Genomic DNA, 72,089 nt, shown 5'->3' with positions numbered 1-72,089 from the left:
AAGGCAATGTCTTCAGCAGAACAATAAAATCATTGGCTAATTTTTCAACATTTATGGAAGTTGGAAGACAATGGAATGGCATATATATGATGAAACAAACAAAACACAATAAATCTGGAATTCTTTTCAGAATTTGTTAAGAAATTTAGGTGAAATGGACATTTCAGACAAAACACTGAGAAAACTAGTCAAAAGCAGACCTAAACTACAAGTGCCTCTAAAGAATAACTTCAGATTCAAGAGAAAAGTTCCATATGGAAGCACAGACTACAAAAAAAGAAGTAAAGAGTACCACATTGGGTAAACAGTTGCTAATTAAGAAGACAATATATTTTGTGGCATTTTAACACACACACAAGTAAAATATTTGACAACAAAAGAACTAAGGGCAACAGATAAAATAATGGCATTAAAATGTTATATTAAAAACTTGTATTATTTGGGAGGTGCTAAAAGAATGAAGTTTAGATAGACTGCAGTAAGCCAAATTTGTATATTAAAACATATGGTAACCTCTAGAAGGATAGTATACTAAAAAGTAATAAAGGAGAAAGTATAATATTAAAAACATACCTTAAAAAGATAAGAAAAAAGGAATTAAGGGAAACTATGGGAACAAAGAGTAAATGAGACAAATAGAAAACAAATAGCAAGAAAAAAAGATTTCAATAAAATTCTATCAATAATCTCATTAAATATAAAGAAACTAAAATCTCTGATTAAAGAGAAAGATTGCAATTTAAAATAAAACCAATCCTAACAAATGTATTGGGAGTTTGGAGTTAGACATGCAAGCTATAATATATATAGAATGAATAACAAAGTCCTACTGTGTAGCACAGGGAACTATATTCAATATCCTGTGATAAACCATAATGGAAAAGAGTATCAAAAAAGAATGTAAAAAAAGTTGATCCTATTTTTTTTAAAAGATATAAAAGTAATCATTTTAACAAACATCTGTTGACTACTTGTTTAAAACAAACCAATCCCAAATATACAGTTTATTAAAAAAATACTTCAAATAAAAAGACAAAAAAAGGCTAAATGTATAAGGATGATAAGGATGTATAATGCAAACACTACTCAAAAACAAATTTAAAAATCCCCTGAAATATAGAGCTAGCTTTATTAATTTTAAGAAGGGGACATTAAACAAAAGTTATAATCAGAGATAAAGAGAATTATTTCATAATGATACAAGACTTCATTCCACAAGAAGGTGTAGTAATTCTAAATCTGATTCATCAGGTAATTCCACAGTTTCGAAACGTATAGAAGACTTCTGCTTCCAGTCTTGACAGAGCAATTAGTACCAGACTAAGCCTTCTCTTATAAATAACTATTAAAGTAGAGCATCAAAGAACAAGCAGCAGAAAACGTGATGCCTAAGAAACCAGACATAAAGTTGAGCCTTACACCAATCATAGCAACCTCATGGAGCTAAAGAATCAGAGAGTTTCAAGGTTACTGAAGCAAATGAAATTTGTGGCACAACATACTGGAAATATAAGATAGTGGTACAGAGAAGGCACTACACAAGTATGTATAGAAAATTCATTCACTCATTTGTTCATTATTTTGTTGAATACTAAGCTGTGTTTATTTTAGTAATGAGAGTCCACAAGACTAGACAAAGAGAAGCTAACAGGCAAAGAGTGTATACTGAAAAATTGTGACCTAAACAAGCACTGAAACTTCCAAAGAATTAGAAGAAGCTCCATTTCCAACAAGCCAGACAAGAGAAACTTGTTGAACAACTTGGGAATTTCATAGAAATCCTAGAAAGTACCTTAGAACTTGGACTAATCCAGCCCTAGCGTAAAGGCTAGTCTAGAAGGCTTAAAAGCAACTCTTGAAAGGTTATTCACAAATAAATTAATTCCATTCCAAAACAAAATTAAACATTGTCTAAAATAAGCCAACAAAACACAGAAAGTCAACAATGTAGCTTCAATAATATCCAGCATAAACCAATATTGAAGGAAAACGTGACCTATAACCAAGAGAAAAATAGCTCAATAGAAGCATTGAAAAAAAATGACAGAGGTGATGTAATTAGCTATTATAAATATGTTCAAGATTTAAAAGTCAAGTTGAACACAGTGAGGGGACAAATAGGGAATCCAACAGAAACGGAAACTATAAAAATGAAAACTATTTTTTAAAAAGCTGCAAAAATGAACCAAAGTCCTAAAACATAAATGTTAGAACTGAAAAAAAAATATGAAATTTAAAAATTCACCAGATAGGCTTAACAAGAAATTAGACACTGAAGAAGTTCAATGAACTTAAACACACTATCCTAGAGAAACTATCAGAACAAAGAAAAAAAAGTAAACTCAATGATTTGTTGGATAATATCAAGTGAGTTAACATATATGTAAATAGAAGTACCAGAAAAAGAGGAGAGAAATATTTTTTGAAGAAATAATTGTCCAAAGCAATGGAAATTGAATCTATAATTTAAACACTCCCATAAAGATGGTACAAAATAATGAAAATTGAGTCTGTAATTTAAAACATTCTCATAAAGAAACTCCAGGCCTAAACAGCCATTCTGTTACATTCTTTCATATATTAAAAAAAAATACTAGCAATATTATATAAGCAATGTGAAAGTATAGAAAAAGAAGGGACACTTCAAAAATCACTCTATTTTTGTTGTTGTTATTGTTCAGTCGGTCAGTCCTGACTCTCTGCAACCCCATGGACTGCAGCATGCCAGGCCTCCCTGTCCTTTACCATCTCCCAAAGTCTGCTCAAACTCCTGTCCATAGAGTTGGTGATGCCATCCAACCATCTCATCCTCTGTTGTTCCATTCTCTTCCTGCCTTCAATCTTTCCCAGCATTGGGGTCTTTTCTAAAATTACTTCAAAAATCACTCTATTAGGCCAGCAAATCTTGACACCAAGCTAACATTTTCAGTTCAGTTCAGTTTCAGTCTCATCCCAAGTCTTTGTGACCCCATGGACTGCAGCACACCAGGCTTCCTTGTCCATCCCCAACTCCTGGAGTTTACTCAGATTCATGTCCATTGAGTTGGTGATGTCATCCAACCATCTCATCCTCTGTCATCCCCTTCTCCTCCTGCCTTCAACCTTTCCCAGCATCAAGGTCTTTTCAAATGAGTCAGTTCTTTGCATCAGGTGGCCAAAGTACTGGAGTTTCAGCTTCAGCATCAGTCCTTCCAATGAATATTCAGGACTGATTTCCTTTAGGATGGACTGGTTGGATCTCCTTGCTGTCCAAGGGACTCTCACAAGTCTTCTCCAACACCACAGCTCAAAAGCATCAATTCTTTGGTGTTCAGCTTTCTTTATAGTCCAACTCTCACATCCATACATGATTACTGGAACATTTTAAGAAACAGCAAACAGAAGCCAATAACTCTGCTAAACACAAATGCAAAAATCTTTAACAAAACATGAAAATGAATGTTATATAAAAGGTAATATATGTGACTACATTGGATTTATTCCAAGAATATAAAATCGATTGATAGTTCTTAAAAAAAAACGTAATTTATCACATACAGAAAAAAAGAGAAATCCATATAGATTACATGAATCAATGCAATTGATGCATAAAAATCAGTTAAGGAAATCAAAGTAAAAATAACAGTGCTCAGAAAACTAAGAAGATAATTTCCTTAACTGAATATCTTTGTCACAAAACTGCAGACAATATGTTAATGATGAAAAATGGACCACTTTCCTCCTAAGTTTAGGACTAAGACAAGGGTGCCCATTACTACTTCTACTCAATGGTATAGCGGAGGTTCTAACAAATGTAGTAAGACAAGGAAGAGAAGTAAAAGAGAGGAAGAAGTAAAATTATCATTTTTTCATAGATGTGACTGTACAAATAGAATGTCTGAAAGGATCTGAAACCACAAATATTAGAATTAATTGCTGAACACAGTAAGATACTAGTAACAAGCTTAGTATACAAAAATGCCAACTGTAGTTTTATATGCCAGAATCAGAGAATATCTTAAAACAGTACCATTTGCAACAGCACCAAACAATATCTGAGAATAAATGTCATAAAATATATATATATCTGTCTTGAAAATATGAGAAATTAAGACTTAGATAAATAAAAGGATCTACCATGTTCATGAACTTCAGACTATTAGTTCTTCCTAATTTGATCTACAGAGTTAGTACAATGTGTTTGTGGTGGAGGGGATGGTATGAAACCAAAAAAGTAAAGCTTAAATTTATATGGAAATACAAAGAGTGTAAAATAGCCAAGACATTCTTGAAGAAAACCAAAGCTGGAGGGCTTGTATTACCAAATAACAAGACAGTAAAAATCTCATAATAATTAAAGCATAGTTGACATAAAGACAGAGCAGCAGAAAAGAATAATACCAACATATTGATAAGGTTATATCAAATGTATAACTTAATTCAGTGGGGAAAGAATAGTCTTTTCAATAAATGCTACTAGACTAACTGGATACATACATATTTTTAAAATCCTTAAGTATTATGTCTGAAAAAAGGGAAAAAGTATTGACAGAATGTGGAGAAACTGATACCCACAATTTGTGCACTGACAGGAAGAATTTGAAAAAAGATGGAGAAATGCATCTTCAAGATGGCGATGCAGGAAGTTCCTGAATTTACCTTCTCCCATAGACAGTCCTAATCTACAGCTATACATGGAAAAATTTCCTCTGGAAACAAAACTAAAAATCAGCAAAACAATTTTCCCCTTCACATTAGGTAAATGAGAGGGATGTCACATCAAAGTGGGTAGGAAAAACTACCACAGCTCCCATCCATTGTGAGGTGATCAACAACCAGGAGGGAACTCAAAACCCTGGAGCTTCTCGCTGAGCAGCAGAGGGTTCATACCCCACACTGGATGCTGCAACTTTTAAGAAAAGCACCAGGGTTTTGAGTCCTTCAAATATCTGAAACAGTGCTTCAAACATTTGAAAACAATGGTGTTTGTACCCAAGAGACTAGAGCTGTGGAAAAACGTGGGCTTCTGTACAGATTTACCTGCTCCAGGGCCCAGTGCAGAAAACAGTCCTTTCCAAAGTGCCTAGACTCTACATAAAGGATATTCAAGTCCTAATTTTAAAGCACTGGTCTGAGGGGGAGGGGCCTGTTAAGATACTTTCCAGGAACAGAGGCTGGGTGTGCACCGTTTTCCTGATTCCATTCTGATTTGCTAAAGCCACAGGACACCCCTCATTCTCCCTCTGCTCCGCTTCAGAATGCCAGTATCTCCTGGAGAGGAGATTCCACACACACACCTGCAGCTCTGGGATTTTTATACCTGGTGACCCAATTTTCATGGGTCCCACACAGGGGATACCCTTTGACCACCTATCTCTAGAGACTACGGGTCTGCTTTCCTGGGTCTTATGGGACTATACCAATAAGAGAGTTCTTCGAAGTCTATCACTCACAGGGCACTGGACATGTTTCAGACTGAAATCAACCCCCAGTCTTTCTGACAAAGAGGCCCAATTCCTTATCCATGAGCTCTGGCCTCAGGAGAAGGCTTCCGGTTTGACACACTTGTAGGGATCTACAGAGGTGCTCTCAGGGAACACCAATGGATGCAATCTTCATGCTCTCCCCCTGCCTCAGTTCAACTCACTCACATCTTACAGAAGGGAGCTCATACCTTCTCTAATGCTCTGGTTTTGCAGCTGCCACCTCTGACTGTCTGAATGTGGGAGTGGGGTGAGACTGGAGGGAGGCTTGCATTCTTGGGTACCACAGGACTGTAACATTGGAGAGACAATTCATGGCAGCCCACTCCCAAGGCACTACACAGACAGAAGACTGAAATATACCCACCCCCCACCCCCCCCCCCGACTTCCTGTGAAAGATGCCTACTTGCTAGTCCTGGACTTTTGGCCTTAGGGGCAGGCTTTGGGTTTGGCACACATATGGCAGGGGTCCCCAATACCTGCTTCCGCCACACCTGCTGCAGCCTGTTGGGAACTGGGTTGCATAGCAGGAGGTGAGTGGTGGGAGATCAAAGCTTCATCTTTTGCTCCCCATCACTCACATTACTGGAAGGACTGATGTTGAAGCTGAAACTCCAATACTCTGGTCACCTGATGCGAAGAGTTGACTCACTGGAAAAGACCCTGATGCTGGGAAAGATTGAGGGCAGGAGGAGAAGGGGATGACAGGGGATGAGATGGCTGGATGGCATCACCAACTCAATGGACGTGAGTTTGGGTAAGCTCCGGGAATTGGTGATGGACAGGGAGGCCTCGCGTGCTGCAGTCCATAGGGTCGCAAAGAGTTGGATACAACTGAGCGATTGAATTGAACTGAACTGAACTCACATAACTGCCTGAACTATCTGCTTACTGCCTGAACCATCCCTCTCCCCCCCGCCCCCCCATCCATGGAAGTGTCTTCCATGAAACCAGTTCCTGGTGCCAAAAAGGATGGGGACCACTGATCAACAGGATATGAAGTTGCTCTCAGGAGACGAAGGTCAGAGAAATTCACCTTTGCACTCTCCCACGGCCCTGCTACAGTTCAACAGTATCTCCCCGGAAAGGAGCTTATATACTCGTCTGGAGCCCTGATTTTTATGAATGCTGCCCAGGGGACACCTCCAGATCGTCTGGCCCTGGGGGGTCAGTGGGGCTTAGGGTCTCACAGAACTATATATATTTGTATACTTTAACTGCTGCTGCTTGCGGGTTTGGGTTCCAATCAGCCTAGATTCTATGCCCTGAGATCTCCCGCTTTGGGACACCCATTCTTGGTACACCCCCATTTACTGGGATGTATTAAAAAAGGCTTCTTGGATGATCAAATCTAACAAACATTACATATACATTAATATATGTAGTGCAATCTGAACTACAACTCAAAGTAATTCAAAGATCTTAAATGCAATATCAACTTTCTAGAAGTAATACACCTTTTCAAGCTCTACCATCATGTAACAATATAAATTATAGCTTAGAAAATAATCCAGATTTAAAATACCACAAAGAAAGGGATTTCAGGCTCAGCAGAATTTTTATCAACAGAAACACGCATGTTATTTGCAGAAAAAAATACTGTTCTGGTAGTCAGGATGCTCTTCTGGTACTACTAAAACTATTAAAACTAAACAAAAATATTTTTGACATCCATTATAACACAAGAAGTGACAGAGTAGAAACGTGTACTTTAAATCAACTTAATTTATAGTATGGTATCAGGGTCAAAAGATTTCTAAAGAGGAAATTCTCATGCTTCCTGTTTACTTAACAATATTCTTTCTCCTTTCTCACATCAAAGAATAGTCATCTTATCTAGGAACCATCAATTTCAGCTCATTCTCAAAGAAAATAAACTTGCATTTGAAAGTCACAGCGATCCTTCATTAACTGTTACTATGAAGTGAAGCTGGACAACATTCATATCCAGTCCCCATAAATATTTTTAAAGTACTTATTACCTGTTATACGTACATATTATCCTAAAATTATTTTTCACAAATTTGGTTTTCCTAAAATAACGTCCACTTTACCTCATGTGCAAAATGAAATATAATTATCTAAAAATACTTCCTAACTAAAAAATTGTAAGTTTCTGTAACATATAATTAAATGTCTGTTCTCCCTTAATAGGCAATGACTTAAGATATGATCAATACACTTTTTAAATTAAAATGTTTAGAATACTGCTTTCTAACCTTTTCATACCATGGCACAGATAAAAAACTGGTGTTACTGAACATGAGGGTAATAATGGGCTGACTAAGGACAGAGTTGACAGTCCAGGCTTCAGCTGTCTCTGGACCTGAGCTAAACTCCTCTCATGAGCACACCAAAATCATAACTATTTACACAATAATCATTGATGAAAAAGACTGGAACCTACCAGAAAAGATCTTCTACAACTTAAGACATACAGAAGCAACAACAAGATGAGTAGGAGGGGCGGATTTTCAATAGAGTAAAGTCCAGTGCCCCAGGAGGGGAACCCAGATTGTTGCACAGGTTCTCTCGCAGGAGTGGGAGGTCCAAGACTCACATCAAACTCCCTGACTCCCCAAAGGATTTGGCTTTAGTTACAAGGGTACAGAGGACTGGGGAAAGCAGATTTCACTCTTAGAGCACACACAAAATCTCACACACTCTGGGGCCCAGGACAAAAGCAGCAATTTGATAGAAGCCTGGGTCAGACCTACCTGCTGCTCTTGGAGAGTCTGCCAGGGATGCAGGAGACAAGTATGACTCACGCTGGAGACACAGATGCTGGCAGCAGGCAAGCAGAGGAGTGCCTTCTACCAAGTGGGATACTGGTGCTGACTTTGTGGAATCATCTCTCTAGCATATTAGCCCCAGAACCCAGCCCTGCCCTGGCCCAATATCTTGTAGGTACTAGTGCTGGCACGCTTCAGGGCAAGCCGCTAAGTAGGCAGGGACACAGCTCCACCTATCACCGGACAGGCTGCCTTAAGACCCAAAGAGCCCACAGCAGCCTCTGGTCATGGCCCAGCACACCAGCCCCAAACACAGCTCCTCCTACCAGTGGGTTGGCACCAGCCCCAAAATCTCCTGGGCCCCAGTTCTGCTCCCAGGAAGCATGCTCTAGCTTCTAGGCCAGCCTCACCTACTTAGGGGTAGACACTAGACACAATAAAACCATAATCCCACAGCCTGTGGACTCAAGTCTTCTGGACTCAGCAGGCCAGACTCTGCCCAAACACCATCTAGGCAACAGCCCTGCCCACTGATAGGCCAGCACAAGTTTTGGAACACCCCAGACCCCTTTCCAAATTGAGTCAGGAACCAGTCACCCCAACAACAATTTAATACCTGTACTGGGACCCCTAGGTCCTGCAAGCAGACTCCAGGACCTAGCTCTGCATGCCAGTAGTCCTTCATTAACTTCAGAATGTGGTTTTACCCACTAGTGGGCAGGCAGCAGCTTTGGAGTTTTCTGGACCCTGTCTCTGCCCACCAGGGAGCCAGCACTAGCCCCAAGGCCCTGTGGGGTTCTGGAGTCAGCCACCATGTGACCCAGCCCCACCAACCAGAAGCCAGCAGCCTGTGTACAAGGCCTGACCTGGCAATCAACTGGGCTAGTGACCAATTAAATCTGCAAGACTACCCACATAGTCAGCCCACCACAACACAAGGGCCTGCAGCCCTCAGAGGGAAGACATAGTTCAGATGACAAGGTGGTGTGCTGCTGGGATGCACACGAGGCAACTTCTCCAAAGTCAGGAAACATAACTAACCTAACAGATACACAAAAATACAAATAGAAACTTAGGCAAAATGAGGTGACAGAGGAAGATGTTCCAGATGAAGGAACAAGATAAAGCCCTAGAAGAACTAAGTGGAGTTAGGCAACCTATCTGAGAAATAGTTCAGAGTAGTGATCATAAAGATGATCAAAGAACTTGGGAGAAGAATGGATATGTAGAGCAAGAAGTTAGAAGTTTTTAAAGTTAGAAAATATAAAGAACCATCAAAAAGAGAATAACATAACAACTGAAATGAAAAATACATTAGAAATAATCAATAGTAGATTAATGATACAGAGGAACAGATCAGCAAGCTAGAAAACAGCAGTAAGAAATCACTGGTCGATTTGATATTGAACAGAAAAAAGAAAATAGAAGGAAAAAACAAGGACATCTTAAGAGACCTCTAGGACAACATCAAGCACACTAATACTCACATTACAGGGGTCCCAAAAGAAGAAAAAAGAGAGAACAAAGCTGAGAACATATATATAAAGACATAATAGTTGAAAACTCCCTAATCTGGGAAAGGAAACAGACATCCAAGCCCAGAAAGCATGATGTCCCACCCCACACAGGAATAACCCAAAAATGAACACACAAAGACATATTCTGTCATTAAAATGACAAAAAATAAAGATTAAAAGTATCAAGGGAAAAGCAGCAAATAACATATAAGGGAACTTCTATAAGGCTATCAGTTGACTTTTTAGCAGAAACCCTGCAGGTTGGAAGGGATTGGCACAACATACTTAGTGATAAAAGGACAGAACCTACAACCAAGAAAACTTTACCTGGCAAAGCTCTTACCCACATGTAATGGAGATTACAAAAGTTTAACAGATAAGAAAGAGGTAAAAGAATTCACTACCACCAAACCAGCTTTACAAGAATTGTTAAAGGAATTTCTTTAAGTGAAAAGGAAAAGGAGAGCTAGAAACATGAACAGTAAGAAAAAATAAAACTAATCAGTAAAGGCAAACATACAGTAAAGGTAGGAAATCACACAAAGCTAGTAGACAGGTTAAAAGACAAAAGTAGTGAAATCATATACATCCACAATAAGCTGCTAAAGGATACACAGAACAATTAGAAGTAAAATATGATATAAAAACAGTAATCATAACAGGAGGTGAGTACAAATGCAGGGCTATTAAAGTGCATTTAAAATTAAGAGACCAGCAACTTAAAACCATCATATACATGTACATAAAACTGCTATATAAAAACTTCATGGTAATCATAAACCAAAAATCTGTAATAGATACACACACAAAAAGGAAAAGGAATTCAAACATAACACTAAAGATAGTCATCAAATCACAAGAGAATGAAAAAAAAGAAAGGAAAAAGAAAAGACTACAAACAACTAAAACAATGGCATGAAGTGAAGTGCTAGTTTCTCAGTCTTGTCTGACTCTGTGACTCGCTGGACTGTAGCCAGCCAGGCTCCTCTGTCCATGGAATTCTCCAGGTAAGAATACTGGACTAGGTAGTCACTCCCTTCTCCAGGGGATCTTCCTGACCCAGGATTGAACCCAGGTCTCCTGCATTGCAGGCAGATTCTTTACCACCTGAGCCACCAGGGAAATAATTACCTTAAATGTAAATAGACTAAATGCTCAATCAAGAGACAGAGTGGCTGGGACTTCCCTTGTTGTCCTGTGGTTGAGATTCTGTACTTCCAATGCGGGCGGCATAGGTTCAATCATTGATCAGGGAATTAAGATCCCACATGCTGCTAAGTATCCAATGCCCCCCCCCCCCAAAAAAAAAGAGTGGTTGAATGGATTAAAAAAAAAGACCCATTTATATGCTGCTTATAAAAAACTCACTTCTGATCTAAAGACACAGACGGACTGAGAGTGAGGCAGTGGAAAAAGGTATTATTCTATGCAAATGATAATCAAAAGAAATACTTAGGGAATAATATAGGGTGGCAATACTTATATCAGACAAAACTGACTTTACAATAAAGACTATTACGAGAGACAAAGAAGGACATTACATAATGATCAAAGGATCAATCCAAGAAGATGATATAATAATTGTAAATATATACACACTCAACATTGAAGCACCTAAATACATAAAGCAAACATGAACAGTACAAGGGAAAAAAATTGACAGGAACATAGTAATAGTAGGAGACTTCAACACCCCACTTACATCAATGGACAGATCATCCAGACAGAAAATCAATAAGTAAATGACACATCAGACCAAATGAACATTAGATAGAAATAGAACATTCCATCCAAAAGCAGCAGAATACAAATTTAAAGTGCATATGGAACACTCTCCAGGAGAGATCACATATTAAGCTGCAAAAGAAGCATGGGTAAATTTAAGAAAATTGACATCATATCAAGCATCTTTTCTGACTATAATGCTATGAAACTAGAAATCAACTACAAGTGAAAAAAAAAAACTGAAAAAAACACAAAGACAGGGAGGCTAAACAATATGCTACTAAATGACCAATGGATCACTGAAGAAATCAAAGAGGAAATTAAAAAAATACCTAGAAACAAATGAAAACAAAAACATGATGATCCAAAACTCATGGGACATAGTTTAAACAGTTCTAAGAGGGAAGTTTAATGATACAAGCTTACCTCAGGGAACAACAAAAATCTCAAATAAACAACATAACCTTAAACTTGAAGGAAAAGAAGAAAAAACAAATAAAACCCAAAATCAGTAGAAGGAAAGAAGTCACAGAGTTCAGAGCAGAAATAAAAACAGAGACTAGAAAATAAAAGATCAATGAAACTAAAAGCTGGTACTTTGAAAAGATAAATAAAATCGATAAACCTGTAGTCAGACTTACAAAGAAAAAAGGGGGAGAGAACCCAAATCAATAAAATCATAAATGAAAAAGGGAAAGTTACAACCAATACCTCAGAAATACAAAAGATCATAAGAGACTACCAGGAATAACCAAATGCTAATAAAATGGACAATCTGTAAGAAATGGGAAATTTCTTAGAAAGTTACAATCTTCCAGAACCAAACCAGGGAGAAATAGAAAAAAATGAACAGAATAATTACCATACTGAAACTGAATCAGTAATTTAAAAACTCCCAATAAGTAAAAGTCCAGGCCCAGATGGCTTTAGTTAACTTCTACCAAACATTCAGAGAAGAGTTAACACTTATCCTTCTCAAACTATTTCAAAAAACAGGAGAGGAAGGAACACTTATTAACTCTTTCTATGAGACCAGCATCACCCGGATACCAAAATCAAAGATACTACAATAAAAGAAAATGACAGGCCAATATCATTGATGAACATAGATTCTCAGCAAAATATTAGCAAACTGAATCCATAAGCACTTTAGAAAGATCATACCACCTTGATCAAACAATTTTACCAGGGATGCAAAGATGGTTCAATAATGACAAATCAATGTGATGCACTATATTAGTAAAATGAAGAATAAAAATCATATGATCATCTATCACAATACTGCAAAAATCTCTTATGACAAAGCTCAGCATACATTTATAAGTTTTCTCAACAAAATGGTTATAGAAGGAACATACTTCAACACAATAAACCCCATATAAAACAAACTGATAGCCAACATCACTATCAAGGGTGAAAAGCTGAAAGTGTTTCCTCTAAGATTAGGAACAAGACATGCATGCCCATTCTTGCCACATTTATTCAATATAGTATCAGAAATCTTAGCCACAATAATCAGAAAAGAAATAAAAATTACCCAAATTAGAAAGGCAGAAGTAAAACTGTCACTGTCTGCAGATAACATGATAGTATATAGTACATCAAAAATCCTAAAGACGCCATTAGACAACAACTAGAGCTCATCAATTGGAGAAGGCAATGGCACCTCACTCCAGTACTCTTGCCTGGAAAATCCCATGGATGGAGGAGCCTGGTAGGCTGCAGTCCATGGGGTCGCTACGAGTCGGACATGACTGAGCGACTTCACTTTCACTTTCACACACTGGAGAAGGAAATGGCAACCCACTCCAGTGTTCTTGCCTTGAGAATCCCAGGGACGGGGGAGCCTGGTGGGCTACCATCTATGGGGTCGCACAGGGTTGGACACGACTGAAGTGACTTAGCAGAGCTCATCAATGAACTCGATCAAGTTGCAGGATACAAAATTAATATACAGAAATTGGTTATATTTCTACACACAAACAAGAAACAGAGAAACTAAGGAAATAATACCAAGAGTAAAAAGAGTAAAATACCAAGGAATAAACCTACCTAAGGAGGAAAAAGACCTGTATGTGGTAAGCTATAAGATGCTGATGAATGGGGGAAAATATCTGCAAATAGTATGACCCGTAGAGGTTAATATCCAAAATAAATAAACTCTTTACAACTCAACAACAAAACAACCACCTCGATCAAAAATGGGCAGAAGACCTGAATAGGTATTTCTCCAAAGAAGATATACAGATGGCCAACAGGCATATGAAAAGTTGCTCAACATTGCTAGCTGAGAAATGCAAACCAAAACCACAATGTGCCATCATGTCACACCTGTCAAAATGTCTATCACCAAAAAGCACACAAAGAGGGACTTTGGCTGGTGGGCCAGTGGTGAAGGGTCCACATGCCAGTGCAGGGGGCACAGGTTCCATCTGGGACCATCCCACACGCTGTGGGGCAGCTAAGTCCATGCTTCACAACTCCTGAAGCCCACGCCCCCTAGGGCTCATGTTCCACAACAAGAGAAACCATCATAGGGAGAAGTCCGGGCACTGCAGCGAAGAGTAGGCCTTGCTTGTCACAACTGGAGAAAGCCCTCACAAAGCAACGGAGACCCAGTACAATCAAATGAATAAATAATTAAATAAATATATTTTAAAAAGCACACAAATAATAAACAGCAGTTAGAGGATGTGGAGAAAAGGGAACTCCCATACACCACTGGTAGGAATACAAACTGGTGCAGCCACTGAGGAAAAGAGTATGGAGGAATGTACCCTAGTATTCATAGCTGCATTATATATAATTGTCAAGATATGGAACCAACCTAAACGTCAATCAACAGATGAATGGATAAAAAAGATGTGATGTGTATCAGTTTAGTTCAGTCGCTCAGTCGTGTCCGACTCTGCGACCCCATGAATCGCAGCACACCAGGCCTCCCTGTCCATCACAAACTCCCGGAGTTTATTCAAACTCATGCCCATCGAGTTGGTGATGCCATCCAGCCATCTCATCCTCTGTCGTCCCCTTCTCCTCCTGCCCCCAATCCCTCCCAGCATCAGGGTCTTTTCCAATGAGTCAACTCTTCGCATGAGGTGGCCAAAGTATTGGAGTTTCAGCTTCAGCATCAGTCCTTCCAATGAACACCCAGGACTGATCTCCTTCAGGATGAACTGGTTGGATCTCCTTGCAGTCCAGGGGACTCTCAAGAGTCTTCTCCAACACCACAGTTCAAAAGCATCAATTTTTCGGTGCTGAGCTTTCTTCACAGTCCAGCTCTCACACCCATACATGATCCCTGGAAAAACCATAGTTTTGATCAGACAGACCTTTGTGGGCAAAGTAATGTCTCTGCTTTTTAATATGTTGTCTAGGTTGGTCATAACTTTCCTTCCAAGGAGTAAGCATCTTTTAATTTCATGGCTTCAATCACCATCTGCAGTAATTTTGGAGCCCCCCAAAATAAAGTCTGACACTGTTTCCACTGTCTCCCCATCTATTTCCCATGAGGTGATGGGACCAGATGCCATGATCTTAGTTTTCTGAATGTTAAGCTTTAAGCCAACTTTTTCACTCTCCTCTTTCACTTTCATCAAGAGGCTTTTTAGTTCCTCTTCACTTTCTGCCATAAGGGTGGTGTCATCTGCATATCTGAGGTTATTGATATTTTTCCCGGCAACCTTGATTCCAGCTTGTGCTTCATCCAGCCCAGCGTTTCTCATGATGTACTCTGCATATAAGTTAAATAAGCAGGGTGACAATATAAGCCTTGATGTACTCCTTCTCCTATTTAGAACCAGTCTGTTGTTCCATGTCCAGTTCTAACTGTTGCTTCCTGATTTGCATACAGGTTTCTCAAGAGGCAGGTCAGGTGGTCTGGTATTCCCATCTCCTTCAGAATTTCCCACAGTTTATTGTGATCCACACAGTCAAAGGCTTTGGCATAGTCAATAAAGCAGAAATAGATATTTTTCTGGAACTCTCTTGCTTTTTCAATGATCCAGTGGATATTGGCAATTTGATCTCTGGTTCCTCTGCCTTTTCTAAAACCAGCTTGAACATCTGGAAGTTCAGGGTTCATGTATTGCTGAAGCCTGGCTTGGAGAATTTTGAGTATTACTTTACTAGTGTGTGAGATGAGTGCAACTGTGGGGTAGTTTCAGCATTCTTTGGCATTGCCTTTCTTAGGAATTGGAATGAAAACGGACCTTTTCCAGTCCTGTGGCCACTGCTGAGTTTTCCAAATTTGCTGGCATATTGAGTGCAGCACTTTCACAGCATCATCTTTTAGGATTTGGAATAGCTCAACTGGAATTCCATCACATCCACTAGCTTTGTTTATAGTGATGCTTCCTAAGGCCCACTTGACTTCACATTCCAGGATGTCTGGCTCTAGGTGAGTGATCACACCATTGTGATTATCTGGGTCATGAAGATTTTTGTACAGTTCTTCTGTGTATTCTTGCCACCTCTTCTTAATATATTCTGCTTCTGTTAGGTCCATACCATTTCTGTCCTTTGTTGAGCCCATTTTTGCATGAAATGTTCCCTTGGTATCTCTAATTTTCTTGAAGAGATCTCTAGTCTTTCCCATTCTGTTGTTTTCCTCTATTTCTTTGCATTGATCTCTGAGGAAGGCTTTCTTATCTCTCCGGGCTATTCTTTGGAACTCTGCATTCGAATGGGAATATCTTTCCTTTTCTCCTTTGCTTTTTGCTTCTCTTCGTTTCACAGCTATTTGTAAGGCCTCCTCAGACAACCATTTTGCCTTTTTGCATTTCTTTTCCATGGGGATGGTCTTGATCCCTGTCTCCTGTACAATGTCATGAACTTCTGTCCATAGTTCATCAGGCTTTCTATCAGATCTAGTCCCTTAAATCTATTTCTCACTTCCACTGTATAGTCATAAGGGATTTGATTTAGGTCATACCTGAATGGTCTTGTGGTTTTGCCTACTTTCTTCAATTTAAGTCTGAATTTGGCAATAAGGAGTTCATGATCTGAGCCACAGTCAGCTCCTGGTCTTGTTTTTGCTGAATGTATAGAGCTTCTCCATTTTTGGCTGCAAAGAATATAATCAATCTGATTTTGGTGTTGGCCATCTGGTGATGTCCATGTGTAGAGTCTTCCCTTGTGTTGTTGGAAGGGGGTGTTTGCTATGGCCAGTGCATTCTCTTGGCAAAACTCTTATTAGCCTTTGCCCTGCTTCATTCCATACTCCAAGGCCAAATTGCCTGTTACTCCAGGTGTTTCCTGACTTCGTACTTTTGCATTCCAGTCCCCTATAATGAAAAGGACATCTTTTTTGGGTGTTAGTTCTAAAAGGTCTTGCAGGTCTTCATAGAACCGTTTAACTTCGGCTTCTTCAGCATTACTGGTTGGAGCATAGGCTTGGATTACCATGATACTGAATGGTTTGCCTTGGAAAGGAACAGAGATCATTCTGCTGTTTTGAGATTGCTTCCAAGTACTACATTTTGGACTCTTTTGTTGACCATGATGGCTACTCCATTTCTTCTAAGAGATTCCTGCCCACAGTAGTAGTGATGTGTATACACACACACAAATAGAATACTCTTTGAGACCCCCATCACCAGGCTTCTCCATCCATGAAATTCTCCAGGCAAGAATACTGGAGTGGGTAGCCATTCCTATTTCCAAGAGATCTTCCTGACCCAGGAATCGAACCCAGGTCTCCTGCACTGCAGGCAGATTCTTTACCATCTGAGTCAGCAGCCAAGCCCCAATAGAATCAGTTCAGTTTAGTCACACAATCGTGTCTGACTCTTTGTGATCCCAAGGAATGCAGCACGCCAGGCTTCCCTGTCCATCAACAACTTTAGGAGCTTGCTCAAACTCATGTTCATCGAATTAGTGATGCCCTCCAACCATCTCATCCTCTGGTGTTCCCTTCTCCTCCTTCCTTCAGTCTTTCCCAGCATAAGGGTCTTCCAAGGAGTCAGTTCTTCACATCAGGTGGCCAAAGTATTGGCGTTTCAGCTTCAGCACCAGTCCTTCCAATGAATATTCAGGACTGATTTCCTTTAGGATTGACTGGTTTGATCTTCTTGCAGTCTAAAGGACTCTGGAAGAGTTTTCTTTAGCACCACAGTTCAAAAGGATCAATTCTTCGGTGCTGTTTTCTTTATGGTCCAACTCTCACATCCATGCATGACTACTGCAAAAACCATAGCTTTGACTAGACGGACCTTTGTCAGCAATAACGTCTCTGCTTTTTAATATGCTGTTTGTCATAGCTCTTCTCCCAAGGAGCAAGTGTCCTTTAGTACCATGGCTGTAGTCACCATCTGCAGTGATTTTGGAGCCCAAGAATATCAAGTCTGTCACTGTTTCCATTGTTTCCTGATCTATTTGCCATGAAGTGATGGACTGGATGCCATGATCTTCATTAAAAAAAATTTTTTTTCCATTTACTTTTATTAGTTGGAGGCTAATTACCTTACAATATTGTAGTGGTTTTTGGCATACATTGACATGAATCAGCCATGGATTCACATGTGTTCCCCATCCCGATCCCCCCTCCCACCTCCCTCTCCACCCGATCCCTCTGGGTCTTCCCAGTGCACCAGCCCCGAGCACTTGTCTCATGCATCCAACCTGGGCTGGTGATCTCTTTCACCCTTGATAATATACATGTTTCGATGCTGTTCTCTCTAAACTTCCCACCCTCGCCTTTGAATGTTGAGTTTTAAGCCAGCTTTTTCATTCTCCTCTTTCACTTTCATCAAGAAGCTCTTCAGTTCCTCTTTGCTTTCTGCCATAAAGGTAGTGTCATCTGCATATCTGAGGTTATTGATGTTTCTCCTGGCAGTCTTGATTCTCCTGGCAATCTTGATTCCAATTTGTTTCATCCAGCCCAGCATTTCTCATGATGTACTCTGCATATAAGTTAATTAAGCAGGGTGACAATATACAGCCTTATTGTACTCCTTTCCCAATTAGGAAACAGTCCATTGTTCCATGTCCAGTTCTAACTGTTGCTTATTGACCTGCATACAGGTTTCTCTGAAGGCAGGTAAGGTAGTCTGGTATTCCTATCTATTTAAGAATTTTCCACAGTTTGTTGTGATCCACACAAAGGCTTTAGCATAGTCAATAAAGCAGGAGTGGATGTTTTTCTGGAATTCTCTTGCTTTTTTCTAAGATCCAACAAATGTTGGCAATTTGAGTACTACTTGGCAATAAAAAATCGAATGCTACTCAACAATAAAAAAAGAAAGAAAATTCCATTTACAACAATGTGGATAGACTAGGAGACATGTTTAAATTTATAATGATACTAAAAAGCACTCTTTGGTCAACTTTAAAGGATGACAGAGAATTAACTATTCAAAAAACATAAAGAAAGAGAAATAATCCATTCTTTTTCGTACCAACTATACCTCAGTAATCAAATAACTGAGAAATGGACCCTTTTTTTTTTTTTTTTTTTAAGAAATTGGCATTTTAAAAGTCAAAGGATTCCAGGTAATGAGAGAATTTGAGTATAATCTGCAATCCCTAATTAAATAATGGATTTAGACAAGACTCATCAATGATGGCTACATCACAAAAGATAGACAACCCTGAAGGCTTTCTAACAGAAAGCCCACAATACTGCCTGTTAAGTATTTCTGCTAAAAAATTAAACCTGAATTTACTGTTTCTGGAAATGCAGAGGACAGACAAATGTTAAATGATATCATGGAGATAAAAATAGCAAAAATAAGATTGTGAGAAACTCTGCAAAGAACTCAGTTTTTTCAAGAACTAAGTTAAAAGAAAAAAATAATGAGAAGAAATCTATAGATTAATAAATATTTAACAAAAATTCAAATTCCAATACATGGATGTAATTTTGATTCTGATTCCAACAATATATACATCATTTATGAGATGGAGAATTACTATTAATTTTTAAGGTATACTAATTGAATTGTGTATTAAAAAGTTTTCATATTTTAAAGATACATATCAAAGTATTTACAGATGAATGTCTGATATCTATTCTAACATAATCTATCTTTGGGAGGTATATATGGAATGAGATTGCCATGCTTTAATAAGCTGGTGTGATGGGTGCTACTTTCTATTTTTGTATCTCTGAAAATTTCCATAATAAGCAAACCAAGAAAACGTTGTGAAATTGTGTTTCAGTGTAGGTCACTTCCCTGTAAGAAATCTTTTACGAACTCCCTCTGCCTACCAAACTGAGAACATCGTCTACAAGCTTCTCTCAACAGCTTCCATCCTGTGTTCTAAATTCTAGACTCAAACACTGTTAACATGTCCCTTCTGATCTTTATCATTTCCAAGTGGAATACATTCTCTCTCTTTAATTTCAGCCTTCTAAATTTTACCCATCCTTCAATGTTTGCCTCAGATAACACAACTTTAGCGCTAAAAAAAGGACTTTAACTTAGACGCAATTAGTTTAATAGGTTTTGAGCAACTTTAGAAGTAGAGGTTTAGAAGTCTAGCTTTGCTTTTCCCAACCGAACATTTAAAACAAATGAATTTTGCAGAAAATTTTCTTTCTGTATTGAAAAATAGCTTAACCCTGATCCTGCTGCATAAATGTATTTCATAATTATCAACTTTTTAATAAAAATCTTTGACAAATATCTGCCACAAATACTTTATTGTGCTTACAAATTGAATACTGTACTCAGAATGCTTATAAACTAAATGTTACTTATGATTTATGTTAGAAAAGATGCTTGCTTTTCTTTAAGCAAAACATTTTGTACAACCCAATACATATTACAGAGAAAAAGCAATAAGCATTTCCACTTTATGAACCCTGAAGCCCTTTCTATCAAGCTTCCATCCCTGAACAAAGAATAACAACCACTAGAACCAATTTCATCCTTGCAAAGATAAAAACCTGAGCTACAAAAGAGTAAATAATATACAACTGTCAGAATCATAATAGCCAATGTTGGGTTTCACATCTGTATCCTGCCCTTTCTGCTAAATGACTGCCTTCTACTAAATGTCATCTCCTTTATTCCTTATCTAGCTTACCCCTCTTGAGATACAATCTTTCTCCACTTCAAAATACCATATATAAATTAAGCAGACATAATGTTCAGAGACACTCAGTGACCACTTGAAGAAATCAGTGGTCCTTACTGGATACTATATGTAAAACAGCTGGGTATATGTTTTATCTAACCCTTAAAATTAAAAATTTTTCTTGAGGAAATAAATTGTCTAACATGATCTTTCACTATTTAGGCAAATGTTAACCATTTTGTGCTTTTCCTAATTTAGACAAAAGCAAAATATCCACAAATGTGAAGAGCCAAGAAAAGATGAAACATGCTGTATATTCACAGGAAATTTACTATCAAAGAGAGGTTAAAGTAATAGAAATAAAGGCTGTAAATCAGTTGTGGAAGGAATCAACCCAGACAAGAAACTGAAAAGACTTAACAAGGAAATACCAATTCAGAAAAATAAACACTAAATATCATATACTTGATGGAAATTAAACATTATTAATAACAGTATATGTATGCTGACATGAAATTGCTCATAATTGATCATTTTTACCTACCCTCTCCCCCAAAATGGCAATTTAACATGATTCAATCTATTAATAAATATAGAATCTAGTCTACTGAAAGACATGTATGTCTTTCCATCCAGAATGACTTCAACGTTCATCAACTAAGCTCTACTATACTTTTAGAATAGACAAAAAACAAACTCCAAAACTAAAAAAACCACAAAGACCCTACATTAATCTTGTCAGAAATTATAATAGTTTATCTGGGCTAGAGTTGGAGTGAGACCTAGTAGTTTAATAAAGATCCAAGCTAAGAGGAACAAAGTCTTGAAAGTCAATGTTTAAGCCATCTGTGATTTAATCTAAGGAAGAGATTTTAAGACAACAAACTCAATTTCACTAAAGATATATATCCTAACTAACCAAGAGTAACTAAACTTTCTCTTTTCATCGAGCTGTATAAACAAATACAAATATAAAGCTAAACAATATTTTATTGACCTATTATTAGAAATTCTTACTAATCTAAATTATAAAGGATAACATTTGAATGGATCTTACAGAAGACCTGAAAATAGGTAATCTTAAAACATTTATAATAATCCTTTACTAATCAGAATAATTTATCAAAGTATTCCCTAACATGGTTAATATTTCTCTGAATTTTTATGTTCAATTTGAATTCATAAACTTCTCTGACATGAGAAATGATGTTTTAATTACTATATTTTTACTATGATTATTGGCAAATATTAGACATTCAAATGTCTGCTGATTTAATCAACAAATGAGTAAGAATTATTATTTGTAGTCTTGGATTCCAATTTTTAATTAAAAAAATTTTTGAGTGAGACACCAGGACACAGTGAATATCTTTGCTGAACAAGTAACTTTAAAGTACAAAAATTAAAAGAAATTTTCTTTTAAATTACAAAATGATAATGGTTTGTAATGTCTATAAAAAATACAAAATAGCTACATAATGAAGCAGGTAATTATTTAAAAAAAAAATTCAAAACCTTAATGTTTCAATGTAAATTGACATAAATATTTATGAATTTTCAGCAATCTCTGAACACTGCTATAAAGACTGAAAGCTGAAAACCACCACTATTAAAAAAATTTTTTAGTAGTCAAAGCACACGAAAAAAAGATTTTTAATATGACAATGGATTGCTTAATTCACATACTAAATTGCTCTATACAGGGAGATTTCACAATCCAGGAGCCATAGCCATGTTGCTGTAAGTAGGATTTCAACAAAGTTTTAGCTTCTTGATAGGATCCAGACATACGCTACAGAAAGAAAAAAATAGTAAATTATACAATATAGACAGATTTTGGCTTATGAGAAGTAATTAATTAGCCTTAGTCATCTTTCTTTAGTTTGACATTATAAACATTACGAAAAATCTTTCTGAATTTCCATTTCCTTCAGCATTGTTTCTGAAACTAAAAATTCTCCTTCTCAACAACTCCTAAGAGATAATTTTCCTTCTTTTTTAATATTTGTTATTAAAAGAGTAATGATACTCATTACAGAAAACTTGAAAAAGAATATATAAAGAAGTAAAAAAACTCACTCATAATTCCCAAACTATAGATAACAATCAATATTTTGGCTTATTTCCTTTCACTTTTTAAATAAATAAACATACTGATAAACTTTAAAAAACAAGCTTTCTTTAGGCATAATTTGTATACCATAAATTCACCCACTGGTAAATTCACCCACTGGGGTAAGTATTCAGTTTGATGTGGGTATTTTAATGAAATTTGATATAGGTGTGCTACCATCACAGTCCAGTTTTAAAATAATTTCATTACATGCAAAAAGTTCCACTGTGCTCATATACAGTCAATCTGTATTTCTAAGCCCCAGTCTCAGGCAATCATGAATCTACTTTCTGTCTCCAGATTTTTGCTTTTTGTAGAAATTTCATAGAAAGTGATTAACACAGCATGTACTCTTCTGTGTCAGGTTTCTCTAAATTAGCATACCATTTTCAGATTCATTCCTGTTGTCTAATGTATCAGTCTGTTCTTTATTGCTGATTGGTATTCCATCAAATAGATGTATCACATTGCTTATGCAGTCACCAGCTGATGAACATTTGTGTTGTTTCCAGGTCTTGGCTACTATAAATAATGATGCTGTAAAGATTTATGAACCAGTCTTTGGTGGATATAAGCTTTTGCTTCTCCTATAAATATCAGTGGGAGTGCTGGATCACATGGTAAGTATACAAAGCAAACTGCGAAACTGTTTTCCAAAGTATTTTAAAACATTTTACATTCCCATCAGCAGTGAAAGAGGTTTCTAGTTTCTCCACAACAACATGCAGTGCAGCCAGACTTTTGGATTTTAGTAGGTGTGAAGTGGTATCTCACTTGTGGTTTGGTTTTGCATTTCTCTAATGACTAATCAGGATGAGCACCTTTATACGTGTATTAGCCATTCACATATATTCTTTCAGTTCAGTTCAGTCGCTCAGTCGTGTCCAGCTCTTTGCAACCCCATGAATCACAGCACGCTATATATTCTTTACCACTTGGAAAAGTTGACTGGTTTGTCCACTTAATGATTTGTAAGAGTTCTTTATTCTAGATCCAAGACCTTTGTCAAATGTATGATTTTAAGTATTTCCTTCCATTCTATGGCTTGTATTTTTATTTTCTTAATGAAGACTTTTGAAATTCTGGACTCCATCAATTTTTTCTTTTATGGATTACATGTTTGATGCCATATCTAAGAAAAATTTGCCTAATGCAGGAAGACAAATTTTGTTGTTGTTGTTCATTTGCTAAGTTGTGTCCGACTCTTTGCGGACCCATGGACAGCAGCACACCAGGCTCCTCTGTCCTTCACTATCTTCCAAAGTTTACCCAAACTTATGCCCATTGAGTCAGTGATGCCATCTAACCATTTCATCCCCTGCTGCTCCCTTCTCCTTTTGCTTTGAATCTTTCCCAGCATCAGTCTTTTCCAATGAGTTGGCTCTTTGCATCAGGTGGCATCAGCCCATCTAATGAATGTTCAGGGTTGATTTTCTTTAGGATTGACTGCTTTGATCTTGCTCTCCAAGGGACTTTCAAAAGTCTTCTCCAGCACCACAGTTCAAAAGCATCAATTCTTTGATGCCTAGCCTTCTTTATGGTCCAACTCTCCCAGCTGTACACCACTACTACATGTACATGTAGTTTGTACATGGTTTGTATATGTACAAACCATAGCTTTGACTATATGGACCTCTGTTGGCAAACTGACATCTCTGCTTTTTAACACACTGTCTAGGTTTGTCATTAACACATATATCATAGCTTGCTTTCCATGGAGCAAGTGACTTTTAAGTTCATGGCTGCAGTCATTTTGGAGTAATTTTGGAGCCCAAGAAAATATTTTCCCACATTTTCTTTGCAAGTTGTATAGTTTTTAGCTCTCTTAGTTCTACGATCCGTTTTGAGGTTTTTGTATAACTGATTTAAGTTTAGGTTAATTTGTTCTCAAATACCCAACTGTTCTATTACCATTTGTTGAAAGAAAAGACTGTCCACTCACCCACTAAATTCCCTTGACACCTTTCTTCAAAATCAATTGATTGTAAGTGTGTGGGTTTATCTCTGGTCTCTTACTCTGTTAATTGATCTTTATGTCTATTGCTACATCAATACATTTTCTTGATTACTGTGGCTTTATGTTAAATTGTGGAAACTAGGTAGGGTAACTCTACCTACCATTTTGCTTCCTTTTTAAAAACTGTTTTGGTTCTTCTACGTCCCTTTGATTTATATCTCAATTCTATAATTAGCTTGTCAACTTCTATACAAATGCTTACTGAGATTTTGATAAGAGTTTGCCTTGAATCAATAGATTATTTATGAGAGAACTGACATTCTAAGAATAGAGTTTTCCAATCTATGAAATGGTGCATTTCTCCATTTATTTAGGTCTTCACAAGTTTCTCTCAGCAATGTTTCATTATTTTTCATGTACAGGTCTTACAGTTCTTTTGTTAAATTTATTCCTAATTTTTTATACACTCTTGTGGATAAAACTATTTTTTCCAGTTTAATTTTAGTGTGTTCATTCTTAACATATAGATATACAATTTATTCGTCTATGCTGTTCTTATACTGTGTGCTAAATTCACACATGATATAGTTGTTTGTTTTTGGTAGATTCCATAGGATATTTTACATATAAGATTACTCAGGAATAAGGACAGTTTTTCTACTTCCTTTCCCATTTGGATGCCTTTTCTTTCCTTCTCTTGCCTTACTGCATTGGCTAGAACCTACAGATCAATGTTGACTAGAAGTGGTGAGAGTAATCTTGGGACAAAGGGAAAGAGTATTCAGCCTTCAGCATTGTCATGTAAACTGTAGAATTTCACTGATGCCTTTTATCTGGTGGAGGAAGTTCTATTTCTTATTTGTTCAGTGTTTCTACTGTGAATAGGTGTTAAATTTTGTCAAATGCATTTATGTACATCTACTGAGATAAACAAACAGATTTTGAACTTAAAAATATTCACATAGTATATCAAATGATTTTCTGGTGTTAAATCACCCTTGCATTCCTGGAAAAGACCTTCTTTGTGTATAATCCTTTCCGTATGTTGCTGGATTTGGTTTGTCAATATCTTGTGAATTTTTACATTTATGTTCCTAAGAGATTCTGATGTACGGTTTTCACTTCTCATGACTTTTCTGCCCGCTTCTGGTATCAGGTTTTAACACTGCCTGAGTTGGGGGGCACTTGCTCCTCCTGTACTTTGTTAGTTATTTTTTGTATGATTTATGTTAATCTTTGCTTTATACAGTTGATAAAATTCACAAGTGAATCCATAACTGCACTTGCACTTTTCTTTAAAGAATTTTAATTAATAATTGAATTTCTTTATATTAGTTCAATTCAGATGTTCTCTTAGTCAAGTTTTTCTTTCTAGGAATGTGCCCATTTCATCTAACTTGTCTAATTTGTTGACAAAAGTTGTTTGTAATATTTCCTTATAATTTTTTTAGTTCTTTGGGCTCTTCAGTGATGACCCTTCTTTCTTTCCTTCAAGATTTTGATCATTTGTGCTATCTCTTCTTTCTTAGTCTAAAGGATTATCAACTGTGCTGATTTTTCTCAATGAACCAACTTTTGAGTTCATTGATTTTTCTATTTGCTTTCCTATTTTGTTTTTACCTAATTTCCAACCTATCCTATATTATTTCATCTCTTTTTAAAATATTTAACACTTGACGAATTTGCATGTCATCCTTGCACAGAGGCCATGCATATCAGTCTTCTCTGTATCGTTTCAATTTTAGTATATGTGCTGCCAAAGCAAGCACTCTTCTTATTTTTTTAAAAATACACTCTTCTTCTAACTTCTTTAGATGTAAGCTTAAATAACTGATTTTTATGGTTCTCCTTTCTAATATAAGCAGTTAAGGCTATGTATTTCTAAACACTTCTTAATTATATTCTCTAAATTTTAATTTTTATCCTTGTTGATTTCTAATTTAATTGTACAGTAGTTACAGCATACTTTTTATGATTTCAACACTTAAACTTATTGAGACTTGCTTTACGGCCTACATGGTCTGTAGTGGAGAAAGCTCCATGTGTATCTGAAAAGAAGGTATATTCTGCTGTTGTGCAGAAAATAGTGTTTGGTTTGGCTGCAGTACTATTCAAGCCTTCTATATTCTTACTGATTTTCTCTCTAGTTGTACTATCAATTACTGAGAAAAGAATATTAATTAAAACCTCCAACTTTAACTGTAGAACTGTCCATTTAACCTTGAAATGCTAACAGGTTTTGCTTACACATTTTGAGGTTCCATTGTTATACCCACATAGCAATACTTACCTAACTGTTGTATATTAACAACATTTGGAACAACAATAGTGTATGTTTACCACTAAAATGTTACTCTTTGTTTCTTCTATTATTTCTCATCTTAGTGTATGTTTGACATTAATATAAACACTCCAGCTAATCTATTGCTATGGTTTGCATGGTATGTCTTTTTTTATCCTTTATTTTCAATCTATTTGTGTTTTTGAATGTAACGTGTCTCTTGCAGAGACCATATCGCTGGATTTTGCATTTTGCCCAATATGACGATCTCTGTCTTTTCCAGAGCATTTTGTTGTTGTTCAGTGTCTAAATCGTGTCCAGCTCTTTGCGACCCCATGAACTGCAGCATTGCCAGACTTCTCTGTCCTTCAATATCTCATGGAGCTTGCTCAAATTCATGTCCATCAAGTCTGTGATACCATCCAACAATCTCATCCTCTGGCACCCCCTTCTCCTCCTGCCCTCTGTCTTTCCCAGCATCAGGGTCTTTTCCAATGAGTCAGCTCTTCACATCAGGTGGCTAAGGGATTGGGGCTTCAGCCTCAGCATCGGTCTTTCTAATGAATATTCAGGCTTGATTTCCTTCAGGACTGATTGGTTTGCTTTCCTTGCAATCCAAGAGACTCTCAAGAGTCTTCTCTAACACCACAGTTCAAAAGCATCAATTCTTCAGTGCTCAGCCTTATTTATGGTCCAACTCTCACACCTATAAATGACTACTGGAAAAACCACAGCTTTGACTATGTAGAACTTTGTCGGCAAAGTGATGTCTCTGCTTTGTAATATGCTGTATAGGTTTGTCCTTTCTTCCAAGGAGCAAGTGTCTTTTAATTTCATGGCTGCAGTCACTGTCTGCAGTGATTTTGGAGCTCAAGAAAATAAAGCCTGTCACTGTTTCCATTGTTTCCCCATCTACTTGCCATAAAGTGATGGGACCAGATGCCGTGATCTTAGCTTTTTGAATGCTGAGTTTTAAGCCAGCTTTTTTACTCTCCTCTTTCATCCACATCAGGGGTCTCTTTAGTTCCTTTTCACTTTCTGCCATTAGATTGGTATCATATGCATATCTGAGGCTGCTGATATGCAGTTATCTCTCAGCAATCTTAAATTCCAGCTTGTGAGTCATCCAGCCCGGCATTTCTCATGATGTACTCTGCATATCAGTTAAATAAGCAGGGTGGCAATATACAGCCTTGACCTACTCCTTTCCCAATTTTGAACCAACCCATTGTTCCATGTCCAGTTCTAACTATTGTTTCTTGACTTGCATACAGGTTTCTCAGCAGGCAGGTAAGATGGTCTAGTATTGCCATCTCTTTAAGAATTTTCCACAGTTTGTTGTGAGCACACAGTCAAAGGCTTTAGTGTAATCAATGAAGCAGAAATGGATGCTTTTCTGGAATTCTTTTACTTTTTTTTTTTTTTTAACATCATCATATTTTAGGATTTGAAATAGTTCAGCTCCAATTCCATCACCTCCACTAGCTTTGTTCATCATAATGCTTCCTAAGACCCCCTGAATTCACACTCTAGAATGTCTGTCCCTCGGAGAGTGACCACACCATCATGGTTATCTGGGTCATTAAGACCTTTTTCGTATAGTTCTTCTGTGTATTTTCCCCACCTCTTTTTAATCTCTTCTGCTTCTGTTAGGTCTTTCCCATTTCTGTCCTTTATTGTGTCCATCCTTGCATGAAATGTTCCCTTAGTATCTCTAAAATTTTCTTGAAGAGATCTCTAGTCTTTCAAATTCTATTGTTTTCCTCTATTATTTTTTTTTTTGTTGTTGTTGCACTGTTCACTGAAGAAGTCTTTCTTATCTCTCCTTGCTATTCTCTGGAACTCTGCACTCAGCTGGGTATATCATTCCCTTTCTCCCTTGCCTTTCGCTTGTCTTCTTTCCTCAGCTGTTTGTTAAGCCTCCTCAGATAACTTTGCTTTCTTGCCGTTCTTTTCCTTTGGGATGATTTTGGTCACTGCCTCCCGTACAATGTTACGAACATCCATCCATAGTTCTTTAGGCACTCTATCAGATTTAATCCCTTGAATCTGTCACTTCCACTGTATAATCACAAGGTATTTGATTTAGGTCATACCTAATGACCAAGTGGTTCTCCCTACTTTTTTCAATTTGAGTCTGAATTTTGCAATAAGGAGCTCATGATCTGAGCCACAGTCAGTTCTAGGTCCTGTTTTTGCTGACTGTATGGAGCTTCTCCATCTTTGGCTCCAAAGAATATAATCAATCTGATTTCAGTACTGACCACATGTGTAGAGTCATCTCTTATGTTATTGGAAGAGGGTGTTTTCTATCGCCAGTGCATTCTCTTGGCAAAACTCTGTTAGCGTTTACCCTGCTTCATTTTGTACTCCAAGGCCAAACATGTCTGTTACTCCAGGTATCTCCTGAGTTCCTACTTTTGCATTCTCATCCCCTAAGATGAAAAGGACATCTTCATCTGGTGTTAGTTCTAGAAGGTCTTGTAGGTCTTCATAAAACCATTCAACTTCAGCTTCTTTGGCATTAGAGGTTGGGGCATAGACTTGGATTACTGTGATGTTGAGTGGTTTGCCTTAGAAACAAACCGAGATCATTCTGTCATTTTTGAGATTTTAGAATATTCAAATATTCTAAATATTCAAATATTCAATTATTGATAAGTGGCTTTATGTCTGCCATTTCACTATTATTTCCCAAGTCCTATGTCTTTTATTTCTTTGCTGCTTTACTGCCTTCTAGTCTTTTTAAAAATGAATTTTTTAGGACAGCATTTTAATTCCTCTGCTGATATTTTAGCAATAGCTTTCAAGTTATTGTCTTCATGACTACTTCAGGAATTACAATATGCTTCTTTTTCTTACCATAGTTTACTTCAGATTGATACTGACATAATCCTGGTAATACACAGAAACTCAAGATTTTCTCTTTGTCTTGGTCTTAATCAGCTTGTCTATGATGTATCTAGATGTGAATCTTATTTTTTCTTCTTTCTTGGGATTTTTTGAGCATCTTGGGTCTGTTAATGTTTTTCATCAAATATGGGAATTTTTTTCAGTAATTTCTTCAAATATTTTGTTGATCCTTTTCTCTTTTTCTCTAGAATTTCTAGTAAACATAAGTTGGTACACTTAATATTGTTCCACAAATCTCTGAAGTTCTGTCAATTTTTCTTTTATTTGCTTCATTCTGTCCTTTAAAATTATTTTGATTTATCTTCAAACCCCATTGATATTTTTCTGCAATCTCACATGTACTATTGAGTCCATCTAGAGAATTATTCATTTCATTTATTATTTATTGTTTCAGTCCTAGAATATTAATCTGGGTTTTTTTTTTTTCCTGAGTTTTGAGTTTTTTGACTTTTGCATTTTCTGTTTTTTGAGTTCTATTTCTCTGCTGAGATTACCTGTTTACTGAAACATTGTTACACTTTCCTTTAATAACTTGAACATATTTCTAACAGTTGAAGACTTTGCTGTATTCAAAATTGGAATCCTCTCAGAACCAGTTTCTTGTGAATGTTATCCTTCCTAAGTATAGATTTTATTTTACTTTCCTGTTTTTACATATCCCATAATTTTGGGGTGAAAGAGACTTTTTGGATAATATAGTAACTCTGGATTCTATTTTTCTACAAGGTTTTGTTTTTGTTTTCTGCATGTTGAAATTTTAAGATCTGTTTTCACCTATGGTGTGTACTGTCTCTTTCCAGTTTCTGTTTTAGCCTGGTTTCCTAGTAGTTATCCTGTATCTGCAAAGCTTCGTGATAAGCAAATGATTTCAGCAGGCATTACACTCAACACTTTAAAGTTATAAGGCTTCTACCTTCTTATGATCAATTAATTTGGGGAGGGATGTGTGGTACAGTGTATTTAATGTTGCAGGCAGTTCTATTTCACACTTTTCACTCTTTACTGGGTTCTCTTGAGTCTCACTTGCACGTGAGTGTAATTTCTTGGTCAACCAAGGATATATAGAGAATTTCTTTCAACTCTTCCATGGCTCTTTCAATTCCAATATCTACCTGTCAAGTTATTCTTTTGTATATCACTTGCTCCAACCAGGACTGCAACCTTGTATCGGTTATTATTTTTGCCATTTTCCCCCCTACCAGGTTTGGCACATTTAGTTGAAAAAGTGACAAATGCTCACCTCTTGCCCAAAGTCAAGTCCAGAAAATCTACTACTTTTGGTAGCATTTTCAATCTCATAAAACTATAGTTCTTGCCATTCAAACCAGCAGAGAGGAAGGAGAGAGAACAGGATCACCTTTGGGCAAAGGTTTCACAAATTCCTGCTGTTCTTTCTGAGAGTTCTAAGTTTTACAAGAATATACAATTTCCCATGTGTTTTCTGCCTTTAGTAAATTTCTAGAGTTGTGGAAACGGTTTTTATCTTTTGACTAATTTGTCCAATTTTATCACAGAAATAATCTCTGTTTTTTTTTACAGAGATGACTTGAAACCTCTTTATGCAGCCAAAATCAGAAATTATCTAGGGTAAGCTTTTATACTTAAAAATGTGTGTATATACAAACTAACTACCATTAATATTGATTGCTTTACAGGTTTGAGCATTATACAGTTTGAGCATTAAGATATTGGTGAAATTAAGACTTTCATACAATACTATATTGTTACTGAAAATAAATTAGGTTATCAAAAACAACATGTATTTCATAACTTGAAAACATGGATATTTCATATTATGACACGGCTCGGTTCATAGCATGCTGAATAAAAAGAGTTAACTAAAAAGCACATCAAGTATGAGCACAGAGCTTTCCAGGGGGCTCAGTGGTAAAGAATCTGCCTGCCAAGCAGAAAATGTGACTTTAATCCCTGGGTTGGGAAGACTGCCTAGAGAAGGAAATGGCAACCCATTCCAGCATTCTTGCCTGGGAAATCCCATGAACAGCAGAGCCTGTTGGGTTATAGTCCATGAGGTCACAAAGAGTCGGACATGACCGAAGTGACTTAGTGCACACATACACAAAAAATATAAATACATGACAAGAAAATGAAATAACATGCTTATAAAATTAGGAGTATTATACTGGAAGGTAGGATTACAAGCTATATTTCCCATCTGTATTTAAGAAAGATTTCCAAGTTCTCTACTCAAATATGCATTGTTTGTAATACTAAAAAAAGTGTATTTTTAAAGATATAAAAGGCTCTCTATATATCACTTAAGCCCAAATCACAAACTCAAAGGTGTTTCACAACTTAGGAAGATAAGCAAAGTAATTTATATGAATATAGTAATGCATTATTTTAGAATATTGAAATACTATAGTTAACATAGTTAATATCATACACAAAAGATATTTTATCACCTTTTTGTTTCTCTGGGTATGACCAGCAGGTTTTTAGCAATATTGCCAAGGTTGGTACATACCATACTGAGGGAGCTGCTAAAAGTGGTAAAACTTATTCACATATTCAATTTCCAAAATATCCATTTAAAAACTAATTTTACCACTACATGGCAATATCAGGAATTATTTAACCATTATTTTGCTATGTATCATCATCAAATTACCACAGTATTATTATCTTAAAATTTTTATTTCAATGATCAATTTCATTCTTTTAAAGGCTTACCTTAGCTGCATGATATGTACTAGCTTCAAGTATATCTTCTTTTTTAGCTTCTTTGGCAAGCAGGTTAAATCGACTTAACATTGCAGCCTTACAAAGCCGACTTGCCATTGACACACCACTTTTAAATGGGGAACTAAAGTAGAAAAGAAACAGTCACTAATCATTACTTAATGATTTATGTTAGCACTTACAGGGATTAGAATCAACACAAAATATATATTTATCTCAATTATGCGCAGAGAATATAGTGAAATTTTCTATATAAAATTATTCTGAATATTTAACTGCTTTCTGAAGCTAATTTCTTTGATAAAATTAGTTTATGTTATCAGAGTATTACATTAAAAATTAAAGCAAAAGATGCATATTTGGAACATTTCTACTATTTGAGGCAAAGTTAATCTATAGTGATCCAAATTAAGACAGTGGTTCTGCCAGGGATTGACTAGATGAGGGAATAGAAATCTTTTTTGAGATGCAGAAAGCGTCCTGAATTTTGACTGGGGTAATGATTACACAGGTGTGTGTGTGTATATATATATATATATATTATATATATATATATATTATATGTATATATAATATATATATATATCTCTCAACTCATGAAATTCTACATTTTAATGTAAATTTTGACTCCCTAAAAAAGTAAAATATATGCACTTCATCACCCTTATATATATATCACATATATATATGTGCATTTGTGTACACATGTAAATATATATTTTTCTATGTTTCTAATAAAAATAGGTTTACATATCATAGCTTTCTTGCTTCTGTAACTCTTTCCCTTCATTATACCTTCTCAGTTGTTTTTGTGATAAGATTGCAAAAACTGTCAAAATCCTTTATTCTTGTCTGCATGCTCTTGACAATATAATTTTTCAGATTCTTCCATCAACAACTACGACTTATTCTTCCTTCTCTTGAATTTGGACTGGCCTTTAAACTTGTTTTGGTCAATAAAATACTCTGCCAGTTGCAAGCCTGGGCTGCAAGCAGTTTTGTGTTTCTATGTCTTGGAACTCCTTCCTCTACCATATTAACCTGCTGAGATTGGTCCACTAGAAGATGAGAACCCAGTTGTCCCTCTAAGATCAGCCAAGCTGTTTTACAGCTGACCTACAGCTGACCCCACACACATGGGAGAGCTTGACCAAATCCAACTCACATGACCTAAGGACTTGGGAGCAGTAAAAACTGGTTGTTGTTTTAAGCCTCTAAAACAATAGTATATGCAGCAATAGTTAACAGACACTCTTGTTAACAAAATGTACTAATCTCTATATAATTTTCCACCATGATACCTTTTTTTGTAGTGGTTTTTCAGATGATTCTCTTGGGACTTTTCAGTTATAAAATGATACCATATGAAAACAGTCATTTTACCTCCTCCTTTCCAATATTTTGTGTCTCTCCTTTCTTTTGTTAAATGCATTAAACAACATCTTAAATAACAACAATAACAGTAAATAATAATGTGCTGTTTGGGATGCTAGTAGAAATGACTCTGAGATTTCATCATGAATCATGATGATACTTTTGGACTAATAAAAGATACACTTTATTCTTAACAAAAATATCTATTCCTTTCTTATCGGGTATCTTTTGTCTAGAATAGCTGTAGAGCTGTACTGTATGTCTTCTTGGAATATAGAAGTGAAATATGGTGTTTTTCCCTACATCAATTAATATAACAAATTTATTAATAAGAGCTTCTAATTTGGTATTTTTATTATGTGATTTTCCTCACAGTTCTAGAAAAATTGCCACTTAGTACTGCATAAAATATATTATTTTAAGGTTCTGCTTCCTAATATTTTATTTAGCAATTTTGCTTGGATATAAAAGTGAGCTTGGTCTGTAACTTTTGGGGGTGGGTGTGAAATCTTCTATCAAACTTAAGCACCAATGATATAGGGCTTCCCAGGTGGCTCAGTGGTAAAGAATCTGCCTGACAATGCAAGAGATGCAGGACAGGTGGGTTCAATCCCTGGGTCAATAAGATCCCCTAGAGAAGGAAATGGCAACCCAGTTCAGTATTCTTGCCTGAAAAGCCCCATGGATAGAGGAGCCTGGTGGGTTACAGTTCACGGGGTCACAAAGAGTTAAATACGACTGAGCATGCACACATGATCAATGATGCTTCAGAAAAGCATTTGAATCTTTTCCATCTTTTCAGATAGTGTTGGAAGTTTCTGCTATTTAAAGGTTTATAACATTTCTCTGAACCACCTCAGAATGTTGCTTTCTTCGAAAAAGAGGTAGGGCATCTTCTTGGTAGGTTTCTCAAGAAAATAATGTAAGATTTTCTCCTCCTGTGTACCAATTTTAGCAATAACTTTTCCTCGAAATGTATGCATTTCATCCATATTTTCAAATATATTTGCATGGTGATCAAAGAAGTTTCCTATGATTTCTTTAAATTTTCTCCTTTATCATTATTTTATATGAGATTAGACTGCTATTTTTTCCCCACAGAATCAGTTTTTATGATCATTTCTAATTTCATCTGTTCTCTTTATTTTACATTTCTAGTATATTTTTTTTCACTGTTTATTTTCCTTATTTGTTGATATAAACATCTAAAGAACTGGCTTTTCCATTCAGCTTTGCTTTAGCTATATAAGCTAAAAGTTCTGAAATGCAATGCATTAAACATCCTGTTTTCTAAATATTCTATGCTTTCATTTTCTATTCCCTCTGAGTCAAAAGGTACAGAACTTCTTTTGACCAATGAAGGAGTTTCTAAGTATTCTGACTTTATGTGATTTACACTTTTATTGCATCACAATCAGAGAATACTGTCTACATCACTTATACTTTTCAGAATTTGAGACTTTCTTTGTGGTCTAACGTATGGTCAATTTTTGTTAATGTTCTGCAGGTTCCTGAAAAGCAGGTACATTTTATATTTTTATGGAGTAGAATTTTAAAGAAATTAATCAAATCTACATTATTAAGACTGATATATTCTTATTATTCTGTCTATTCAATCTACCACTAACTGAAAGAGGTGAATTATTGCCTCCACTAACAGTGTATTTCTATTTATCCTCTTGTTGTAATTTCTACTTTATGAATGTTGATACATCATGTTATTTGTTGCACAATTACTCACAATAGTTCTTCCTTGTGGATTATATTGCTAAAGTGTTTTTTGCCTTATGTAATACTTTGGGGTTGAATAATTAGATCATACCTGTTTTCTCTGTGTTTGCAATCACCTAGCAAGCATTTGGCTATAAAGAATGAGTTAAGCTCATTTTACATTAATTTCAATTTTGTTTTAATAGTATGTTTTCAGTTAACTGTTTTCAGTGTCTTTCATAGAAGACCTGCTTTGTTTGTATGTTATTAACGGAGATACACTTCTTTATGCTGATTCTAAGCATAAACAGTGTAATTTATACTAGTTGAAATAGTCAATAGTTCATACTTGATTGAGTTCATACCAAGAAACATTTGTATGGGATCTTAACTTAAATCTGTCTCTCACAAAGAAAGCAAATTTAGGCATTTAAACTTTTAACATTATTCATTAGTCCATTATAAATGTATGTTCACATAAAAGAAGGATTTTAGTTTTACTTGATAATCAATGTTAGGGATATTACAAAGGTATATCTAAAAGGCATAATATATTATGGAGAAGAACAAAGGCTTTGGAAATAAAATAGCCAGATCAGAATCCTAGCTGTTTAACTTAATAGTTGGGTGATTTTAAGATATTTAACCCAGAATCTCAGTCTCTTTATCTGTAAAAAGAACAGCAGCAAAAAAACCCCAAGAATATCAGGGTTTTTCCAAGAGATCAGCATAGGACTGTGCAATAGTTCTCACACTCAAGTGTTCATAAATAATATTTGGGAAAGTTGTCAAAAATACAGATTTCTGAGCTGTAAATTCAGATAATCAGATTCAGTGGGAAAACAAAATTTTTAAAACAAATACATTATATAATTCTAATGATAATGATCACTAGAGAAATAAAGGTTCTGGAAACTGACTTCAAATGCTGGTTCTACCACTTACTAAGTAACTTCAATAAGTTATATAACCTCTCTAGGCCTGTCTTCTTATCAGGAAAAAAAAAAGTTTTTAAATTAGTATAATGTCTTCAACATAGTCACACCCAATAACTATTATAATCATTATTATTCAGAATTCAAAAAACTGTATTTGAAAAATGTTAAAAGTTTTATAAACTGTACTAAAATACATTCTTTTGCTTAAGTAATATGTGATATTTGAAGAAATTAGTAATGCTAACCTTTCTGTGATCTTTCCACTTAGGCCATCCACAATCTCCAAAGAAATGTCCCCTTGTGCCCAGTTTAGACTCAGGAATTTATATTCCAAGTTTGTTTGAAATGGATATGCAGAAGGTACTAAACTAATATGAGGTCTGTTGACCAAGTAAAACATTGGAAGTTTGGAAGTGAGCGCATCATCAACACGTTGCTTTACAGCAATTTCTAAGCCTCTGGTATCACTGCAATTCCCATCACCTAGAAGGCAAAAACAAAATAAATACTCAAACAAAACAAATATAAGTCAACAGAAACAGTTGCTGAAGTATGTAATGCAGGCATACCTCACTTTATTGCACTTTGCTTTATTGCACTTCAGAGATACAAATTCAAAGTCTGGCAACCCATGTTGTCAGATGACATTTAGCCTTTTTTTTAGCAATAAAGCGGGTTTTAATTAAGGTATATACATTGCTTTTTTTAAAGACATGATACTAATGCACACATAGCAGACTATAGTATAGTCTAAACACAACTTTTATATGCACTAGGAAACCAAAATATTCATGTGACTCACTTTATTGTGATATTTACTTTATTGTGGTGGTCTGGAACTGAACCCACACTTTCTTTGAGGTATGCCCATAGAGACTGAAGCTGCATTAATAAAAAGTGTCTAAATCAAAGAATACAGCATTATTACAGAACTATGCACTGATCATATCATATCTGAAACACTGTATTTAGTCTGAAGCATTACATTTTGACACTATCACCTACATATTACAGATCATCTGGAGAAAACAAATCATGTGTAACACAAGTGATGGCTAAGTAGGAAAATACATAAAGGCAAAAAGCATCTTGTCTTTTTATTTTCTATTAAAATAATAGTGCCTTTTAAAAAAGCAAGTTTAAGATTTTTTTCTTAAAAAAGGAAAGACTATTACCATAGACAAAATGAGTATCTGAGAACATCTAAAGTATGAAATTAATCTCTGAAAACTTTTTGAAAGTAAAATAAAGTCTTCAAATGTAATTCTCTTTCCACCTGTAACTGATCTATTATTGATAAAATAACTTACGTTTTTAAGAATCAAAATAAGGAACTGCAAAAGATTTCGTAAGACAAGAAAAAGGGACAAGGTCATTATCATCTAATAATCAAGATTTAATCTGTACCTGTCATTTAGTTCAAAGTGAAAGGGAAGCAAATTTCAATTCTAAAGAGTAATTTTTAAAATCAATTGGAGCACCCAATTAATGGAATAGATGGTCATTAAATCCTATATCCCACATTACTGGATCCTCTTAAACTAGAGCTGGATGATCAGAAATGGCATAAAAAGAATTTGTATAATAAATGAGAAGCTTTACATAAACTCGATTCTTTTAACTGTACATATCACACTTTTAAATGTACAGTCTGAGTATTTCTCAATGAGCCATTCATATCATCTGTATCAGAATCACTGGTTGGTGCCCTTTTAAAATGTATATTCCTGGGGCTATCCCCCAGAGAGACAGTAGAGCTCTTAAGAAGCTGAGAAATCTGCATTTTAAACAAACATTAAAATCTGTTTCGGCTTTGTCAGGCAGAACACCAATTAATTAACTCTAGATATGTCTCATAAAGACACAAAGAGAGAGATTGGGAGTAATTTTACAAGGTCTTCTAGTATTTTTATTGCTTCCTGGTGTTCCCATTCCCATGTGCAAGATGGTAGTCAAATTATGAGATCTAATTGTTAAGCCCTAGTCCAAACCACTAAATACTACATAATTTCAAAAGAATCTATTTGAGTCCATCCTTTTAAGAGACGAAAATATTATGAAGTTATGTTATACAAATGACAAACTGTAAAATATCTTTCTTCACAAGTCAAAGAAAGCCTTGCATTTCAAAGTTGTGACTCTAGAGAATGCATAGATATTTATTAGACATTCTGTAGATATCAAGAAAATAGCCTTTCTTTAAAGAAGATTTAAGAAAAATTTGAAGTGCCTGAGAGAGCTTAACTAAAACATAGAATAATTCTGGTATCAAATTTAAATTTAAGAAATAAATCATCTATAAGAATATATATTTGGAAAAAAGGTAAATTTAAGAAATAAATCATCTATAAGAATATATATTTGGAAAAAAAGAAGTAACTCCAAAGAGGTACTCTCATATATTGCTAGTGATAATATAATTTGGAGAGTAACTTGGCAATAATTTTCAAAATTGCAAATTCATATATTTTTGACCTGCAGTTCTACTTCTAGGAATTCATTTTACATTTACATATATTTTACTTTTGTGTCAATGACAAACAAAAAGGTCAAGGTTCACTGTAGCATTTGGTAGCTGCAAAAGATTAGAAACAATCTAAAGTTCCATCAACTCACAACTGGTTAAATAAATTATAATACGTTTATACAAAGAAATACCATAAAAGAGTTATGAATAATTATGAAAAAAGTCTTCACAGCGAAAAATTTCCAAGATACATTATTAAATGAAAAGAGTAGGATGCAGAAAAGTGTAAACTGTATTATCCCATTGGTGAAACATTTTAAAAAAGTATAAGCATAAACCATCTTTGGAAAGGAAACAAGAAACTAGGAACAATGGACACCACAGAGGTAAAATGGCAGCTGAAGCACTAGGAGAGAAGTTAAGACTTTTCACTGAAAACCCTTTTGAATCTTTTGAATTGTAAAACAAGTTTCCAAAACAATGAAAATAAGCTGAATACTAGAAAAATAATCATTATTTCCTTTTTATAATTTATTAAGTCAAGCCAAACAAAAATGGCAAGAAAATATAATATTTTGTATACATATAGAACTACAAAAAAATAGTCCATAAGAGAACTGCTTAAAGAAATGGATATAAAATACACAGAACAATAAAAAAACTCACAAGAAGAAAACAAACAGTACCTTCTGAAAACAAAACATTACTCATATGATGAGCTAAAGTTTTTATGTGAGCAATCATTACCAAAAATTAACAGTAAACAAAGAAGAGTCAAGTAATTGTAGAATTTAAATTGTTTCCCAAGGGTGACTAAAGCTTTGAAAGTTTCAGGGCTTTGTGAAAACTACAAAACTGAGTGTCCAAAATATCTGTTGATAACACCTGGAAACCCATTCAAATATAAATACCAAAGAAAGAAGTTAATTATCAGTTCATGTCATTTATTTTGTATTCTATTTACTTCCTACTTACTCCACAAACCAAAAGAACCCAACTCATGACCAAATACATTTTTAAAAAGTATAAAAGTAGCAAAGAACCAAAATGGGCATTTAATATTTTTTATTTCAGGAATAACTAAATATAAGCTTACCTGAGAAGTTCAAAAAAGCACTTTCTCCCAAAAGAAAGGGAAACATTGAATATTGTGCAAACAAAAGCATATGTTCAAGCCAGAATATATAAATTGCCTAACTTATAATATTAATTCTTAGCCTTCTCACAAGATGATAAAAGTCATATTATACTAAGTGTGATTACAAGTTACCATGAAATGAAAACCTCAACAAAATAGTGGATCTGAATTTTACCTTAAGCAAAGCTTCATGCATGCAAAATTTGATTTTACACTGGTAAATAAAGTGTAATTACTTAGTGAAAGAGGCCAAGAGGTACTGAAATCTCACTCACCAACAAGAATACTATTGACATAAACTGGCTGTATAAAGTGACTGAGCAACGCTCCCTGTACACCAAGCACTTCCCATCTTGTCAACTTGTCACTTGAGGACATACTGCTTATTCTATTAACAACATCTGCAGGACAGTAGACAGTCAGATAAATTTTGCCTTCAACAGCCACATGGAGACTTAGTTCTTCATTGGCTTCAAATGCAGATATAGAATGTGGATTAAGACGCCTAGAGGAAGAAAAGAAAGTTTCTTCCTTTAAAAATCAAAGTCAACGAAGTAAAATCTGCATATACCTAAGAATTGTAACTTGCCAGTTACACTTAATTCCAGTAACAGAAATAGAGGCAAACCCAAAGCAAGGCAGGATGGAATGACTTTGTTCCACAAGATTAAAACCAAGTGGAAATTAACCCTATTTAGAGCTTCCACAAGGATAAATTTCATATAATTGCCATTTTCTATGTCCCTTAAAATCAACTAAAAATCTGATTTTTGCCCCTATCATAATTTTTGAGCTATTTCCTTTCTCCAAATGAAAATTTTTAATAATGACAAAACTAGAGAATGAAAAAAGAAAACTGACAATTTATATTTAAGATTCACTTCCAATAAAATATGAAAAACAATAAAATCTAAAATTATTTTTCTTAAGGTTTCTCTACAGGAACACTCACCCTTGTTTTCAAAGGTGTTACTGGAAGGCTTTTAAACAAACTATAAACCATGATTATCTCTAGATGGTCAGACTTGAAGTGAATTTTACTTTCTTTTTGTGTCTGTGTTATTCAAATATCATGCTACTGATGCTACCCATTCATCAAGACAATGAAGTTCTGACTATACAAGAATAGACTGCATTCCTTAACTCTTGCGTTAGTATGTGAAGAGTGCATAATCCATACTTCCTAAAGTTTATAAAAGTCTTAACAACTAGAAAGGAGTAGAAGGTTTTCTACAGCATATAAAAGAAAGTGGTGAAGTATGTGGACTATTTAAGTAATAGTAATAGGTAAGACTGAGTGCAGGGAGGGAGAATGAATTTGTGGTCTCTTGCAGCCTACAAGGCTGGAAAGAAAACATGGATGGATTTGAATTTACTTGTTCTTTTGATATATGGATTCAGAATGTATAAATGGTCATGCTAGTTGCTTTTAATAGCTTCCATATACTTACAATTGTGACTTAATCTGGGCTGATCCTTTAGGCAACTGGTTCATATAGAGGTAAATGTTGATATTTTGCTTGAGAGTGAGTAGATCAGAAGCTGGTTCTGTACAAAATATTGATTTTTCCATCATAGCAGGATTTTTGCTATAGTAGAGTAGAAGTTGTCTATAAAAGTACCTAAAAGACACAGCTTTATTGAGTAAGAATACTTAAAAATGAAATATCTTAAACATTATATTCATGTCATGAGCAATGTTCCTATAAATCAAGTTTTATTATAAAATCATCTTAGTCTATGTAGCATACCTGTTGTGCAGCACTCAGTAATTTTTTAAAGTTTATGAAATTATATTAAATAAAAAATTTCCTATATTAAAAAAAAAAATCATCTTAGTCTTACTTAATGAAGATGTAAGTCCCTTGAGAAGTCTTCAGCTACAGCCCAGTTTGCCCTGTGACCTGCCTTAAAGCATCATTCCTCGACTATCACTCCATTCAAAAGCACTCAACTATCATTTCTTACAAAAGAGCCATTTCTCTATTGATTCCTCCTTTTTCTCAAGAACATCTCTGCTCCCAGCCTCCTAGGAGGAGTATCAATTTTCTGCATTATTTCTATTTTCTCTTCCCCAAACACACAAACAATTATGGATCCTGTTACGTAGTGGTTCTGAAGACAAAAACTTAAGAGCATAGGAATAACATAATGAAGCCCATAAACTGAATTTACAAGTGAAATAGATTTCCTGAAAGACAACTCAAGGGGACAATTACTATTTTGCTTACTCAAAAAAATATATATAATTTTAATCCTATCAGAAATACATAATAAAAAATTAATCATCACTATATCTGACAGTGCCAAGCATGGGAAGAAATAAACACAAAAGAGGTAGTTTTCAGTGAGCTGTATTACTTTCATGGACTTCTCAATAGCCTTCCTTTTAAGATTATAGGATTCTTTCCAAAACTAGGCATGCGTACCTCAGGCCCCCTTCTCTTTGAGATCTGCCAGTCTAAAAAATACTTTATTGATATTCTACCATAAGGTAGACTTTGTACAGACTTCATGAGTGGAAACTCACTGATTTCTGCCTTTGGATAAGCATGGCTAATTCAGGGGTGAAGTATTACTAAGACTACTTGGTCCAGATCTAAGGCTATACTCTCAAATTACTTTAATCAGTAATGAAGACTTATTTTGTCTTTAAAAATAGGTTGCATGGCTTTTAAAATTTAGTCCATAATGTCATGATAATAGAAGACACTAAAATTCACAGACTAAACAGTGCAGTTAATATAAGGTTTCTAAAACTGACATGAAAATATAAGATAGCTTAGGTAAGCAAGACAATACCGTATCCTTGGCTCAGTGATGAGTAAAACTCCACTTGTAAATTATAACTTATATATGTGATTACTTTAGGCTAGTATTAATATAACAGCACTAATATTTGTTGGCATTAAATGAATGTTACCTTACCTAAGGAGAGATCTCCTTGCTGTAACAATGGCGTGAGTATCATGCAACACTCTTCCATTTGGCTTAATGCACTGACTGTAATTGTATTCACCTGTGCCTATAGCTACAACTTCGTGCTGTCCAGCTGAAAAGAAAAGGTTAACAGTAGCAGATTATTTTGACCTTCCTCTTCTCTATGTTCAACCTCCACCTCTACTTTATCATCTTTTTACATTTACATGCAACAAACTGTTATTTAAGCATCTATTACTGGATTGGCCAAAAGGTTTGCTCATTGTTTGTTTTTTCCTGTAAGGTGGCACTAGCAGTACTTAGTTGCCTTTAATTTCATTTGAAACAACTGCTAAGATTGTATTGTGACACCTGTCCTATCAGCATGCATTTAAAAAAATTTATCCAAATTGGTAAATCTTTGTGTAGCCACTTTAATACTGAAGATGGAAGAAAAACAGCAACATTTTTGGTATATTACATTTTATTCTTTCCAGAAAGATAAAAATGCAACTGAAATGTAAAAAATGATTTCTCCAGTGTATGGAGAAGGTGCTGTGGCTGATTGAGTAAGTCAAAAGTGGTTTGCAAAGTTTCATGCTGAAGACTTTTTGCTGGACAATTCTCCATGGTCAAGCAGACCAATTGAAGATGAAAGTGATCAAAGCAGACATTAACTGAGAAAGATCAACATATGTCACATGGGAAATAGCCAACATATTCAAAATATTTCGATCTAGTGTTGAAAATCATTTGCACCAGCTTGGTTATGGGTCATCATTCTGATGTTTGGGTCTTAATAAATTGAGAAGAAAAATCTTCCTGACAGTATTTCCATGTGATTCTCTACTTAAACATAATGAAAACATTCAATTTTTAAAACAAATTGTGATGGGCAATGAAAAGTGGACACCATACAATAATGTAGAACAGAATAAATCATGGGGCAAGTGAAGTGAACCATGACCAACCCCACCAAAGGCCAGTCTTCACTGAAAGAAGGTGATTTTATGAACATGGTGGGAATCCTCTATTCTGAGTTCCTTCCAGAAAATCAAAATTCCAACAGTACTCTCCCAACTAGACCAACTGAAAGCATCACTTGATGAAAAGCATCCAGAATTAGTAAACAGAAAAATGCATTATCTTCCATCAGGATAATGCTAGATCACATGTCTATTTGACGACCAGACAAAAACTGTTACAGCTTGGCTGGGAAATTCTGATTCAGTCACTGTATTTACCAGATACTACAACTTCAATTATCTTAATGGAAAAAATTTCAATTCCCTGAAGACTGTAAAAGGCACCTGGAATAGTTCTTTGCTCAAAAAGAAAAAATAGCTTTCGGAAGATGGAATTATAAAATTGCCTGGAAAATGGCTGAAGGTAGTACAACAAAATGATGAATAGGTTCTTCAATAAAGTTCTTAGTGCCCTTCATGGATTACAGCCTTATTGTGGCAAACGGGCTTGTGTAACTCAGTCAAGCTATGAGCCATGCCATCCAGGGCCACCAAAAACGGACGGGTCATAGTGAAGAGTTCTGAAAAACAGGATCCATTGGAAAAGGAAATGACAATTCACTCCTGTATTCTTGTCAAGAGAACCCCATTGACAGTATGAAAAGGTAAAAAGATATGACACTGGAAAATGAGCCCCCCGCCACAGATTGGAAGGTGTCCAGTATGCTGCTGGGGAAGTGTGAAGGGCAATCCTGAAAAACCTGTAGGCAGGTCAAGAAGTAACAGGTAGAACAGTACATGGAACAACAGACTGGTTCGAAATTGGGAAAGAGTATGTCTAGGTTGTATGTTGTCACCCTGCTTACTTAACGTATATGCAGAGCACATCATGTGAAATTCCAGGCTGGATGAAGCACAAGCTGGAATCAAGACTGAGGGGAGAAATATTAATAACCTCAGATATGCAGATGATACCGTCTTTATGGCAGGAAGTGAAGAGGAGCTAAAAAGCCCCTTGATGAAGGTGAAAGAGAAGAGAAAAAAAGCTGGGTTAAAACATTCAAAAAATTAAGATCATGGCATCCAGTTTCATCACTTCATGGCAAACAGATGGGGAAACAATGAAAACAGTGACAGACTTCTATTTTCTTGGGCTCCAAAATCACTGCGGTGACTATAGCCATGAAATTAAAAGATGCTCACTCCTTGGAAGAAAAGCTATCAAAAACGTGGACAGTGTATGAAAAAGCAGAGACATTACTTTGTTGACACAGGAATGTATAGTCAAAGCTATGGTTTTTCCATTAGTCATGTATGGATATGAGAGTTGGACCATAAATAAGGCTGAGAGTCAAAGAATTGATGCGTTCGACCTGTGATGTTTGAGAAGACTCTTAAGAGCCCCTCAGACTGCAAGGAAATCAACCTTGAATATTCATGGAAGGACTGATGCTGAAGTTGAAGCTCCAATCCCTTGGCCACCTGATGAGAAGAGCTGACTCAACGGAAAATACCCTGATGCTGGGAAAGACTGAAGGCAGGAGAAGGGGACAACAGAAGACGAGATGGTTGGATGGCATCACTAACTCAATGGACATGAGTTTGAGCAAGCTCTGGGAGATGGTGAAGGACATGGAAGCCTGACATGCTGCAGTCCATTGGGTCGCAAAATGACTGAGGGACTGAACAACAACAGCTAGTAAGAATGAAGCAGGTGGGCCAAAGCAGATCAGCTGTGTATGTGTCTGGTGGTCAAGGTAAAGTCTGAAGCTGTAAAGAACAATACTATATAGGAATCTGGAATGTTATGTCCATGAATCAAGGAAAATTGGACCTGGTCAAGGAGACAACAAGATTGAACATTGACATCTTAAGAATCAGTGAACTAAAATGGATGGGAATGGGAGAATTTAATTCATATGACCATTGTATCTACTACTGTGGGAGAGAATCTCTTAGAAGACACAGAGCAGTCCTCATAGTCAACGAAAGAGTCTGAAATGCAGTACTTGGGTGAAAGCTCAAAACCGACAGGATGATCTCGGTTTGTTTCCAAGGCAAACCATTCAACATCACAGTAATCCAAGTCTATGCCCTGACCACTGATGCTGAAGCTGACCAGTTCTACAAAGACCTACAACACCTTCTAGAACCAATACCCAAAAAAGGTGTCATGATAGGGGACTGGAGTGCAAATTAGGAAGTCAAGAAATATCTGGAGTAACAGCCAAGTATGGCCTTGGAGAACAAAATGAAGCAGGGCAAAGGCTGACAAATTGCATCAAGAGAATGTACTGGTCATAGGAAACACCCTCTACCACCACCACAAGTGATGACTCTACACATGGACATCACCAGATGGTCAATACCAAAATCAGATTGATTATATTCCTTGTAGCCAAAGATGGTTAAGTTCTATACAGTCAGTAAAAACAAGAGCTGACTGTGGCTTAGATCACAAGCATCTTAATGCAAAATTTAGGCTTACACTGAAGAAACCAGGGAAAACCTCTAGGCCATTTAGGTACAACCTAAATCAAATCCCTTATGATTATACAGCAGAGGTGATGAATACATTCAAGAGATCAGATCTGGTAGACAGAATGCCTGAAGAACTACAGAATGAGGTTCACAATGTTGTACAGGAGACAGTCACCAAAACTATCCTCAAGAAAAAGAAATGCAAGAAGGCAAAGTGGTTGTCTGAGGAGACTTTATAAACAGCTGAGGAAAGAAGACACATGAAAGGCAAGGGAGAAAGGGAAAGACATACTCAACTGAATGCAGAGTTTCAGAGAATAGTAAGGACAGATAAGGCCTTCTTACGTAACAATGCAAAGAAACAGGAAAACAACAGAATGGGAAAGACTATAGAGATCTCTTCAAGAAAACTGAAGACAGCAAGGGAACATTTCATGTAAGAATGGGCATGATAAATGACAGAAATGGTAAAGACTTAAAACAGATTAAGAAGAGGTGGCAAGAATATACACAACTACTATACAAAAAAGGTCTTAATGATCCAGATAACCATGATGATGTGGTCACTTACCTAGATCCAGATATAGATTGTGAAGTCAAGCGGGCCATAGGAAGCATTATTACAAACAAAGCTAATGGAGGTGACAGAATTCCAACTGAGCTATTTCAAATCCTAAAAGATGATGCTGTTAAAGTGCTGCACTCAGTAAGTCAGCAAATTTGGAAAACTCAGCAGTGGCCACAGGACTGGAAAAGGTCAATTTTCATTCCAATCCTAAAGAAGGGCAATGTCAAAGAATGTTCAAACTACCATACTATTGTGGTTATTTCACATGCTAGCAAGGTTATTGCTCAAAATCCTTCAAGCTAGGCTTTAGCACTGTGTAAACAGAGAACTTTCAGATGTACGAGCTAGGTTTCAAAGAGGCAGCAGAGCCAGAGATCAAACTGCCAAAATTCACTGGATCACGCAGAAGGCAGGCAAGTTCCAGAAAATCATCTACTTCTGCTTCACTGACTATGCTAAAGCCTTTGACTGTTGATCACAACAAACTGAATAACTTTTAAATAGCTGTGAATACCAGACCACCTTGTGTGTTAGTCTCTCAGTTATGTCTGACTTTTTGCTATCTCATGGACTGTAGCCCAGGCAGGGTCCTATGTCCATGGAATACCAAATCACCTTACACCTGTCTCATAAAAAAACCTATATGTGGGTGCAACAGTTAGAACTGGACATGGAACAATGGACTGGTTTGTTCCATGGAACCAACGGAGTGGTTCAAAGTTGGGAAAGGAGTATGACAAGGCTGTATATTGTCACCCAGTTTATTTAACTTATATTCAGAGTACAATACGTGGATTGCCAGGCTAGATGATTTTCAAGCTGGAATCAAAACTGTTGGGAGAAATATCAGTAACCTCAGATATGCAGATGTTACCAGTGTAACGGCGGAAAGGGAAGAGCAACTAAAGAGCTTCTTGATAAAAGTGAAAGAGGAGAGTGAAAAAGCTGGCTTAAAACTTTACATCCAAAAAACTAAGATCATAGCATCCAGTCCCATCACTTCATGGCAAATAGATGGAGAAAAAGTGGAAACAGGGACAGATTTTATTTTCTTGGGCTCCAGAATTACTGTGGGTGGTGACTGCAGGCACAAAATTAAAAGACACTTGCTCCTTAGAAGGAAAGCTATGACAAACCTAGACAGTGTATTTCAAAGCAGAAACATCACATTGCCAACAAAGGTATGTATAGTCAAAACTACGGTTTTCCCAGTAGTCATGTACGGATGTGAGAGCTGGACCATAAACAAGGCTGAGCTCCAAAGAATTGATCCTTTTGAATTGTGATGCTGGAGAAGACTCTTCAGAGTCCCTTAGACTGCAAGGAGATCAAACCAGTCAATTCTAAAGGAAATCAATCCTGAATATTCATTGGAAGGACTGTTCCTGAAGCTCTAATATGCTGGTCACTTGATGCTAAGAGTTGACTCATTGCAAAAGACCCTGGTACTGGGAAAAACTGAGAGCAGGTGGAGAAGGGGGTGGCAGAGTTTGACACGGTTAGATAGCATCACCAACTCAATTGACATGAATCTGGGCAAACTCCATGAGATAGTGGAGAACAGAGGAGTCTGGTGTGCTACAGTCCATGGGGTCACAAAGAGTCAGACATTGCTTAGTGACTGAACAACGTCATCAAAATTCTTGGTGAAAATAAAAAATCTCTTAATTAAAAACAAAAGGAACTTTTTGGCCAACCCAATAAATGCCAGGTATTAATATAAAAAGAGATTAGGTTACCTGAGCGAATTAGGCCTATAATTCAATGAAAAATTCTATTTTACCATTTTAAAGCTAGCAAAATATTGACCAAAAATATGGAAAAATATCAATAATTTCACACCTTCAAATAAGAGTTTGAGAGTCTTCCACAAATGAGCTTACTTACAAAACAGAGAGAGGTTCACAGACTTAGAAAATGAATCATGGTTGCTGAAGGGAAGGGACAGTTAGGGAGGTGGGGATGGTTAGGTAAACACTGTTATATTTAAAATGGATAACCAACAAGGACCTATTGTATAGGACACAGAACTCTGCTCAATGTTATATGGCAGCCTGGATGGGAGGGGGTTTGGGGGAGAATGCACACATGTATATGCATGGCTGAGTCCCTTCCCTCTTCACCTGAAACTATCACCACATTATCAACTGGCTATACGGCAGTGCAAAATAAAAGGTTAAAAAAAAGTCTGAGAGTCTTCTAAGAAGCAAAGTTTTAAAAATACTTCAATAATAATATCTCAATTTAAAAGGCAGATGTTTGACATTATACTTTGTCTAAATTTTTTTTTAATATAAATTTATTTAATTGGAGGCTAATTACAATATTGTATTGGTTTTGCCATACATTGACATGAATCCACCACGGGTGTACATGTGTTCCCCATCCTGAACCCCCCTCCCAGCTCCCTCCCCATTCCATCCCTCTGGGTCATCCCAGTGCACCAGCCCCGAGACCCTGTATCATGCATCAATTTTTGCCTTTTATGAATAAAGGCAACAGAATAACTTTTTGCTGTACCCCATTTGAGATTTCTTTGAAACCCTATGCTCAGAAGATACTGTTAATTTTTTTTTCCACCTCCTATTTATGTGGACTTTCTATAACCCAGTCCTTCTCAGTTTGAGATCATCAACTTAAGATCACTCATATATATATAGTTATATTAATATATGAACCTCATGGTAGGCATAAACCAAAAACCTATAATAGAGATGCACACAAAAAAGAGAAAGGAATCCAAACCCAACTACTAGAGATGGTCATCAAATCACAAGAGAAGAGAGCAAAAGAAAAAAGGAGCAAAAGAGAACTATAAAAATAAGCTGAAAGCAAGTAACAAAATGTCAGTATTTACCTATCAATACTTAAATGTAAATGGACTAAAAGCTCCAATAAAAAGACATAAAGTAGCTGAATGAATAGAAAACAAATACACATTACTGCCTGCAAGAGACTCACCTCAGATCTACAAACAGACAGATGTTGAAAGTGAAAGCGACAAAGATTTTCCATGAAAATGGAAGAAAAAGACAGACAGTAAAAAGATAAAAAAGGGCAATATACAATGATAAAGGGATCAATCTGAAAAGAATACATAGTAAGTGTAAATGTAAAGCATTCAACATAGGAGTATCCAGGTACATAAAGAAAGTATTAATAAACATAATGGGAGAAATTGATAATAATACAATACTAGGGGGCTACACTTCATTTACATCAATAGCCAGACCATCCAGACATAAAATCAATTTGAAAACACTGGTCTTAGATGACACACCAGACCAGACGGAATTGAACATATATGGAACATTTCATCAAAACAGCAGAATACATATTCTTTTCAAGTGTATGTGAAACAATCTCCAGGACAGATCACATGTTATGCTACAAAATAAGTCTCAATAAATTTAAGAAGACTGAAATCATATTAATATACAGCATCTTTTCTGACCACAATGCTATGAATGTGGAAATCAATTATAAGAAAAGAAGCACAAACACAAACACATGTATTTTAAACAACATGGTACTAAACAATCAATGGGTCACTGAAGAAATCAAAGAGGAAAATTAAAAAATATCTAGACACAAATGAAAATGCAAATACAATGACCCAAAATCTATGGGATGTAGAAAAAACAGATATAAGACTGAAATTAAAAGAAGTCTAGGGACTTCCCAGGTGGTCCGGTGTTTAAGCATCTGCCTGCCAATGCAGAGAACAAGGGTTTGACCCCTGGTCTGGGAAGGTCTCACATGCCATGGAGCAACTAAGCTGGTGCATTGCAACTACCGAGACCACAGGTTGAAACTAGAGAGTAGCCCCTTCCCACAGCAACTAGAGAGAAAGTCAGTGCAGCAATGAAGATGCAGCACAGCCAAAATAAAATAAATAAGTCTACTTCAGAAAAGAAGAACATTTTCAAATAAGTCATCCAACCTTATACCTAGAGGAACTAGAAAAATAAGAGGAAACAAAAACTAAAGTTAGAAGTTTGAGCAAACTCCAGGAGGTTGTGAAGAACAGGGAAGCCTGGCATGCTGCAGTCCACAGGGCTACAGAGAGTTGGACACGACTGAGCAACGGAACAACAAAGGTTAGTAGAAATCATAAAGATAACAACGGAGATGAATGAAATAGAGACTGAAAAAAACCAAAAAAGATCAATGGAAAAAAGAGTTGGTTCTTCGAAAAGAAAATTTATAAAACCTTTAGCCAGATACATTAAAAAAAAAAAGATGAGCCACATAAATAAAATCAGAAATGAAAAAGGTTAAATTACAACTGATGCCACAGAAATACCAAGAAATATGAGAGATTACTATCAACCATAATATGCCAATAAAATGGACAACCAGTAAGAAATAAATTCCTAGAAACATACAATCTCTGCACAAGGCAGAAACAGAAAATACGAACAGATTAATCACCAGTAATGAAATTGAATCAGTAATATTAAAAGCTCCCAACAAACAAAAGTCCAGAACCAGATGGCTTCACAGGTGACTTCTACCAAACATTTAGAGAAGAGTTAATACCCATTCTTCTTAAACTATTTCAAAAAATTAAAGAGGAAATGTCACTTTCAAACTCACTTTACAAGGCCAGCATTATGCTGATACCAAAAGCATAGAAAGACACCACACACAAAAAAATTACAAACCAATATGCTTGAAGAACACATATGTAAAAAAATCTTGGGCAAATTATTAGCAAACCAAATTCAACAATACATTAACAGAAGGATTATACACCATAATCAAGTGAGATTTATTCGAGGCATGCTAGGATGGTATAATATCCACAAATCAATGTGACACACTACATAAACAACTGAAAACTAAAAAGTACATGATTTCAATAGATGCAGAAAAAGCTTTCAGCAAAATTTAACATGCTTTTATGATTAAAAACAAAAAACTCTCAACAAAGTGGGTAGAGACAGAATGTACCTCAACATAATAAAGGCCATATATGACAAATCACAGCCAACATCATACTCAATGTTGAAAAGCTGAAAACAATGTCCTCTTAAGAGGAGTGAGACAAAGATACTCACCTTCACTACTTTTATTCAACATAGTATTGGAAGTCCAAACCATGGTAATCAGATGAAAAAAAAAAAAATAAAAGGAATAAAATTTGAATGGAAATAAATAAAACTGCCACCCTTTGCAGATGATATACTATATACAGAAATTCTTAAAGACTCCACCAAAAAACTATTACAAGTAATAAATGAATTCAGTACAGTTACATGATACGAAACTAATATACAGAAATTTTCTGCATTTCTATATACTAATAATGAGCTATCAAAAAAGACTAAGAAAGCAATACCACTTAAAATTATATCAGAATGAATAAAATACATAGGAATAAATCTAACCAAGGAGTTTTGGAAAAGACTTGTACTTAGAAAACTGTAAGATACTGACAAGGAACTGAAGATGACAACAAACAAATGGAAAGATATACCACGCTCAAAGACTGGAAGAAATTAAGATGGTAATGGCGACCCTATGTGCAAGACAGCAAAAGAGATACAGATGTAAAGAACAAACTTTGGAACTCCGTGTAAGGTGAGGGTGAGATGATTTGAGAGAACAGCACTGTAACTGTATATTACCACATGAGAAACAGAGGACCAGTCCAGGTTGGATGCACGAAGCCGGGCACGCAAAGCTGGTGCTCTGGGACAGCCCAGAGGGACGGGGCGGGGACGGGGCTCAGGACGTGGCGACCCCTGCACACCCAGAGCCGACGCATGTCAGCGCCTGGCGAAGACCACCCAATGTTGTGAAGCGGTTCTTTAGTCTCCAATTAAAATAGGGAAATCAATTTTTAAGAATGATCATACTACTATCCAAGGCAATCTGCAGGTTCAGTGCAATCCCTATTAAAACACCAACAGCGTTTTTTCACAGAACTGGAACAAACTGTACCATCTGTATGGAAACACGGAAACACCCAAATAACCAAAGCAATCTCTAGAGAGAGAAAAAAAAAGCATGGAGGTATCATGCTCCATGATTTCAAACCAAAGCTGACCCTTGAATAATCATATATACCTTCTCTTCCTACCTAGGTTAAAAAAAATCCTTAAGAATAGGAACCAAACATGAAATTGTTTTTGTATCATCTACAGTGTCTCATTCAGATGAATACAAAATTCAAATGCTTTTAATATCAATTTAGAACATTAAAGGATAAAAGATTTAATTGAAATCACATTATAACTACAGGAAAAACCAGAGATTCATTATTTTTCATTTTTTAATCTTTTATTACTTGAAAGTGAAGACAATGTTCATTTTTATAGAGTCCTCATTGTTTGTTATAATGAGGTTAGATTTCAAGTTGGTAGTGATTCCAACATAGTTACTGATTAAAATGTTAAGTATTTTACCTTTCTTCAGTTCTCTATTGGTTCCTGTTCAGTATACTTTATCTCTATCTTTTGAGAATGCGTGTTTATCAACCCACACCTACTAGAAAAGGCTATTTCAAATCAATGCAGCACCACTATCAATAGGGGCAAAGAAAGTTAAATACTACCACAGTATCATTAAGTTACTTAATAGTTTTTCTATAAACACATACCAAATACTCACACTTACCTCTTTCAATTATAAAAGCAGCTAATGAGTTGCTACATTTCAGATACTCTGATTGATTAGAAATTAGTTGACTAAATGTTTCTTTAACAATCTGTGAAATCTTTGCAAACTGAATATGTCTCCCTTCTAGAAAAAAAAATCAAATGCAACATGAATTTGAAGAACACTGTGCTTTATCCCAGAGGCCAGAATAACCTTTCAACTGAGTGAGTTAATTTTCAGAGGTATGGAAGTAAATTTATAATTTATGTCATGACTGAGATTTTAAAGTATTCCATTCTAAAAGTATACAAGTTATTGAGCTTTTTGGATAGACTCTTGTTTAAAAAAAGCAGCACAAGTACTACATATTAGAAGATTACTGATTTGTTTTGATAAAATATTGAAAAGTCATACAGGAATACAGGACATAAGACAATTCTCTGTTGTAAGGGACTGTCCCACATTGCCTGACAAGTACGATCTCAATGAAAACCAACAGTCTTCCCTAATCATTGTGATAATCAAAATATACTTCTTAGTATTTGCCCCACTGAGAACCACTGCAAAGCACTAAACACTTAAACTCTTGATATAGTTCCATGTTCCTACTAAACAAAAACCCAGACTTTGAAAGGAAATAAAAGTAGTTTTAAGTAATTAGGACTACTACAGAATAGTTAGTATGGACTTCCCTGGTGGCTCAGATGGTCAAGTGTCTTCCTGCAATTCTGGAGACCAGGGTTCAATCCCTGGGTCAGGAAGATCCCCTGGAGAAGGAAATGGCAACCCACTCCAGTACTCCTACCTGGAAAATTCCACGGACAGAGGAGCCTGGTAGGCTATACAGTCCATGGGGTCGCAAAGAGTCAGACACGACTGAGCAATTTCACTTTCACGGAATAGTCATAACCAAGAATATACATCAAAACTTACCCATGAACTTTTTAAAAAATATGAAAGTTTTGAGGTTCTGAGATAGGACCTTGGCCACCTATTGTTTTGTGTATATAATGCTTGTGTATCCCCAGGGAAGAATCATTATTCTAGAGAATGAGAGGTTGCAGAATCACTTAACAGAGTATTTCTCAAAGTTTACTTGTTTACTAAGCCACCGAAAGTTCCCGATGTTGCATGATGGCTGCTAAGTAGTCTTATCAAGTGGTTTGTAGTCCATGATATCTTCGGAGGAAAGAAGTAATGACACAATTTTGCTCTCATGCATTGCATATATATGAAACATATAAATAAACTTTCATAGAAATTCTTCTTACCTGCTTAATAAATATATTAAAAAGGCACACAAATGATAAAAATTTCAACATTATTAGTCTTCGTTAATATAACTAATCTCAGTTAAGCCATTTACAAGTTTTTATTTATATTTGTCAAACTTGAATTTTTCTTTGTTAATATTGTCAATGCTCTCTTAGAAAAAACAGGTAAAGTCACATCAAAAAGAGTTAAAGAACTTCATAGATACAATCATAAAATGAAATTCTGAGGGAAAGAATGAACTGCTGGTTATATTCTTTTATCTAACCACAAAGTGTGAAGGTGCAAATTATTACAATTGCATGCTAGCATATATTTTATTTAAATTCGCAAAACCATTGTGTGGCATAAAAATTAGCTTTTGGTGTTAGTAAAAATGTATAGTAAAAATACGAATGAGAAGTATTCAGCAACTTGGCTCTGCTTATCACCAAAATCTTATGATACAAGAGAAGCATACTCATTTAATGATATTTTAAAATGAAATCTTTTTTTCACTCCAACAGCAATATAAAAGGTGTACATTCAGAAGTCTTCCTTTCCAAATGCAACCACTATTATCAGGATGGATATTTTGATGAACAAAAATATAAACAAATAAATAAAAACATTTACTGCTTTAAAAAATAAAAACTGGGCATGCTAAAATCCACTTTGCAACTGGTCTTGGGCATCATTCAAAGGTAGACATTAGTGCTACCCTCCTTCTTAATGGTTCCAAAGAATGAGTGTAATTTGTTTCATCACGTCCTATATGGTTGGGCTTCCCTTGTGGCTCAGCTGGTACAGAATCTGCCTGCAATGCAGGAGACCTGGGTTTGATCCCTGTATGGGGAAGATCCCCTGGAGAAGGGAAAGGTTACCCACTCCAGTATTCTGGCCTGGAGAATTCCACAGACTGTAGAGTCCATGGAGTCGCAAAGAGTCGGACAAGACTCAGTGACTTTCAGTTTGACTATATAGTTAGCAATTATTTTGTGCAATGATATGAAACAGAAAAATACACTGCAATTAATACTGACAGAACAAGAATTACATGTGTGGCAGGACAATGTTTTGCTGAATATAAAAGGTTGCACCTGAATATTATCAAGAACATTTAGAACTTAACAACATACTGATACAGCTCTTGATCTTAACTGGCTGTTGAAGAAAATAATGAATCCTGTGAGTATAAACAAATCTTTGCCACTAAATGGATCTCTTATTAGCATGCATATGAATAAGGAGCAATACCATTTTTCCTATACATGTGTGCTGCTTGCTGAGGAAATAAAATGTTCTCACAAATTACTGGAAGTGAAGGATGAGATAAAACATGATATATACGATGTTAACACCATTTCCTTGACTTCCAGTTGCTAATTTCAAGCGATCCTTAATATCATAAGGAACCTGAATCTATCTTCAGAACCAAAACATTATTATATTAAGTGAAGATACAGTCCAGTAAAAATATGGCAAAGTAGACAGGCTGTGAAAAAGTGATACCTTCCATAACTGGCCCAAAAGGAGCTGTTCAGGAGATTTTTATGTATCTCAAATCTTTTCTTCTTCAAAGTGATAATATTCAACTCTTGTGTTTACACATAAGCCTGAAGAATGATGCTTGTCCCTCCCTTTCCTAACAGAGAACTGTTAATTTTTAACTTTTTAACTCCTTACCTGAGCCTACCAAACCTGACTCTACTCATGTATTTTTTTAAACACATTGTTAACCACATACTCGGGGTACCAGTAATCTGTATTATCTGCCCATCATTAACCTAGGATTCTTTCTAGTATTCATTAAAAATGTCCATTGAAGCTGAAAAGACTAGAGCCCCTTTCAATATTAAGAGATCACTGCTGTTGAAATGATCATTCACTGTCCTTCTGTTCAGCAATTCCTATGATCATTAGATCAAGTGACAATATTTGACTGAATATATTTAACTATTGACTGATTTTGCCTTTTGAATGTGCCTATTTCCCCTGGTCTAGTCCTTTTACTCGAAACAAGCACACAAATGTACACAGCCTTTTTCTGTCTCAGAAAGAGTCTGAAAAGTGTATTCAAATCCTAATCCTCAAGACCTGGAAAGGACAAAGAAATGCTCTTCTTCATTTTAGTTCTGCAAATACTCTAAATTTTAAAGTCTGAAGTGTTACTACTATGTAGGCAATGTAGAAATTAAGGATAATTTCCTGCCTTTCAGGGGATTAACAATCTAATGGGAAAAGTATACAACAATCACCATACAGTGTTGAATAGAATAAAATATTACAATAAAATAATAGTAGTTACTATTTAGTGAGCACCTACTGTGGGCCAGGCACTGATCAAGTTTTTGTACATGCATAAATTAATTTAAATCTCACAATAACCCTATGAGGCAGTTATTGTTGTAGCCATTTTACAGGTAGAGAAATTAAGGTGTACAGAGAGAAGTAAATGGTTCTAGGTCACACAACTAGTAACTTTAATTGCAGTTATAGTTTTTTTGAGCTTCAGTAACAACTAACATTAAAAGAAAGTGAACAGATTATTTGAAATGAATATCCCAACCATCAAGCACCAGAAAGCCAATGGATTTCATTAATGACCAGCCCACCAAAGCACAGAATTTTCAAAAAACCAGTTACATGATATTGATAAGTCATCTCTTTATAGGAAAAAAGCCACTTCTTTGATTGTTCCTCTCCAATTTTATTATTTGTCTAATTTTTAGCAGAGTATGGAAGGAAACACTCATCTTTGTAGAAGTGTGACAGGTTTGAATAAAATACTAATGCACATTTTCATACCTATGCATATTTTAATTGTATGCTGTTATAATTTTTAATTGGGTTAATCTTCTTTTAAAAATTATCATAAAGGACTTTCCTACCATAATGTACTTTTGAAACATATACTGGTTCAGGTGAAACAATAGGATCTGCAGGGATAGGAGGAGGACCTGTAAATAAAACAAAATCATAAGGAAAAATGTAACTTCAACGTTCAAAAGGACAGGTATAATACTATTCTGTAATAAAACAACAATCCAAGAATGATTGTTTTTTCTATATACATCTGCCAACTCTAGGCCATCAATTATCCATTAGCTCAGCCTTTCTAAATGTTTTTGTTATACTGAAATCAATTATACAAACACCAAATACATTTCTGGTTCCCTGTTCTTAGGCTACTATATAGCTTGCTTTGTAACAGATTCAACATCCTGAAAATCGATTAAAATTAAACCCTAGTTTAAGTGCTTATGAACAATTTTATATCTACAGTATTACCAGGTAAAACATTTATAAAATATTTGTATTTAATACTCTATCAAAATTTTAATTAAGTAAAAATTATCATTTTAATGTTATTTTACCAGAGTATTTTGTAGGGGAATACTTCAAAGTTTTCTAAGTTATTTATTTAAATGAACTTGTTAAACGAGTAATTTAAAGATCGAAACATAATTCAGAAACAATTTCATTCTTTTGTGCCAGTAGCAAATAAAAAAAATTGACATAAAAAAAAGTTTTCTAAGTTTTTTACCCAATTCTTTGCAACAGCTTTCTAATTTGGTTCCAAATTAGGGAATCCAGGAAAAACAAGAAAAAAGCATGACTAAATCAAAGGGACAAAAAAGATCAGGAAAGTTTAAATGAAAAAAGTCCAGGAGCAAAGGTTCAACTAAAGTAGTTAGCATCTCTCAAGAATCACTCATAGAGACAGACAGTAAACAGAAATGCTACTCTGGACCCCACTTTGAGTAAAATGAGAAACTGGTTGAAAACACAGAAATTAACAAAGACTGACTATGTCATCTTGAGGTTCACATTAGTTAAGTAAATATTGACTATAGTTAGATATATACACTCTGAACTTTAGATAGGCAGAACTCTAAACACTCAGAGGAAGACGGATTTTCTCCCATCTTTTCAACGGGTGAAATGAAAACTAAAGATATTAAATCTTGTTTATCAAGCACAAATGCTTTCGATAAATAAGAAAATGTGACTGTATAAGCTGGTCTACATTTTGAAACACCATAAACAGGGAAAATAATCTTGAAAAAGAAGAACCAAGTAGAAGGACTCACACTTCCTGATTTCAAACTTAACACTAAAGTGACAGTAATCAAGACTGTGGTAATGTCATATAGACCAATGAAATAGAATGGAGAGTGCAGAAATAAAGTTTTTTAAAGGCCTTCAAATGATTCTCAACAAGAGCACCACTACCATTCAATAGGGGAAATGACAGCTCAGTTCAGTTGCTCAGTTGTTTCTCTTTGCGACCCCATGGACTGCAGCATGCCACGCTTCCCTGCTCATCACCAACTCCCAGAGCTTGCTCAAACTCAAGTCCATCAAGTTGGTGATGCCATCCCAACCATCTCATCCTTTGTCGTCCCCTCCTCCTCCTCCTCCTGCTTTCAATCTTTCCCAGCATCAGCGTCTTTTCTAATAAGTCTAATGAGGGGAAAGAACAGTCTTTTCTAAAAATGATGCTGGAAAAACTAGATATTCACATGCAAATAAATGAAGTCAGATCCCTTAGATAACACTATATACAAAAATTAACACAATGTGGATCAAAGACTCAAACATCAGAGCTAAAACTATAAAATTCTTAGAAGAAAACATGCGAAAAAGCTTCATGACACTGGATCTGGCAATGATTTCTTGGACATGATGTCAAAGGCACAGGCAACAAACAAAAAACTGACAAACTGGACTTTTTCAAAACTCAAAGGATGCTATTAACAGAGTAAAAATGAAAATCACAAGAGAAGAAAATATTTGCAAATCACATATCTGATAAGAGGCTGTTATCTGGAATATATAGAGGACTCCCTAAACTCAAAAGGAAACCAAACAACCCAATTCAAAACTGGGCCAAGGACTCAGGTATGACATCTCTCTAAAGAAGATATACAAGTGACCAATAAGCACACTGAAAAATGCTCAATATCACCAATAATTAGGGAAAGCAAGTCAAAATCACAGTGAGCTATTACACTTACTAGGCTGGCTACTATCAAAAAAAATGAAAATAGCAAATGTTGGCAAGGATTTGGAAAAATCGAAATCCTTTGCAAATCAAAACCACAACGAGGTACCATTACACGCCAGTCAGGATGGCTGCTATCCAAAAGTCTACAAGCAATAAATGCTGGAGAGGGTGTGGAGAAAAGGGAACCCTCTTACACTGCTGGTGGGAATGCAAACTAGTACAGCCACTATGGAGAACAGTGTGGAGATTCCTTAAAAAACTGGACATAGAACTGCCATATGACCCAGCAATCCCACTCCTGGGCATACACACTGAGGAAACCAGATCTGAAAGAGAGACGTGTACCCCAATGTTCATCGCAGCACTGTTTATAATAGCCAGGACATGGAAGCAACCTAGATGTCCATCAGCAGACGAATGGATAAGGAAGCTGTGGTACATATACACAATGGAATATTACTCAGCCCTTAAAAAGAATTCATTTGAATCAGTTCTAATGAGATGGATGAAACTGGAGCCCATTATACAGAGTGAAGCCAGAAAGATAAAGATCAATACAGTATACTAACACATATATATGGAATTTTAAAAGATGGTAACGATAACCCTATATGCAAAACAGAAAAAGAGACACAGATGTACAGAACAGTCTCTTGGACTCTGTGGGAGAAGGCGAGGGTGGGATGTTCTGAGAGAATAGCATTGAAACAAGTATACTATCAAGGGTGAAACAGATCACCAGCCCAGGTTGGATGCATGAGACAAGTGCTCAGGGCTGGTGCACTGGGAAGACCCAGAGGGATGGGATGGGGAGGGAGGCGGGAGGGGGGATCGGGATGGGAAACACATGTAAATCCATGGCTGATTCATGTCAACGTATGGCAAAAACCACCACAATACTGTAACGTAATTAGCTTTCAACTAATAAAAATAAATGAAAAAAAAAAAACTGAAACCCTTGTGCACTATGGATGGAATATAAAACGGTGCAACCATTATGAAAAACAATATGGCAGCTCTTCAAAAAAAATTAAATATAAAATTACCATATGATCCAGCATTTCCACTTCTGGGTATAAAACTCAAACATTTGAAAGCTGAGTATTCAAGACATACACTCACACCCATATTCATAGCAGCATTATTTACAATAGTCAAAAGGTTAAGCAACCCATATGTCCATCTACAGATGAACAGATAAACAAAATGTGATATGCATATAACAGAATTATTATTCAGTGATAAAAAGGAAGGACATTCTGACACATGCCTCAACATGGACAAACTATGAGGACATTATGCTAAGTGAAATAAGCCAGTCACAAAAGACACATACTGCCATGATTTTACTTATGTGAGGTACCTCGAGTAGTCAAACTCATACAGACAGAAAGTTGAATGAAAATTGCCATGGGCTTGATGGAGGGGAGAATGGAGTAATTTTTAACTAGTACAGAATTTTGATTTTGCAAGATAAATAGTTCTGGATGTTGGAGTCACAAAAAAATGAATGTACTTAACACTACTGCATGATACACTAAGAATGGATAACCGGGTAAATTTTATGTTTTAAATATATGCATTATAAAAAGTTTATGTTACTTCTATCACATTATTAAATGTTTTCAAGAGGTATTGAAATAAACTAGTCAGATTCTTAAATCACTATGTCAAAGTATTAGATTTTCAAAACCTAACGTTAACATCATTAATCATACTACCCTTGGAAAAAAACCAAAAAGTTTTCATATGGTTAATGAAAAAATAACATACTTTTAAAAACAACATGTACATAACAAAAAGATACATATGAAAAATAATCTTGATGAGTTCAGAATTTTGAAGAAATTTAAAATGATTTTAAAACATTTTACATTATAAATGGGGAGAAGAATAGAAAAACAAATGTGAGAAGAAATACTCAACACTTATACTTCATACCTTTTCACAAGGAAAAAAACTCGGTTGTCTAGGACAAACACTGCAAAGAAGAACATGTAGTTCATTATAAGGGGAAAGATGACCTAATTAAATTATTTACAGGCTCTACAGCAAGAGAAAACAGAACTGGAACAACAGACTGGTTCCAAATAGGAAAAGGAGTACGTCAAGGCTGTATATTGTCACCCTGCTTATTTAACTTATATGCAGAGTACATCATGAGAAACGCTGGGCTGGAAGAAGCACAAGCTGGAATCAAGATTGCTGGGAGAGATATCAATAACCTCAGATATGCAGATGACACCACCCTTATGGCAGAAAGTGAAGAAGAACTAAAGAGCCTCCTGATGAAAGTGAAAGAGAAGAGTGAAAAAGCTGGCTTAAAGCAAAACATTCAGAAAACTAAGATTATAGCATCCTGTTCCATCACTTCATGGCAAATAGATGGGGAACCAGTGGAAACAGTGGCTGACTATTTTTTCAGCTCCAAAATCACTGCAGATGGTGATTGAAGCCATGAAATTAAAAGATGCTTACTCCTTAGAAGGAAAGTTATGACCAACCTAGACAGCATATTAAAAAGCAGAGACATTACTTTGTCAACAAAGGTCCGTCTAGTCAAGGCTATGGTCTTTCCAGTGGTCATGTATGGATATAAGAGTTGGACTATAAAGAAAGCTGAGTGCCAAAGAACTGATGCTTTTGAACTGTGGTGTTGGAGAAGACTCTTGAGAGTCCCTTGGACTGCAAGGAGATCCAACCAGTCCATCTTAAAGGAGATCAGTCCTCAGTGTTCATTGGAAGGACTGATGTTGAAGCTGAAACTCCAATACTTTGACCACCTGATGCGAAGAGCTGACTCATTTGAAAAGACCCTGATGCTGGGAAAGACTGAGGGCAGGAAGAGAAGGGGATGACAGAGGATGAGATGGTTGGATGGAATCATCGACTCAATGGACATGGGTTTGGATAGACTCCAGGAGTTGGTGATAGACAGGGAGGCCTGGTGTGCTGTGGTTCATGGGGTCGTAAAGAGTGGGACATGACTGAGCTGAACTGAAAGAAATTTTAGTCATAATTAATGCATTTGTCATTCTTTGAGAAAACAATGTTGAATATTAAAATGCTATCACTGGAAATGGGAAAATGCTACTTTAATTTTCACAAAAAAGGAAAATATAAATGTTTAGAAACTAAAAATTGTAGCCAAAGGGCAAAAGATTTGCTAGCCCTAGATAAGCGTTTTGAAAACTCTTAGGGAAATGCATTTTTTCATGAGAAACCAATTATATGGTTTATAATTATAAATATCCTTTTCTAGTAATTAAATTAGAAATTGGGAAATTCTGTAGATATGTTTTAACTGGATTTCAACAAAGTATTTTAATTCTTTGAGGGTAGAGGATGGGTCTTATTTGAGTCTAGATTCCCAGTATTTATCACAGCCCTTGGAACATGCATGCATGTGTGCGTGCTCAGTCCTGTCCTTCTCTTTGCACCCCCATGGGCTGTATCCCACCAGACTCCTTTGCCCATGGAATTTTCCAGGCAAGAACACTGGAGTGGGTTGCCATTTCCTCCTTCAGGGAATCCTCCTCACCCAGGGATTGAATCACATTTCTTGCATCTTGTATATTGGCAGGTGGATCCTGGGAAAACTGTCTGAAACACAGCAGATCTTCAAATCACAGATTTAGTGATTTGAATGCATGCGATGGTTGGAAAGAAACAGGGAAAATATTTCTGGGCACATATCTAAGGGGGTTGATAGCTTATAAAATCATCATATATAGTGATTTTCCATTAATAAACTGCCAATATATGTAAGACAGCAAAATCACATCTAGCTCTAAAAAAATTAATAAATCTGAAATATAGTGAACAGAAATATGAAAATTAACAAAATACTTTCTAAGTAGTTATTTAGTCCAAACTATGACAAACTATTTTTAAAACAATGAAATAGACACATCAAATTTGAGATATGTCAAATTAGATCACTTTTAATTATTAAATAATGGTTTTAATTAAACAGAAAAATTAAAATATGAAATACAGATTGAACTTAAAGAACAAAATGACCTTAAGGGAAGTATTATGAAAGAAATATTATAATTAACAAGTTATAAACAAAAAAGCCCAGTCATAAAATATAAGTGATTTGAATTTAAAAAGAATTAGTCAACTGTCACAGTTTAAATCAAATTTAAATGTTTTTCTTTATTGAAGTTGCCTCATTTATAGGGAAAACAAAATGTAATCTAAATGAAATCAAAACCAAAATGAATTAATTAAAAAAAATCAAGATGAATGAATACTGAAAAAAACTGTTTACCATGCTAACACATATATTCCTCAAATTGATTAATAAGAACCTCTGTTGATTATTTACTCCCTGGAAGGAAAGTTATGACCAACCTAGACAGCGTATTAAAAAGCAGAGACATTACTTTGTCAACAAAGGTCCGTCTAGTCAAGGCTATGGTCTTTCCAGTGGTCACATATGAATGTGAGAGTTGGACTATAAAGAAAGCTGAGTGCCAAAGAACTGATGCTTTTGAACTGTGGTGTTGGAGAAGACTCTTGAGAGTCCCCTGGACTGCAAGGAGATCCAACCAGTCCATCCTAAAGGAGATCAGTCCTGGGTGTTCACTGGAAGGACTGATGTTGAAGCTGAAGCTCCAGTACTTTGGCCACCTGATGCAAAGAGCTGACTCATTTGAAAAGACCCTGATGCTGAGAAAGATTGAGGGCAGGAGGAGAAGGGGATGACAGAGGATGAGATGGTTGGATGGAATCATCGACTCGATGGACATGGGTTTGGACAGACTCCGGGAGTTGGTGATGGACAGGGAGGCCTGGTGTGCTGTGGTTCATGGAGTCACAAAGAGTCGGACATGACTGAGCGACTGAACTCTTCACCAAGCACTGGTTAAAGGCTTAGCATGTATTTAATGAATTCTAAAATGACAGATATAGGAGGTATCTATCCTTGTCTCCATTTTTCAAGCGATGACACTAAGGCTTAGAAGGCAAACAACTTATCTGTCCAGGGACAATACTCAACACTGAGCAATCTATATCTGGAGTTTACACTCTTAACCTACTTGCTATGTTACCTTAGGCCCTTATTTTCTCAAGTAATCCTACCATTATCAAATTTAACACAGGCAAACATCACAAAAATTGCATAAAAACCTGTCCATGTTAAATGTATAGTTTGGGAGCATAACAAGAATCCAATAAATTAAAGAAAAAACTAAGTTTCAGGACTGAAATCCATCAACAATCTGACAAGTTACCAGACAGTTCAGCGACATGTTTATATCTTTGGTGCTAAAATATACAAGAGCATTTTACCTACTATCAAATAACTCAGAGATCAGCAAAGGAAGGAAATAATTCAAATCCTGCTACTTCTATCGTGCAGTTGGAATAACTTCGTTATTGTAAATCTTTCAGATGATTCTTTCTGGAAAATGAAGCATTTTACAACACTACTTTATAATAAAAAATATTTACCTGATGTTTCTGAAATTCTTGGTTCAGGTTCATCCAGCTGTAGAAGCTCATCAAGAGCTAATTTTGCTGCATTGGATCTAGACTCCTTTTTGTTTTGTCCCAGTCCAGTCTTGTATTGAATACCATCCACCACAGCACAAAAAGCAAAATATGGTCCCATAACATTACCTTGAAAAATAACTCAGAATAAATGTTGTAATACTTCACAGAATGATCTTGCAAAAGATGTCTGTTACATAGGAAAACATTCCAGTACAACTGCGTAAAACAATCTCAGCTTGCCAGTTTTTCTGTAGGGTTAATACAGGTTGTAAGTATAGCTGAGTGGACCCCTAAACTTGTTCTGAGGAATACTCCGAGCAGCTAGTGTGGCTTCAGATCCAGCATCAACAATAGGGCCAACTTTACAGTACATTCACACAAAGAGTGACAGCGTCTTGTATAATGCCTGGCAGTGGTAGGCATTCAAATGTCTTATCTAATGATCAATGAAAGTGAAAATGTGGAGCACCTGGCAACATAGCTTCTTTCAAACCTCAACACTGATGAAGTTGAATTTTTCCTGTCCTCTGAGTGCCCTGATACTTTTATAAGCTTCAGAACAGAAGGAATTCCTTTGAAGAAATCCTATGTTTCTATCAGAGTCACAGACAATCCAAATCCATCACAGCCTTAGGGTGTATAGTGGGGATTTACACAGGAAACCAAAACATAAACAATAATAAAAAAGATACTCTGAAGAATGAAACTGTTCAATCATCCAAAGTTGCCAGAAAAAGTATCTTTACACAACTACATTTACCTAGTTTTCATATTTTCCTGATAAAAATGAAATGGAATCCTCTCCTAATTTTACAGGCCAAAGATTTCTCTGGCCTGTAATACCAAAGTTTTACTTTTTGGTATTCAGACTATAGTCTTCCTAATAGTGTTAATCGCTCAGTCACATCTGACTCTTTGTGACCCCGTGGTCTGCACCAACCAAGGCTCCTCTGTCCACGGAATTCTCTAGACAAGGATACTGGAGTGGGTTGCCATGCCCTTCTCCAGGCAATCTTCCCAACCCAGGGATCAAACCAGGTCTCTGGCCTTGCAGGCATATTCTTCACAGTCTGAGCCACCAGCCAAGTATAGGAGGCCTTTAAGAAACTTAAGTCTCTACTTTGGTTACAAATGGCTAGGTACATTGTCACTCCACATAAGCCTCTTTATTATTGTTTTCTCACATCTTCCATTAACTGCTAGGTTTTTAAAATGTACAACAAGATTTTATAAGCAACTCCAGACTGTATCAGGGTAAACTGCTTTCCTCCCAACATCTATGATCTCAGTTTCCCAAATTTCTTCCTTTAAGATCATCTGAGTTCCAATCCAAAATGAGTAAACCTGGGACTCATATTTTTAACAAGTGGCCCAGATGATTCTTATGTTTGAGATACTATCCATCAAATTTGTTAATAAGTACCCTGTGTCAGAGAGATGAGACTTTAAGCTTCATCTTGTTTCTGCCCCAGGTTCTCAAACTTTACCATCATCTAAATCCACACTACCTAGCTGGTTTAAAAATACTGACACTGTGGTTTTTCTATCAAATCTACAGAATTAGTAATTCAACAGTACTATGCACATAAAATGAACACCATGAACAATCATTGGGTTGTGTTTTTGAGTTTTGCTTAGTTCAATTAAGAGCTGACCAACAGAAAGTTAACTAATTACACAAAAATTCAGTCTATAGTATTGAAAACATCCCAGTTATCTAACCTACAGTGACAGGACTAGGAAAACTCCACCTTTAATATTAAAACCCTTTTTTTGTCACCTGTTAATGTACTGCTGTTTCACCCAAATCAATGACTAGAAATTTGGCTTCACTATGACAATCTACCACATACAGTAGCTCTGAGACCCCTATTGGTAACAGTATCAGGAATAGAAAATTAAAGAGAGGAAACTACTTGATAATAAACTACACATGCACACATATGAAGATTTTTAAAGACTGTGCTCCTTTGCTTCACATGCTTTTAGCCTGTCAATGCCTCTTAAGAGCACTTTATTCTCTTATCCCTTCACTTTCCTAAAGTTTTTCCTAATCACTAGTCATAAGGTGAAGAAATCAGAAACTTCTTTCTGTCTTTTACTCTTGTAGCTTTCCACAGGCCCAAGGTGGTAACAGATTTTCTGGTGGGCGACAGTTTAAGAGAGAATGGAGAAATTAAGTCACGGGCAAGTCTTCAGAGAGAGAATCAATCACCTATGTGCTATTTTCCCTTCTAACTTTTATATTTCAGAAGCCAAATTTGACTATATTTCTTGTCAGGCATCATCATCACAGAATACTGATAAAAATAATCAGTCCAAATATTTAACATCCCTACAAAAGCACGTTTATGCTATAAGGAGCACCTAGTTACACCTGGAAATAATCTACAAGGCTGATGAGATTTCCATTTAATTAGCCATACACAAAAAATTAAAATTCAGTGATTGTAAAATTTTTGTATGAGTAAATTTAGTTTCAAAATGCTAATGTATGAATATAAACATTTATGAAGCATCCTTGTCAAAACATACTAGTAGTTACCCAACCCTACCATTAGGTGAATAAAGAAAATAATCTAATTTAGTGCCACATATATACTCTGCTTTTAATAGGAAAATATTTTCTAGTATTGTAACAACCAGATACAACTTTGTACTTGCCTGTTGTCACTGTTTCCTTCAGGTCAAGCTGAACCCGCTGCATTTGTGCAAACTGGTGCAAGGCTGATACAGGATTGATCTCTCCACGTCTGTATTTCATTATAAATTCTTTAGGTATTTTTTTCGGAGGAAGGACAGGATTTGAAATAGATGAAAGGCCTTTGGAAAGCAATGGTTCTGGAAAATTACCTAAAAATAAATGTTTATGCTTGTCAATTTGGTTAGATTAAAAAGAGTAATAAGACAAGCAAAAGCACTAAACCCTTCCCTAAAATGAAAGACAATTCCACACACACAGTTGCATGTGTTTTTCATCAAAAATGTTCCTACTACTAAAGAAGTGTAACCTATTATGTATATACCTTCTGGAGTACTAAGGCTATTGTGCAAAGTGCTATTATTGTCAAAGCATAAAGTGATATCAAAGAATCATAAGATTTCAGTGATGTCAAGGTCTTCAGAGGCTAAGTCATTTTTACACATGAAGTCACTGAGGCCTAGAATATAGTTAGATTTGGTACCAGAACCTAGACTCTGCTTTCGATTCACTATTTTTACATTTTAAGTTGAATTCAACTGAATTTTTACTGTGTGTGGCCTGGCTTTACATTTAACACTACAATAAGAGATATGTGGAATACAACCCCTTATAAATCCAGTTCTTTCCTGAAAGGCATAAACACAGCCTCACTTCAAAAAGGCAAGACACACTGGAAGTGGTCTTGTGCTCAAGTGGTAAAGAACAATTAAGTGAACAGCCAGGGGAAGCATTTCTACTGGGCTGGGAGTCAAATCCAAGTTTCAGTTGGGACATGGCCACAAGTAAATGGATATATAATCTGGAAACAGTGAAACCGGAAGCTCATCAAAACTGACTGGACATCCCAGAATCTTATAGAACTTAGGCATTATTACAAATGTAAAAGAGTCTGTACCCGTCACTGGCGTAACCTTGGATGCCATGTTCCACAGGCTGTAACTTTCCGAGGAATATCCTGTGGGTGTAGTTACCGTCTGGGCTGATGGCTGAACTGGCAAGTTCTTTTTCAGCATTTGGGCAAAGCTAGGGACCCGAGAACTCTGAAACCAGTCATTGTTGCCAGACATTTTCTCACCTACAAATTGTTAAGAAAATTAGCAGAAAATTTAAAAAGTACTACGTAAACTAAAAATACTTACTCTGAAATAAAAACCACATTCCCATACATTCCCATACAGGGCCTTTACACACACACACTCCCAAGACAAACGCTCCCGTAATGTCATGACTGCTTTGTGACCAGTTTTACGGTGACAGAACTGTCTCCCAAACCCCTCCCCAAAGCACTTCTACAAGGAGGAAAGGAGGGACGGCGTGTTTTTTGGTGAAAAGCCTTTCTCAGGGGTCAGGGGAAAAAAAAAAAGAGGAAAAGAAAACAAAAATTTGAGGACCGCCCCCCCCCCCCCCCCCCCCCACTCCAGTGGCCACCCGGTTGGCGGCCTCCTGAGCCCCAGCCTAACTCCCACCCACCAGTATTGTCCTTCTTGCCCGGCTGGCTGGACCCCGCTGGCGGGCAGCTCTGACCGAGCCGCAGGCCAGGTCGCAGGCCGGGGGCTCCCCGGCCAGCCGCCGACGACGCCGTTGCTTCTTTCTCCCGGCCTCAACCTCTCACTTCAGACCGCTTGGCCCAAGAGCCACGCCGCCAGAACGGCGTCTTTCAAAAGCCGCCTCGTGGAGTCACCGGAGGACCCGGGCGGACGCCCCACGCAGGCCTCATCCAATCACTAACCGTCCTTTCTGCCCGTGCTCCGCCCCCGCGCCTGAGCCAGCGCGTGCCTGCCGCGCTCCAAAGCTTGCGACGTCAAGTGACGCAATGACGTTGAGCGTTGCGTATTGCGCATGTTCAAGGCCTCGTGAGGTACTACAGGCTTTCTGAGTGTACGTAGCTGGGCCCATTGGCCTCCTTGTCTGCCAGGAAAGGCGGGTGAGATCACACAGTTCAGCCCCTTCACTCTCCTGCCTGATGCCCTCCACACACACCTGCCTGGTACTCCCTCCATCCCGACATAGCACTGGAATAGTGCTTCCTTATCTATTATAGGGGTCGTCCCTGGTGGCTCAGCGGTAAAGAACCCACCTGCAATGCTGGAGGCGCAGGTTCGATCCCTGGGTTGGGAAGATGCCCTGGCGAAGGAAATGGCAGCCCACACCAATATTCTTGCAGGGAAAATCCCGGGTAGAGAGGAGCCTGGTGGGCTACAGTCCATGGGGCCGCAAAGAGTCAGACATGACTGTGCACTCCTATCTATTACAGGATCCCTGGAGGCAGTCCTCGGGTACCTATGTGTGGGTAGTTTCAAGAAACCTTTTGCTTTGTCCACAGTTATACTCTCAGAAGGTACCTGTGGACAAGGTTTGGCCTCACGGTGTGTTATTTACAGAAAAAAGCCTCCCTGAACTCTTGCGGAAGCCTCACGTGGAGCCAAGTAAGCCACAGTTTCCAAAACTGGTTGGGGCCTGAGAAGCTAATGACTGATACATGTCTGACACACACAAATTGAGTGTCCTCAGTTCTTTGCTCTTGGGAAAGATGAAGGAGGCGCTAATGGAGGTGTTGCTGATAGATCACTGAAAATATTTTAAATAGTATTTTACAAGTATTTGAACAGGCCTTGGCATGTAACCCACCAGGACTTCAAGGGATTGAGGGAGATTGCTATAACAAAATTTAAATGCTCCTCTACTTGTTTATCTGGGAAAGGTTTCTCAAGGGTTAAATCACATAAAAAGAAAAATAACAGAATTGATGGTATTCTGTCTCATTATAGCAAGAAGTAATATCCATCCACAAATACATGGGCTAGTTGGGAGAAAAAAATAGCCTCATATCTCTCATTAAGCAATGCATTTTCAATAGAAGCAGCATATTTTTCTTTAGTGGTTATTAGAATGTGTTGACTCTGATGCTTTGATCAAGTGCTCGTTAATGATTTTAATAATAACTCAGTCTAGGTTTTTTTCTTAATGTTGAGAAACTTTTGCTTACAGGAGTTAGAAAATTAAAATGTTGCCAAGAAGTGTGCTCAGGATGGTGAATAAAGCTTCAAAGTATAAAAATAGATAATTTCATTAGGACCAAATTTGAGTAGGGACTTGGAATGGAAATAGAAGCTGAAGAAGTAAAAGGAATGTTTAAAAATTACTCTAAAAGATACAGCATATATAAATGTTTTATTTTGAAATAGTTTTAGATTTATAGAATTGTAAAGATAGAGTGCCTCTATATTCTTCCATCCATTTCCCCTAGTGTTATCATGTTACATAGTGTAGTACATTTACCAAAACTTAAGAAATTAGCTTTGGTACAGTACTACCACTAACTGTACTGTATACTTTATTTGGATTTCACCGGGTTTTTAACTAAAGTCCAAATTCAATCCAGGATACCATGCCATCACATCTCCTTAGTCTTTTGCAGTCTGAAATAGTTTTTCAGTCTTCACTTGTTTTTCATGATTTGATCCTTTTACATGATTTTGATATTTTGTGGAATGGCCCTCAGTTTACATTTGTCTGATGTTTTCTCTTGGTTAGACTAGAATTAAGGATATTTGATAAGATGGAGGTGAAGTGTACATCTTGTGGCATATCAAGGAGTACATGATATCAGCAACTATTAGTGGTGATGTTAATCTTGATGACTTGGCTAAGGGTGTGTCCGTCTGGTGTCTCCGCTGTGAAGTTACTATTTTCCCTTTTCTATATTCTGTTAGAAGGCAGCAAAGACATGAGGGGAAGGAAATAGAGGTCCACCTTCTGGAGAGAGGAGTACCACAGAGTTTGTGGTGTGTTCTGCTAAGTTGCTTCAGTCATTTCTGAGTCTTTGCAACCTGATGGACCATATCCAGCCAGGCTCCTCTATCCATGGGATTCTCCAGGCAAGAATACTAGAATGGGTTGCCATGCCCTTCTCCAGGAGATCTTCCTGACCCAGGGATCGAACTTGCATCTCTTACATCTCCTACATTGGCAGGCAGGTTCTTTACCATGAGCGCCACCTGGGAAGCCCCACAGAGTTTGTGGACAT

The 72,089-nt window shown here is 36.3% G+C and overlaps 1 protein-coding gene and 1 non-coding gene across 2 annotated transcripts; both read right to left on the bottom strand.

The window, feature by feature from the left end:
• Window positions 1-21,871: 21,871 nt before the first annotated feature.
• ADAD1 (adenosine deaminase domain containing 1) lies at window positions 21,872-69,660 on the bottom strand. The gene is made up of 12 exons (XM_061140882.1): window positions 69,533-69,660; window positions 68,958-69,137; window positions 68,023-68,211; window positions 65,317-65,484; window positions 57,734-57,802; window positions 53,610-53,735; window positions 42,981-43,104; window positions 41,504-41,674; window positions 40,328-40,557; window positions 36,693-36,930; window positions 32,417-32,549; window positions 21,872-22,250 (listed from the first exon to the last, which is right to left on the bottom strand). The coding sequence occupies exons 2-12, from the start codon at window positions 69,127-69,129 to the stop codon at window positions 22,137-22,139; spliced, it is 1,734 nt and encodes a 577-aa protein (XP_060996865.1). The 5' UTR covers window positions 69,130-69,137; window positions 69,533-69,660; the 3' UTR covers window positions 21,872-22,136.
• Window positions 26,187-26,297, bottom strand: LOC133058093 (U6 spliceosomal RNA). Its single transcript, XR_009693217.1, has one exon. It is a non-coding gene; the product is annotated as a U6 spliceosomal RNA (small nuclear RNA).
• Window positions 69,661-72,089: the final 2,429 nt, after the last annotated feature.

Source organism: Dama dama, chromosome 5, assembly GCF_033118175.1.
Source record: "Dama dama isolate Ldn47 chromosome 5, ASM3311817v1, whole genome shotgun sequence".
NCBI lineage: Eukaryota > Metazoa > Chordata > Mammalia > Artiodactyla > Cervidae > Dama > Dama dama.
Note: the sequence above shows the minus strand (reverse complement) of the source record. Positions and strands in the feature narration are given on the sequence as shown.

Bases quoted from the DNA above. Each gene is read 5' to 3' on its own strand.
- ADAD1 (XM_061140882.1), bottom strand. From the start codon at position 69,129: ATGTCTGGCAACAATGACTGGTTTCAGAGTTCTCGGGTCCCTAGCTTT. The intron at 65,485-68,022 runs GCAAGTACAAAG...TTATTTTTCAAG, and splicing joins GAAGGAAACAGTGACAACAG to GTAATGTTATGGGACCATAT. The intron at 43,105-53,609 runs GTAAGTGTGAGT...TTTTCTTTTCAG, and splicing joins TGCTTTTATAATTGAAAGAG to CTGGACAGCACGAAGTTGTA.